This window comes from Ornithodoros turicata, chromosome 4 (genome assembly GCF_037126465.1).
Source record: "Ornithodoros turicata isolate Travis chromosome 4, ASM3712646v1, whole genome shotgun sequence".
NCBI classification, from domain to species: domain Eukaryota; kingdom Metazoa; phylum Arthropoda; class Arachnida; order Ixodida; family Argasidae; genus Ornithodoros; species Ornithodoros turicata.
The window spans coordinates 70,382,873-70,438,657 of NC_088204.1; the positions used below are offsets into that span (position 1 = coordinate 70,382,873).

At 45.9% G+C, this 55,785-nt stretch overlaps 1 protein-coding gene across 2 annotated transcripts; it reads right to left on the reverse strand.

The window, feature by feature from the left end:
* Positions 1-6,766: 6,766 nt before the first annotated feature.
* On the reverse strand, positions 6,767-34,501 carry LOC135393409 (uncharacterized). Of its 2 annotated transcripts, none has more exons than XM_064623853.1 (10): positions 34,474-34,501; positions 24,622-24,735; positions 22,792-22,857; positions 22,500-22,645; positions 22,340-22,383; positions 22,157-22,265; positions 16,472-16,558; positions 14,358-14,496; positions 11,478-11,597; positions 6,767-6,956 (listed from the first exon to the last, which is right to left on the reverse strand). In XM_064623853.1, exons 2-10 carry the CDS (start codon positions 24,694-24,696, stop codon positions 6,816-6,818), a joined length of 927 nt encoding a protein of 308 aa, XP_064479923.1. In that variant the 5' UTR covers positions 24,697-24,735; positions 34,474-34,501; the 3' UTR covers positions 6,767-6,815. The 2 variants fall into 2 exon arrangements, with proteins under 2 accessions (XP_064479923.1, XP_064479922.1); XM_064623852.1 differs by lacking the exon at positions 34,474-34,501 and adding an exon at positions 34,214-34,389.
* Positions 34,502-55,785: the final 21,284 nt, after the last annotated feature.

Genomic DNA, 55,785 nt, shown 5'->3' on the forward strand with positions numbered 1-55,785 from the left:
ACTGTAGGACATCTTTCTGGAGGTCATCACCTGTGGGTAACGTCTTTCTCCGATGGGCTTTCTAGGTGGCCCAAACAAATGGTAATCACTTGGAGCTAGATCCGGGATGTAACAGGGATGGGACAAAATCTTCCATCGCATTTCGGCCATGGTTGCTGCCGACAAATTCGCCGTGTGAGGCCGGCCATTGTCATGAAGAATAACGACCCTTCCAGTTACTCCGTCCTTTTCTTGCGAATTGGGTTACGGGAGCCTTTATCAAAGTGGAATATAGTACTGCGCTCGATGAAGTACTTGCTCCAAGAAGTTCACGTGGGTGACACCGCCTATGTCTTAGAAGACAGTTCCCATGGACTTTCCAGCAGACAACTATACATCTTGTTTTTCTTTGGCAGCGGGGAAGTTTTATGTCGCCATTGCAAGTGCTGCTTCTTTTTGTCTCTGTGTTGAAATGACGCATCCAGGGTTCGTCACTTGCGAAGATTGCGTGCAAAAATTCGACGCCATCGGATTGAAACCGGTTCAGCAGCTGCTCAGAGACTGACATGCGCGCTCCCTTCTGGTCATAAGTGTTCCCATCTTACACAGACTTTGCGGAATAGCAAGTCCTTGAGAACGATTGTATCCACATTGTCGTCACTAATATTACGCTCTGCTGCGATGGCCCGAAATGTTACTCGCCGGCTCTCGAGGATGACTTGCTTAACGCCTGCGGTGTTTTCTGGCGTGACTGGAGAGCGCAGTTGGACGACTGTAGCCTGCACGTGACTGCAGTTGGACGATAAGCCCGATCCCGTGTAGTGCAGTAACTTCTCCGTCGTTCATTTTGCTTAGTTTTTGTTACTGCTTGACGTCGTTTGCTCCCCATATCGTCTCTGAAATCTTTTCAACATATCAGGTTGTCTGATGCTGGGCTACCCTGCGCTGTTCTACACCTAGGCACACGACTTGCTGCCATGATAGCTACTGCTGCACGTGCACAGCTGCACGTATGTACGTGCCGCTGACTCGAGATGGATTGTACTTCGCTCGCCGAAAGCGTTATGCAATTCCATTGACTTCACTTACCTTTCTCGAGAGATATCTCCGTCAGCGTTGAACTACCATTCTGTATTAAATGACATTTTAAATTGCTATCGATCAAATGGAAACTCATTTCATTGTGACATTTCATGTGAATAGATATCGATTTGTAGTCACCTTAATGGGAACAGAACGCAATTTCCTTAATGTCGAATTACATTGTGAGTAGAGAGGTCGCCAGCGTAAGGTAGGATACCCATGTGGTTCCTGGGGCCCTGTTCTCGTCAAAGTAGTCGACCTCCATTACTTTGTGTCTCGCCTGCCATTGGTCGTTACGTGAAGAACACAAATGAATGTCACGCGCCCTCAACCAATGCTCGAGCTCTTGATCCTGCAGTCTTCGTGATAAACTAGTTAAAGCATGAAGGGTGCAGGACCAAGAGCTATACTATTGGTTGAGCGCGCATGGCATTCACCTTCTTCATGTAACCACCAATGACAGGCGAGACACAAAGTAATCGTGGTCGACTACTTTGACGAGAATAGGACCCCAGGAACCACCTGGTCATCCTTGCTTACGCTGGCAACCTTTTTACTCATGCATAACTCATTTGCTTGCCGGAGCACACTTAATGTGTGCTACAACACACGTGACTCTTGAACTTAAAATGAGTTTGCACACTCTGTGCTTTGGTGTTGGTGCTACTTAGTCGTCTGGTGTGCTAGTTTTATACTTATTTGATTGTGCTGCACATGTAGTCCTATGGTAAATCGACCTGCAATTTAAGCATACTTCACAAATCTGTATATTGCATATGCCCTTTACGTTTTAAACGAAAATCGGAAAAAGGTTTAACTAATCCATACCAAGGCAACCCATACCACACTCAACTCCACCTCTTTTGTGTTTGTGTGTGGGAAAGGGTGTTGATTATGGCAGTGCTTTTTTCTGTGTGCCACTCAAATTGGAGTCACTCCCGGGAATGCGATATCAGCAATAAGATGTCACAATATGTGAGTAATACTGAAGGGAATGTGCGAATCCCATATATGACATTTGCCGATGCATACTGAAGGACAGCTAAAGCGCACATGCCCCCGGGTTCCCCTGCGTAACTGTCCTTGTGTCATGGCCGTTTGAGTTGCACTGGTGTTACTGCTAACTCTGCTTTCCTATGTCACGCACATGATGCCGTTGCTTAGTGGCTAACATGCTCGCCCTCCACGCAGTTGAGGTGACCTCGGTTCGAAGTCTGTCACCGGCGGGACCACCAGGGTTTTTCCCGTACCCTTAAACGCAAATCATGTTGCGTAGTGGCCAGTGAAATCGGCCGAGGACGCGCCATCCCCCTTGAGGTGGTGGTGGGAGTAGTGGTGATGATGGAATTGCTTGCGTTAGTCGGCCACGATCAAGCAGGCAACGTCACGATTGTCGCCGAGGGACAGTGCGTCCTGGGTCGACTTCACAGGGAACGGTGCCCACACTTGTCTTAAAGCATCTAAAGAAATCCCAGGGAAGCACCCTGGCAGCACAGCCGGCGTACGGACTCGAGAGTTAAGAACCCTTGAACAAGGTGGCGATAATATGCTAACCTGCCAATAAACGAACCAAAGTCTTCTTTGCTTTCACCAAAAACAGGTGGCAATATAGGGGTAACACACGCCAGAGGAGAATTTGGTAATCCCATCATCCCAGTATTGTGAGCGCAGTTCCACAAAGAACCCCAGGGATGAAACTCAGAAATAAGTTTACGAAGTCACCATCTGCGTGTAGCAGCTAAATCAACGTTGTGACGCGTTGTGCCTGGTGCAACATTACTTCCTCATCCGTGTGAGTGCCTCACACAACCTCGTGCACCTTGAATCTCATGATACCACCAGAGATCTTGGGACGGCATTCGGCACTCTTTCACACCAGACTTCAACCTCTGAAGCAAAACTAAAATTGAATACTGGTACCTAACTGGATTGGGTACAATAGTGTTGAAAACGAAGAGAACACGATTTAACAATATTTTATTTTATATTTCTCGCATCAAGTAGGTCAATAGTTATTCATATGAGCTGGTTGGCGCAGGTTCTTGTGCAAAATTTGCAGGAAGGCTCGCGCTGTTTTGGAACCCATGTACCAATACTTGTTCGAATACGAAATGCTGAATATCAAGTCCAGTGTTACACACAAATTAAGCGGTGTGTAATTCCTTCTTTTTTTGCACTTCATTTTCATCTGCCCTCATCGGCAAGCAGTTACCACCACCATTACCACCCCAACCATTTTTCCACCCGCAAGTGGTGAAAGAAATGCAGAGTAGCCAAGTAAGCATAACAAGATATGATAAACTTGCACACCTAGAACCGTGTCAGGTTATCAAGTCTTTGTGAAAGGGACACCGTTCCAACGTTCCGCCTACACGGCGTTCTCTAAAACACATGTCATCTTCTTTCATCTTGCACACTTTCTTGTTTGAAATGATATCACTGATGTGCCGAAGCTTGTACTACGTAGGATTAGTAAATAAAGGTAAAAACCATATGTGGAATACCTAGTTTCTCTCCGGCTTACCCCCGGGGACCCCGGGGGCAAGTGCGCTTTAACTGTCCTTCATGATGCATCGGCAAATGTCATATATGGGATTCGCACATTTCCTTCAGTATTACTCACATTTTGTGACATCTTATTCCTGATATCGCATTCCCGGGAGTGACTCCAATTTCACCTCGTGACTAGTAACCGGCAGCCAGTGGCGTCACATTGGTACGCGTCATACGCTGCGTGAGGTTATTGTGTCACCCCCTCGCACACACGCAATAACGGATCCCTATCCGCACCAGGCGATACGCGACTAACAACAACATTATAGCGCTGTTGCGGCAAAGTTTGCACAGCGCCGTTTCGGGCCCAAGCGGTCACGGATCCAACAGAAGGTAGTTTCACTAGCGGGTTTTGCACGATGTTTCAAGCGGTATGGCGCCAAGAAAAGTTACTAAGACTCTAGGAAATCTACATAAAGCGCGCCGCATCTTGCCATGTGCGAACAACACGAGGCCACGTATTTGAAAGTGTTGGCGTGGTCCGCTATCTACCGCGCGTTGCAGATTTTGGAGCGCTGAAATTGCTGCTCACTTGCGCCACCTGCACCGCAGAAACAGGGATATAAGTGTTTTGGTATTTGATGCAGAACCGATACCTCGGGTGGATGCCATGTTAGCCCGAGTCGGCAGGAAACGGTACTTTTCCAAATTAGATTTAGCCAGAGGGTACTGGCAAATACCGATGTCGGAGTCGTCTATGCTCGTCTATGCGTCGTATGCTCCCCACACCAGGTGTAGGCCAGCTCACCGCGAGGTGAACGGGCTCATTCACCACAATAAGCTACGCAGAAAAAAAATCACATGCTCGCAAATGGCGATTCATGTTATTCTTGGTCATGTACGGAAGAAAGTATTGTCCTCTCATGTAAGTTGTATGGTTATATTCCCTTAACTACACCCGGTTTGCCTAACCGACCCGTTGACCTACCCAGTCGCATCCCAAAAACTGTATTACGGGATGATGGCTGCGGAGTTTCATCGCAAGGGGGCGACACTCTACCCCATTGCTGGTGGTGAAGCGGGGAATGAAATAATGAGCCCCTTCACAATAAGGATCTAAGTCCTGTGGTGCCCAGAAACGTGAAGGGAGCCTTGAGGGCACATCGTACAGCATCTCAAAGAGCACGAAGAGCACACCCAAACAGCACCAAACGAATATTTATTTCCTTACATCAGTCTCTTCTCGCTGCTGTGTCGCTCTGCCAGCGTCTCTTCTCGCTGTCTCGTCATTCCGGAGGCGTCCATTCTCGCTGCCTGCGACGAACTGTGTCGGCTTCCGATGTCGCTCGCTTTTATCTCCATCTTTTGCAATGGGACAGTGTATCTTCCCTCTACGCTATAACGGCGCCCTCACATGTGTGATAATGGCGTTCCCGCATCTTGCCCCCGTTCGAAGAAGAGCGACCTCAGGGAGGCCTGGTAAGTCCAACAGGTCATCGTCAGTAGCAAGAGCTTGGGGAGAGGATCTGCCCAGAGGAGAACGACTGTGGCTGGGAAAGAACTTATGGCTGGAGTCAGTGAATGAGTGCCACACTTGCTTCCAAATCAAGAGAGGCGTGTGAAGAAGACTTTGCTGGCTTAACCGGAGGGGAGCAGCCTTTGCTGGATTGGGATGCTGGATTGATGGATTGGGATGTATGGGCATGGGCTATCTCTGAAAATCCGGCCTACACTCAAAAAAAGTAAATAAAGAGAACAACGTCACGTTGGTTGCTTACGTGGGCGAAGGTAGTAGCGAGCAATCCCGGGAACCACGCCCTGGCCAGTAGTTCTTGAGGTCTAGTACGTGGACGGGGCCCGTTCCCTTGTTGTCCGAGCTAGCTGCGCGCTTACCCGATATGCACCGTCCCACCGATCAGCGAGAGAGGCAGCAAACCTCAACAACACGGAATATCCATCGGACGTACGATTAATGTACCTCACCTCCGTGGTCCGATTCGTACGTCTGATGCATATCCTTCTGACATCCAAGGCGGATGAAGATACAATATCCGCATAACGTCCCGCACCGATATCCCTGGGAATGTCAAATCTAGTTCGTGTGCCGCGCACGGGCAACGGCGTGGATTTGGGCAACGCATATCGGTTGGGGTGAAGAAGCCTTGCGGGGCGATGCCGTATGAGTGCAGGGTTGGGGGGGTGTCGTTTTTCCAACGAAATAAAAAAAATAAAGAGAGGGCGGTCTGTCTGCCGAGACGAGCAGCAAGTTGCCACAGAGAGAGAAAAATGGGGTGGTCAAGCTAAAAAAAGAAAGTTTTCGCTGCTAAAACAAAAAGTGCTTCGATGAAACCTACGGCAAAAACCAATGAAGTACCAAACTTAGGGCGGAATATATCAAATGCAATTTCTTACACAATTTTATCAGGACAACCTCAGTGTGGAATCGATGGCTGAATATATGTTAGAAAGGTATATTTCCGCCGAAATTCATGATTTTTTCCTGCGTAACCTTGCAAGTCTGTGCGTCTCAAAAATATTTTAGCGCGTTCTATACCTCCTACACAACTCTAAACGGTTGAAGTAACTAAGAAATAATTGCAGAATTCCGTAAAAAAATTCAAAGGTTCCCAAAATTTTAGGGGCATAACCTCTCAATACAAAGCGTCGATCAACCTTCAACGTGTCTCGGCACGAAAATATTATGCTTTGCTTCACGCACGGCTTGAAAAGAAATGGGCTGGAGTTACATACTGGGAATTAGAGTGATAGAGATTAAACATTAACACTAATCTAGATACCTTACGACGCGCTGCAAGCAAAGGAATTCCGTTTTTAAGTTTCAATTCTGTCATACTGGTTGTACGATCAAAAAGAAATTTGGCTCGAATTTGCTGAAAAAGCTACTTTGTCAGAATTTTTTCCGCCAGGTTGGTTGCATGCCAAATCGCAATCCTCAAGAGGAAATCACGACGAGCAAAAAAAGAAAAAATACTGCGTCAAAAATAACCCGAAGCAGCATTGATTGCATGGGAACAGTTAACCACAATTTATTTTAAAGATATCCGAGATCGTCGTGCGCAGTGTGTGGGACGTTTGGCATGGAATGACCCTCTACCAACAACCGTCACTAACGCCATACACAGCACAACGTAACAAATAAGTGATACTAGCTATGCTGTGATGTGTAGAACCAGGAGGCGAACACTATACGAGAATTCCACAACTTTATTGCGCATTATTCGTTGCTTCCGCCGTAATCATCATGCATCTTTGGCTCCTTGCGTTGTTGTTGCATCCACAGAAAAAACCTGCCTGACCCTCTCGTCGTCCGCGGGGTTCGCATATACCTTCATCTTCCAAAGACGTCCTGTGCAATTGTTGTCCAGGCAACCCATTTCTTCCTGCTCACGCAAGAACAGAACGTGTTTACTTATTTACTGAGCGTTACTAAGTGCACTGTGTCCCACCACATCCAAGTCTATGTTCACGCCCCAATGTCGCAACAATCCAAAGCAGGATGCGATTTTTATTTACTGGAGCTACCTGTTTGTAAGAGGATGTGCTACACGTCCAACCCAATGCTGAAGTAATGTTGCCAATCCTGCGCCTCACTCAGTAGACGCAATTGACAAATAAACAAGAGGAGTGCAGACAACTCACTCGACTTCAGGACAGCGCCAGTCGTGAAATCTCATTCTTCTTCTGTGCCCCACTCTCAACCTCAACGCATTAACCTCATGCTTTCTTTTTAAAGTCATCTTCTGTGATTCATCTCATCGTTCTTTCACCGTTTGTTAGTCATCTTTTTTGTCATCTTTGTCTTTAATCTACCTCATCCTTCTTTCAGCATCTGTTAGTTTTTCGTTTTTTCCTACTTCTTTTTCTTTTTCTTTATTTCTTATTTCTTAGTTTTCTTCATTTATTTCTTATTCCTTCCTATTTCTTTCTTTCTTTAAATCTGATCTTTTCTTTTTATTTATTTATTATTATTATTATTATTTCTGGAATAGCAAGCCGACGTCCCGTTTGGCTGACCTTTCCCCGTTTTTTCCCCCCTTTTCGTCTAATAAGCATATCCCCCCCACTCTTGAATGGTTTTCAAAGTATGAGCTTTTCAAAATACTTCCAATCTCGTGACACCACCTCATTGGTCATGACAGCCTATACATGTAATCGTATTGTGAACGTCTAAATCAACTGGTTTCGTTCCTTTTTTTATCCTCAGTTTGCAGTGTGCACAAGTATGTGTGTGTTGCCGACACAGGATCAGCGGGGGGGGGGCGAGTTTTCGTATCGAGCCCCCCCCTACCTTGGAGGTCTGGCTACGCCACTGACTACGAATGGCATACAAATGCCCCGTTAAAATGACGGCGCTAGGGTTCACTTAGTTCACAAAGCACCGCTCTCGCTGCCGCACTGTATAATTTATACCTTCTGTCCTCAAGTGTCGGTCCCTCTTGTCTACTTGTGTTTTGTGTTCATGTCCCTACTCTCTCCTCAAGCTCAAGGAAATAATATACCACCAACATCGTTACGGCAGCTTCCATGCGTTCTAATGCTTTGTTCACTATATTTACTTCGTACTATCCCCATACAGTGCACTACGCCAGAAATATTGTCCACACAAGAACAAGCTTCGTTATCACATTTTCAGTGTAATCTGCAAGACTACGACTAGCGCGCAGGGCACAGCTGAGAATCTTTCACGATCATACTTGTAAACTCTTTAAAAAAAAAAGTTCATCGCGAGCAAATACGTAGTGTACCAGTGATGTGAGGATACTCAAACTATTTTTGGTTTTGTAATTAATCAATTAAGTGAATTACATAACTAGCTTTTAAATATACGATTAGAGACTGAATGTCAATGAGAAAGTTATAGCACGCGATACAGCGACACGAAACCCGTCGACTGCGACACTGTACCTCTAACGCAGACGCGGGAAGAGTCAATGTCAATCTAAAATCACACACGTGTCAATCAAAAATGTCAGAATGTCAATGGGACCTGTAACTAGTTTTCATTCGATAACAGGACGCTCGAGATTGCTGTGATCCAGCGGTCCTCGCGCGTCAGTTTTTTGCAAACCGGAAAGTTACACCTTGGTGCCGGAAAAAAAAAGGGATCCGTTAGAGGTACAAAGTAGCAATCAACGGGTTTCACGTCGTTGTGTCGCCCAGTACAACTTCCTGACTGACATTTTGGCTTTAGTCCTTCTATTTAAAAACTGACTACTTAATTTCACTTAATTCGACTACAAAACAAAAATAGATTGAGTATCCTCACACCAGTTGTAACACTATGCAGTCCGTCCTTTGTTTTTTTTTCTACTTGAGCCCATTTTTCGTGAAGCACCCTGTGGATTTCCCCATAATTACCTATAGATGCCTGAATAATCCTGTATTATTGTTGTGCACTTCTGATATTCCTTAGGAACCATAATATCTTCAGTATATTTGCTTGTCACAGATAAGCTTCCAGCATAAAATTAATGAACTCAGTAAACCTTCCAGCATTCAAAAGTAGAGTGATTTTGTAATTTAGCAAAAGTCAAAGCAAGTGATCGATTTGCTTTTCAGCAGCGATAGGTCTTTCCCGCACCGTGCTCTGGTCTGAAAAAATTACATTTGAAGTATCAGTCCACTTGGGTTATTTACTTCCACAGTAACTTACACCGCCAGATTGTTAGCAATTTGCGTTCAGAATTTAGAATTTGTGTTAGAATTTTACAATTTGCGTTCAAGCTTTAGAAGTGCACTTCTATATCTTGAACGCAGATTATTTGGTTAACGGAAGCTGTTTCAGAGGTCTCACTGAATATCGATAATGCTCCAAGCTCTCCCATTTGAGCCACGGAAACAACGATTTGTCGCAATTTACTTATCCATTTGCATGATTAGCTATTCAGTTATTACACTGTTAAAACAGTAAGGGGGGGGGGGTGATGGCAGGATAGGCTCGCCGTTGTTGGCCACACAGAAGTGGGCGTCGTCACGACTATAGCCAAAAAAGAAAAGAAAAGGAAAACGCATAGCAAAACAAAACACAAAGGAAGGACGGACGGATGGAGGATAGAGGAGGTTGAAGGATGGGGATGCGGTGAGGTGCACGAGTTCATCGGGGAGAGTAGAGTACTAGATGGGTCGATCAGCAAGGCGTGTCTTCGGCAGGAAGAGAATGAGGTTTCTTGCTTTGGCGGAACGTTCGGTAGAAGAACCAGCGGGGTAGAGAATGTCTGCTAGCGAGCCCGAGGTGGAGCGAGGGAGATGTGTTTCGCGCGCAGAATTTTATGCTCGGCAGTCTCGCAGGATGTGTTCGATTGTTTCGGGTTGTTGACAGTGGCCACAGCAGGCGTCACCCCTAGAGCCTATCTTGAACAGCTGAGAATTTGTGAACGCACACCCAGTGCGGAGCCCATGGACCATGGTCTGGATGCTTCGAGGAAGATTTTTCATGGGAAGAGGAGGGCGATTATGATGCATGATGTCCCGTATTCCAGGGTGGCGCAGTTCAACAAGGAGCTGAACAGACATCTGCCTGTCGGCGTCGTCCGGAGTTGGCAAAACATTGCCCAGGTGTGCCGAGGACGCCAGCTGGTCCGCCCTTTCGTTGCCGCCGACACCGACGTGGGACGGTATCCATTGGAAGGCGATATCGCCTTCAGCTTATTTATGTTGGGCGCACGATCTTCTGATGCTTCGCGCTAAGATGTTGTCACACATGGGGTTCACCACGTCCCATAGAGCGCTTCTCAAGTCTGTGAGTAGGACTGCTCTGGCAAACCCTCGTACCTGGACCGCAGCAGCTGCATTCAGGAGAGCTAGGAGCTCAGCAGTCGTGGAGGATATCGCGTAACGCGTTGATCTCCCTTGCCAGGACACGTTCACTGACGGGATGTGGAAGGCACAAGTGGCACTTTTGGTACGATCGTCAATAAAGCCATCAGTGAATACCAGAGTATGTGAGTGGTAGACGTCAGTTATGAGGTTCTCAGCCGCCGTTCTAGCGACCAGGGGGCTACATTCCCTCTTTTTATGAATTTTTATTTTATGATGCCCGGAACGTCGAGCGTTACACCCGGTACAAACTCTCGCCATGGCACTGAAGGTAACCAGGCAGGATGTTGAGGCGATCGCTCACTGTGGGCCAGGGCGCTAGTAGCGTACAGAACTTCATCACATAGCACGCTCCTAGCCAACCATCATACCGAATGATGTCATTCTGTGTCATGAGTTGTTCAAAACAGGGGGGGGGGGGGGCTATCTGTGACAACATAATGTGTCCGAGGTAGGCGCCTCCTCCCATTTTCAACAAATCAATGCACAGAAAAATATCATTCGGAATGATGATTGGCTAAGAGGAAGAGCGTGCTATGTGGTGAAGTTACGTTTTAACAGTGTAGGATGTAATCACTTGGGAGTTACCCGTTATGTTCCCATTGGATTTTTTTTACAATTGGTGCCACTAGAACAGCTGACATGTTCGCATGCTCTTCTCTTCATCCCCAAGCAGCACAACTTACTAAAGGTTGAGTGCAGTAGGGGTGGACGGGTATGTGGAAGGCCTTGAACAGGCTCACTAAACTCAAGAACTGAACTAGAGAACGTTGATAAGACACATACTGTCCACGCCTATTGCACTCGAGTTTCAGTACAATGTGCTGCTTGGATCAGCTCGACCTATATGGGCATGGACGTATGGGCGATGCGGGCATACATATGAGTGTGTCGTTTTTTTTTCTCGCAAGCTTCCTGTGGAACTAGCGTCCATCGCTCGCGTTCCGGAAGTGAATGTCGTGATGGTAGCTCGTGAAGACAGTTAAGTTGACGCTTATATTAGGTATCAGACCTCGTATTCTGAATAAAAGGCACCCGCGCTTACTAATTATACAGGCATGTGATATGCAAATACATGTGCTTACCGATTCGTACTCACTCTCGTTGCATAAGGTTCCGTGCGGCGCGTCGTAGTAGTGAGCTTGTGAAGTTGAGGTTTTTTCAGCACAACACAGCTTGCACTCTTGAGTTTTCTTTTGGTCAACCTATAAATATACGAACTGAAATTACGAATATTTCCATCACAGCAACGTTTTGTTTCAGTTAGTATATCTACAAATATTCATGTTTTACCAAAATAGAAAAAAATAGCAGAAGTACAAAGCGCGCTTTTGGCATTCATTTCAGAAATCAGAGGCATACTTCGACTTGACTACGCAACAAAATGGTTATTCGCTTCCTCGCACCTTGAGGATAAAAATAACATCACTTTGAAACGCGAAGTACGAACTAAGCTAAGTAAGCTAGGGATATATGGCGCACCAGTTAAACAGGAACGATAAGTAGGCTTTTGCTCTCTGTGCCTGCGTTGATCTGCTGTACATTACCTCCCATGATTTGTTGGTTACAGGTGTATCGTATAGATGACACAAGGTCTGCGTTCGACACATTATGCAAATTGCAAAATTTCAACAACAACCAAAAAGCGGACCCATCACCAGATGGGTCCGCTTTTTGTCAGAAAATAATGACAGAGAAGGATGTCCCTCATGAAGTGTATTATACTGCGAAGTTCTCTTTTATCGTGACCCGGGTTCGAATCCGGGCGCGACTGTGCTCTCAGGGTGTTTTCCCTGGGTTTTCCTGAGACGCTTTAAGACAAATTTCGGCATGTTTCCTTTGAAGTTGGCTCAGGAAGCTTGGTCCCCCTGCCCGATATAGTCATTGCGTTGCCCGCCGAAGCGTGGCCAACGACAGCAAGCAGTTCTATCAGGGGCACGAAGCTGTATAGAAATCTATTGTAGCTGAAAACTCACGTGACCTCCGGAGCTGTACCAATGACTGAGGACTAGCCACCCTATTTTTTTTTTATCTTTGATTATGTCGCGAATGTCGTAAATGACGTGCCATCCGTTTGTCCCTCTACTTTTCTCCTCTCTGCTTTGCTTCCCATCTTCTTTTGTTCCTTTTTCTTGAATTCACTGGTTTTCTGGTCCGCGTATTGCCGGAATGCAGTGTGAGTTACAGAAATACGAAGAAGCCTTGGTAGTTTTTGTCACATGAAGTATTTTATTGTGCGACATACGGTTATGCAAGCAAGACGTACACAGGATGATATTAGTATTGCTCCAGAATTTGCTTGAAGAAGCGTGATAATGTCGGACTGCCTCTGGCAAGGACTGCTACTGGGGACTGGAGCTCATTGGCTGCAAGATGAAAATTAGTATCAGGTATACAGCTATGCATGTGAAAGTTGCAATGTAAATAGAAATAATAAAGGTGCTATTAAACACGAAAAATAAGAACGGTGGAAGGGTTATGAGAAGCTCGCAGCCATGGGCTATGATGAGCGACTACTATAAAAAACACCTTTTATTGCTCTACTTCACAATGATATATTCAGGCCGAATAGCCTGACAAACTGCGCATTGGCGCTACGTACAGAACAGTCAACATCGGGCGAAAAATCACCAAGTAGCGTCATACCTTTATACAGTACGACGTGAGCGGGTATTTAATCATAACATTTTGATGATATTTTTTCATGAAAAGAAATATAGTCTACCATCGTATCTTCAAGGCTACACTGTCTGTCTCGGTCACAGCGTATTCCGGTCCCGATTTACGGTAACTATTAAGCAACTTATTCACAGTACACGAAGTGAACGCGGTGTTGTAAGGCAACAAGCAATGACAAATAACTTACCTGTTTGCAGTCGTTGATCGGGAATCGGCTACGAGGCGTTCGGACGCTTGAATAGTTTCACACAAAGAAGCAGAGCAGAAATGGTGCGCAGGCATTTTCTCAAGCAGCTGTGACTGTTCAAGGACACTCACATGATACAGCTTGCGCTTTTAAACAAGAAAAATCAGAACTCGTAGTCCAACCCAACCGCTACACACAACGAGCCGTCTGAAACGGACGCCGGCGGCTCCGTGGACGACGGATCCAACCGGCACAGCCGCCGCGCTGTCGCCTGTTTGAGCGCTCGCGAACAAATTTGAAAACAGCCAATCATAGCTCAGAAAACGAATTCATCCTCATGGGAACCAATCAGTAATCACTAGCCACCGGATGTGTCCATGACGTTCAATTTATGACATTTTCTGACGTCCGATGACGTGAAACGCATGAAGCGCCTCACTTTATCCCGCAAACGAACTGGCGAGTTTCGGGCCCTTGGTTCTATCATTCCCATCGCCACCACCACCACCATCTGTTTTATCGTCCTGTCCCAATATCGACAACAAGAGCGAGCGACATTAGCCTCGCCATCCCCGTCAGAAACAACAGCAGAAGTCATTTGTGTCAATTGAGTGCATGGTGAGTGTGAAATCATTTGTAAAACGAGTCTAAGTGGCAATATGCAATGTGGGTATAATGTACAAGCTTATTATCAACGCAGGATTTACGAAGGTAACAGTATGACCCCATGCTCCAATAGTAAGCCGTCCTTCATGGCTGACATTTCTTGCCAAAATAAACAAACTCCCCCCTCCTCCTAGTAGTATAACCTGCTTGGCTATTCAACGACCTCCTACAAAGCGCAAGCGAAGGCTGCGTAACCTGGAGTTTGCGGAGTTACGAAGTCTTACGAGGAACGCGCCCCTTGACTGCTTCATCGTCATGCACGACTGCATCGATATTCATCGTGCACAATATTCATTAATTGCAAAACTGCTTCTCATTTTGGCTAATGTGCCGTGCTTTCCGGAGGCTCGTGCCTGTTATGCTTCGTGAATCCCTAGTTAGTAGCAATTATTTCACAGTTCAGGTTACATTGACAGTTACTTAGGGTTCTTACACCGCATTCTTTCAATGTGGTTCCGTTTGGGTTCGCTTGGCAGTACGCCGTATTGTTAAAATATTCACCAGGAAGTTGACCTCTTGACATCCAAACATGCATCATTCCTATGTATTGGTAACAATACGGCCAGGCCCTCCTGAAAAGATGCGTAGTAGCAGAAGACTGGTTACTGAAGCTTAAAGGGACTATGAAACGATTTTTTTCTTCGTTTCGTTCGAAAGAAGACATTTTTCTGAGTCTAGAACCGAAATTTTACTTTCGTCGCGCGAGCGGATTTCTCGGGAGCGAATTTAAACGGAGCGGCGAAGGGAGGACAGCTAGCGCCGCACCGTGGCGAGCTGCCGAGCGGAGACACAACGGGCAACTTGACGCGACCACGGCCGGCTCAGCAACACGTCATCGTGACGTGTTGCCGAGTCGAGGAATCCCGCCAGGAGCATGCGCCGTAGGATCCCGCGTATGCGTTCATCGGGAGTGGAAATCTCCATGACAGCAGCTTTCGCGTGATCGGCAGATTTCGGCAGTGGCGGCAGCCACAGCGCGAGCTCGCGGCATTACTTGCCATTGTGCAACACCGGTGACGTAAAGGGGAAACCGAAGTGCGGTCCGTACAGTTACACCATCGGCAGGGAAATATGCGCGGGAGAGGAGGAACGCGGAAGAGACATTTCCAGCGCGCGCTCCTCGCAGAGTGGAGCGATTTCGTCCGGAAAAATTTGTGGCATATTAGTTTCTCTGCGGGAAGAACAGTTTCCATAGAAAAAAAGTATGGGGGTTCGGGAAATTTCATAGTCCTTTTAATTCATAGTGTCTTATACCCTTGTCACACGGCAAATTGAATGTCCTTCCCAGCGAATGACATGCGCGCTGAGTGACATTCGTTTCGTGTAACACGATGAAATGAAATTGCAATACATGCGAATGATATTCGCCGAGCGAATCAGTTCTGCGAACACATTCGCTTTTCCCTCTCGCACCGACAGCGTCCCCTCACAGAAGAGACGTATAAAAAACAACGATAAACCGTTGGAAATTGTGAAAGACGAATGAAAAGTTGTGCACCAATATTTTATTACGCATTTGAAAACTTTTGACGCGAAGGAAGGAAGGCTAAACTCTGTTTTTTTTTTTTTTTTCTTTGGAGAACTACCCTGGTTCCCAGTCGAGGGCCACATTGCCAAGTGCGGTGCAGATAGGCTTCTCAGTTGTCTTTACTTCTGGTACTTATTTATCTGGTAATTAAGTGTCTTTGAAAAGTCAACGACTCTGTGAAATAATCTAATGTTTCGCTAATTTCGAGCAGAAGAAATAAAGGTATAGCTAATGTAACCGTATAACGCTTCAGATGTTTAGCCCTGGTGCCTTAATTATCGGCACTGGCATAATTTGCGAACGACATTCCGTTTCCGGTGTAGCTCGATGTAAGACAAACAAATGACATTCGATGAGAATGTCATTCACTGGGAATGCCATTCGATGCGCCGTGTTACAGGGGTATTAAATAAATAACACGATGCGTGCGTGCTCTTTATAATATTGGAGCTTGCCCCCTACGAGTACGTTCAATATTCTCTCAGCTCAACGATTGCACTCAAATGTCGGAGAGCGTGTCCTTTTGAAGTTAGTCCTGTGAGCGCATTTTCACCCTTTATTCGCCTGCGCAAGGTATGTCATGTCGCTCCCCCACAAAGATATGCGGGTGATTCCTGCATCGTTGCAATGCTCACTCCATAAGAGCATCCGCCTTATTTCGGAGCTGTCCGTCGATTACGCAAGGGCACATTCGCATATAGGCATATGCGCGATTTCCATGGCTGTGTTATTCATGTCGACCTCGAAATTTCGGCTCACAAAAAGAAAAAGAGAATGAAACGATGAATTTCATACACGCTCATTAAGCAAATTTATGTTCACTAATCTACCGAGTTTCTTATCTTCCAAGCCTCGTATATTATCGTTTGGAATTTATGCCAAAATTACAAGCGTCGGGTTTACAAAGCTAAAAATCTGCACAGGAATAGCGTGCATTTCCTTTACCTCATGCGACACCGAGAGCAGGTCAGATACCCACAACTCAACCTGCTATGCTAATGAAACACTTCCGTTCGTACCTGAGCGTGGATAATAGATGTCTCTTGTGGCACTCGTCAAGAACACTGGAAATATTCTTGTAACACTCATGAGACCAGAAACCTAACCTAACGAAGAAAGAAAATAGACAAGTGATAGATAACGAAACGGTGGAAGCAAGATCACAAGTCTAGGCTTCTAAAAATCCCAGTATTGGGTAAGGTAAGACTGTGCAATATGAGACGCAACACTGGCACTGAACGTCAAACAAGGTGAAACATTCTTTTCTCAACCTCTATTTACACATTTACATACATCTATTCATACATAAATACAGGTCGATCAAAGAAGGTTTCACCTTCATTGAGTTCAGTGCCTGTGTTGCGTTATTTATATAGCCCTCGTTTCAACTGTCTGTGCCATATACCGGCAATGGGAGGTTTTCTAACCGTCTACCAATCTACCAGCCAGCCCAAATTCTCACTCTCGCTTATTACATACACTGTGTTCCTATGTTTGTTACATACTGTGTTCTTTAAATACCACGTACAGGATGCACGTATGAACTTTGCTGTACGTACGTAACCAGCTGTATCGAACATAAGTTCCTCACGCTTTGCCTGTTCTTTACGACCCTTAAAGATATAGTGCCCTCTGTAGTCACTTTTCTTGCACCGGGTAGTGGCATTCTTCCTGATTGCCTGCTCGGCTGTTTAGCGAACTATGCGGCATAATGTATTGCCCACATCATAAATCATACTAATTCATCAGATATGGGCCTACGTCGCCATTTTCCTGTATTTCTTCCTGTTTGGCGAGTCAAACGCCGGGGCAGGCATATGCTTATCCATTGTTATCAGCATGAGAGATATCCCACCTGGATCTATGTTGTAGTACAAGTTGTTTGGATTGGATAGGTTAGGTTGTTGGATAGATTTAGTTAGTTTGGATAGGATTGTAGTGTGCTGCCAAACCAAAGCTTAATCCGAACCGCACCCGCTGTAGCCAGAACGCCCACCATCTGTTGAAGCTCTTTGAACGGCGAGACGTATCATCGGACACGGAAAAACACGCCGCACGACTCAGTGTAGTCTTAATTTGTGTTTTATTCATTCATTTAACATACATTTTTACTTGTTATAAGGACTTGGAAGCCCCCATAGAACATCTGCCAAACCTTGGTTACATTATGGCAACTTGCATGGGGACCACTGTCGCTCCTGCTGCCGAATTATTTGTCTCCCGCTTCAGAGCGTACCAGAGGAGGAGGAGGTGTGGGAGAGTACGTTGGCGCGTTACCATCCTGGCAAGAACGTCACGCAAATGTCACTCTAGCTCCCGCCTCCTGGTGGGTGTCAGTCAGCCGTCGTTCCCCACGACGGATGATGGGCACATCACTTCAACGTTGCTCTCAAAGGAAAGAAAAATTCCAAGTACAAAAAATGCAAAGATTCCGAAAGTAAGCACAAAGTTCTTCGGAAAGTGCCTTGAAGTACCCGTAAAGCACATTATAGTTTGTGTCGCTCCACATGTAACTGTTTGATGGCGACAAAACGCGACAAGAGGACGTTGATTGGAATTTTAGCAAGTATTTGCTAAAGTCATTTACCAGGCCATTTGTCAGTCATTTACCAATTGATTACCTACTCATGAATATGAAATGACACAAATGAAATAATTCGTTCTTAAACGGGCACAAGCAATGCATTTCACAAAATGTGAAACAATCAAACACCTGTGTGCCTTCTAGTCTCTCCCTTTTTATCCTTGAGCAAGGCGCAAAAGAAAGGGACACAGACAACGACGACGCAAGGAGCCTTGTCGCCTTGCTCAAGGATATGTACCAACCGGCCCCATACAATCTGTGTCTCCCTTTTTAATTCATCATACAACAAACTGGCAGAAAAAAAAAATCATTCACTGCAAAACAATATGATCATTGCACTGGAGACAGAAAGGAATAACCTGTGCCGTGGATATCGAACACTACAACCTCCGGTAAAATATTCGGTTCTTCACCACCACACTTCTTGCGTCGATCCAAAGTACCGGAGAACCAAGGACAACCTGTCAACGCACTGAAAGGTTTTAAACCGACATCCGGCATGTATGCAACGGCCATCAGCATCCTTCACGATCTTTTTGGTATCGTTATCGAATCAGGATAATCTCCTGTAATCTCCTGATTCGAGTGTATCTAAGACCCCTACCCGAGATCGAACCAGTAAGATCCAGCTGCCAAATATATCTATTGAGCAAATTGCACGAATCTGTACAGGTTCACATTCGAGGACTATAATGTCTCGGGACGATAATCGAGTCGCACCGCCCGGTGCTGTATCCAGTACCGTTACGAGCTCTGCCAAAAGACATGGTCCTACAGTTTAGCCGAATGCTCGGTGAAAAAATGCAACCGTAATCTGTGGAGGCTCCCACCATGACTGAAGCCCTCTTCCAAGAGCAGGCTTCACAGTCGCTGTTAAAGGTCAGCTCGGGGGGTACCTTGACTTTCTGAAACACTTTCGAGCTCCTTGAAGCACTGACATATTCGATTTCTTTCGACGTTATGACACACATGAATCACAGCAGCACCTAAAACAAAGAGAGCCTGATTAAATACGAGAATACAAAATTTTTACAGATGTGTGTCAATGCAAGCTAAAAAGTCATTTACTAGCCTATCGGAGCTCGGTGTTGACCTCATGTGTGCCCGACGTTTCTGGAAATTCCACCTGGGTTCGCAATTTTCCACTCGGTTCCAGGAATGTCGATGAAAAATTCCGGGCTCGGAAACTCCGCCATCATCGCCATCCCATTAACTTTGAACGCGGCTCACTATCAAACAAACAATGGAACTTCTCGTACGGAGTACCCTCCAATGAACATGTGCCTTATGTTTACCTCAAAGCAGTGGAAACAGGCTAGACTTCGGTACAGATTTTGCGAGTGGAGCGATGAAAAATAAGAGGATTTTCAGTCTAACAAATGCAAACGAAAAAATTGCCCAAAATCAGGTCACAGTTCCTCTAAGCACTGCTCCGCAACTGAGGGCGTGATGTGGAGTTCCAAGGACGACGACGACTCGCCACTACCAGCGTCTTGTCCTGTCCTGAAGTCACGGGTTAAGGAGCTCCCCAAGACGATCCGAAACATTCCGTCATCGCCGATCAAAATTTATCTATAGGAACGCACCATCTCCTCGACAATGTAACACGCAATAGACGAAATCCATACTAAGAAAACTTCAGCTATATTGGTATAAAAGATAAACGACACGGCGGTATTTGAAGTATCGCTTCTTGGCCACCTGTTCCTCGGTGCCTCCTTACATTGATTTTGAACGCGGCTCGCAGAAAGCATGATAGCCCAATCATGAGGGTATCATCAACACCAACTTATATCATAACACAAGGCCTCTTCATGCACACCGTGACGTCACGCTAGTTGCCCTCCTCTGCTTTCCTCTGATACTTGGACGGTCACCAGAGCGTGCCTAAGCAAGCGACGTCATGCTTTGTTGTTGAAGGCGATGTTTTAACGAACGTAATGGAATTTAGCATGAACTCACGAACCAGGCCAACTGGTGAATAAAATACTTTAAAGTAATTACTTTAAATAAACTATTAAAGTTAAAATAATACTTTACTTTATAAAATAAAGTTTATATATTTATCCGAACGTTGAAAATACTACTTTACTCCATTGGAACACTTAAATAGTTACATAAAGCCTTAAGTGCGATAATGGGTGGCCTTCAATGTAGAGAAACATCACACATTTGTCAGTTACACTCATTGTCCAAAATTTGGTGTTACAGATACTTCCTAACTTGTTTGTGAAGTCGTCATAGAAAAGACACAGAATTCTTCATCACTACGTCACTACTCGTTACTATCGAATTTTCTAGGGCTTTCTGAAGGGTCATGTTCTCCATCCTGTCACGCTTGGACTTCGATGATTCGCAACGTGCACGCGTAGATAACATGTAGCCCGGGAAGTTTGAAAAAAAAAAAAAAAAACTGAGGGCACGTCATGTCGCATTTTACCCGTCGCTAGTGTTTCGTCCCAGTAGACTGCGGTTAGGCCTAAGCGTCCCGATGCATAGCTCTGCGCTCGTCTTAAGCCTTTTCCCGGATTATTTTTCTGCGCTGTCGGATGTTTTGACCTGCTCAGCAGTGCATTTCTTGTGATCCTACGCATTTTGTGTACGCCATGTTTGCTTCGCACTGTGATCAGGTCTCAGCGCTTGGGTAAAGCCTTTTCCCACACGTGCAGTGTTTTGTATATTCTCTCACATGTTTAGACTTGTTTAGAAGTGTGCATTTGTGTAGCAGTAGCTTTCTTATTGCAATGTTTGCCCGCCGTTAGTATTTTGTTGTCGCTTTTTCTGTCTTCCATGGATACCGCCATGAGGACACGGTGGCGCCATCAGGTGCGATGCCTTGCAAATACTAGCCCCCTGTTGTTGATCTCTGCAGCCAGCCATTGCCGGCTAGGAGCAAGATGGCGGTCTGCCTGCTCGGTCCTTCCGGAGAGATTTCTTCGAGACGGCGTCGTTGATTTTCAAAGAAATTGTTTCTCTCCAGAAACAGGGTGGTTTGGACACCAGTTAGATGCTCCCTAATTAGTGTGGTGACTCACTGGATGCTCCCAATTACTGTGGGGGCCCTAATCAGAGTTGTGCCTAACTCGTTACAAGGAACTCGTTACTTGGTAACGGTTACTTTTTTTGGTAACGAAGTAACGATTCAGTTACTTTTAAAAAAATTGTAATAGTAACGGAATCAGTTACAAAAATTGGTAACTCGTTACTGACGTTACTCGTTCCTTTTCTTCAGCGCGGGGGAGCACATTTCGGCACTCCGTGCGGCGCAATGCGTGCAGATTTGACCTGCGTGACGTGTGACTCAATGTATTATTCCAGTTCCTCGCTGGATGTGTTGTTGTCATTTTTCTTGTTTCAGTAACCTCCGACCATCACTGCTTCCCAAGATGGCCACCAATTTTGCTATGGCTACAAAAAACGTGTTTCGACTTCTAGCCTTTTCTTGTCTTTGCTAAGCCTCTGAGCGCTCCTAATTAAACGCAGCCCCTCGTCTGTTTTTGGGAACCGTTTGTGATCGGTGGCACGAAAAACCGGTGTTTTTTCTTGTGTTTTCGTAATCTCCGATCACCCCCACTTCGGAAACAAGGGAGAAGGTCCAGGCAAACTGATATGTATGGTAACAGGCCCAGAGACACGGAACATGAAGGACGGACGACAAATTTCGAGTATCAGCTTCTTCTGAAGTGCAATTCCTCAAGGCAAGTGACGGCATGTTTGTTGGCTCCTTTAACTATGCTGCGGTAACGTAAAAGTAACTCGTTACCTGTGAGTAACGAGAACTCGTTACTTTTGTATGTTGGTAACGAGTAACGTATTTAGTTACTTTTTCCTGAAGTAACGAGTAACGGTATTTAGTTCCTTTTTTTCGGTAACGGGCACAAGTCTGGCCCTAATTAGCTCTAATGGCTAATTAATCACGTCTAGGAGCCTTGGTTTGTTGCCGGCAGCCTGCGGTCAGTACTTATTACTGTTGCCATGTTCAGTCTTTGCAGTTTACACTGTTGTCATACCATGTGTTACTTGTTTGTCTTTTTTTTTCTAAGAAACTGGCGTGCGTCACGATGAATCATTCAACATTTTCGCTATTAATTTATGTTCGCGCGGATCAGCCGTTACTTACATGCGTCCCATGTTCTTCGTGAACATGTCCATGCCTAAATAGGTTCCAAAAACGTCGTTGCCGATTGCAATGTTGTCGTCGGTGCACACTCCTTTTGTGGAAACCGCTCCTAGAACCGAGACAACACGTCATTGACATCTCTTGAGAATTTTGCAGACATTCACATTATATATTTTTTGTTACCCGATAGAACTTTCGACCACTGTGTGGTAGAGAATATTTTCCTTCTAGGAACAACAGAACAACGGGAGCAAATGAGTGATAGCCTAATTGTGTTCGATGCTGTCGCTATGTGTGATCAATTCACGTGACGCCATACTGAATGACAGCAAATGTTGCTTACCCTGTTAGAACGTAGAGTATATCGCTTTTATTTGTTTGCGTCTGATTAGCTCTAAAGCTTAATATGGCCTTCCATGCTAAGTGCAACTCTAACTGTGTTCCGTCGCTGTTGAGGGGCAGAGTTGTGTTGGCTTCTGTCTCATCCATCTGCACAGAGGCAAGAGCCCTCACCGAGAAAAACCAACAAAACAAACATAAGGCAGTATCATGCTTTACCACTTCCTAGAGCAATACAGCATAGATCACGCCCTGTCACATAGTCTCACGGATGTCTTAATGCCTAGTTTACTTACGACATGTAAGCCGATCAGTCCAAGCTTAATTGAGTGATTCTTGATACTCCTAAACTTGATATTTATCTACAATGAGAGTATTCACGATGATAAGTGATTGAATAATATCATGGAAGGGAGTTGCCTCAGCACAGAAGCCGCCGATATTTCGAACAGAGACTGTTCTTCTTCTGGGCCCAGAAGAAGAACAGTCTCTGTTCGAAATATCGGCGGCTTCTGTCCTGAGGCAACTCCCTTCCTACATTCTGCCGGTTCCCTGGATTTCTACCCATCTACTGAATAATATCATGTGAGTTATGAACCGCAACATATTAGTGCCGTCTTTCTTATACAGGGTAAAGGACAGTGGGTTGTAAATTCGCACAAGGAAACAATAACAAACTAAGCCTACAAAATGCACGCACTGCTCAACGATCTCTGGCATCTCGTTCATGACGTATTCCATCAAATTCCGATTTGTGTGTGATTGTGACCTTCGCGAATGGGTACTTTTCGCTTCTTTTGCAGATTGAGGAGGGTTTTATAGAATCATAAACGACGATTTCGATTGCGAGTTCTTATCGCTATCAGCCAACAGGCACTATTGCTACACTCATGGCTGATTGACTGATAGCAATACAAAAAGGGAATCAGAGGCGCTCACGGTTTTCTAAATCCCCTTTGACTCCCAAGGTTGGAAAGAGAGCCCCTTTCCGAATCCGTCTTGTGAAACCAATATGGAGACCTGACGAGGCTCGACTACTGTTTGTGGTACCTCACGAATTCTAGTATCCCACTATATCCGTATCCCACTCGCAAGACGTATGAAAGTCGGAGTCTGGACACGCTTGCGGTTCTGTGAGCTTCTCAAATGCGTCTTTCCCATGAAGCGTATCACTGAATACGTTGTTTTATGACATCTTATTCTTGTGAAGTTTCACTTGTAGATCTCGAGCCAGATTAACAAACAATATCGTAAGTGAGTAGATATGTCAGGCCTTGCAACGTACACCCGCTTCGTTGTAAACCCGACTCACGAACCGATCGTGGCAGAGACTACCATCTGCGATCTGCAGAAGGGAGTGTAGGACGCTGTATCCATTTCATTTTCCATGTTCATATCTGATACAGCTATGTCACATTCCTTCACAAGTAGAGCTACTGCGTAAGCTACTGTGCAAACCTGCGTAAGCGGTGGAGGGACGCAAAGGAGAGCTGGTCCTTGTGGAGTGGAGTGGAGTAGCGTAGAGGAAGACGGCGAGGTCTGCCTGTCAAAACCGACGGCAAGTTTCACCCGCTAGAGCTGGTCCTTTGTACATTGGAGAAGGGCCCCTTGATAACGCGGTCCGCCCCCGTGTGTGCCGTGTCTTGCACTGCACGGCCTATGAAACGGTCGTCGGGGCAGTACCCTTTCCGGTGCTGTTCCCGGGAAGATTTTTTCATAAAACCCTGCCTCCAAATCTGCGTACGTGGTGGAGGAAGGCAAACGAGAGCCTGTCCTTCATATACACATTACATTCTTGGGTAAACATAAACAAGCCCCCGCCAAACTCCTGGTGCCACGAAGACCTACGGTCTTTCCGCGTCTAAGTACGCTCGGAACCATCCGCCATGCAGAGCTGTACCTTTCGCTTTCCTCATTTGTTGAAAACGGGTGGCGTACGGGTGGCAGTGTCATCCGCGGTGCTGTTACTGAGAACATTTATTTTCCTAAAAACCAGCCACTGTCGACGTGCTACTGGATGGCTTACTTCTTTTGACGATACGAATTCTAACGGTCAAACGAACAACAAATGAAGACATCTATTGCTCAAGTGATGACGTCATGATATGTGATCAGAAATCACTTACCCCTCCGAGCAAAGACGATGTGTAATTAATGTATTCTTCTTTTGTTGCATTGCCGATACTCGGATCAATTATCATAAACACACCAAGTCTGACATTTTGAGGCAACTCGGGCTCCTGAAACAGAATGAAGGTTGTTAAGGACACGCAAGTGGTTTCCATAGCGCTTTAAAACCCTTTAGGAACATGTGTGTTACTCCAAGAGCGTGCGCATTATCTCTTAGTGTTGCAGGAGTTGTACAAGGTGCACCTGAACAACGTCTTCCATATCTGCCCATTTGCGAGAGTAAACAGTTATAAAATTCACGGTGCAAAAATGCAATAATACGAGTAATCAAATTATCGTTTGTCTGGGGTCCTCGCCAATACTTCCAGCACATAAAATTATTATCTTCGCACAGAACACAAGGTGTGTGGTCCTCGGTCGAGGGCGGGAAAGGAATAAGTCCGTGCCGCGAGTTGATCTGAACAAATGAATGATTTTATTTCGCGTGCCCCGCGCACTTATAAAGTATAGCCCGCACGGCTTGAAAGCGTCGTCGTCGGTAGCGCCACGGGAGCTCCCCCCTCGAAGACTGGAGGACACAGAGAATGCTCCGAGCGCGTGGACGAGGTGAGAGTGACGGCCGACGCCGCGGACTTGCTAGGAAGCTTATAGTTTCTGTCTGACGTCGATGAGCAGAGGGGCGCATGATACGTGAAGGTGGGTCGTCTTGGAAAGCTACTACGATGTGCCCCTGTTGCAACGCGCTACTGTGCTGGCTCGTCAGTTCTACCGGCACCTTCCCAGCGTGAGGCCACGCACATCTGCCCGCTTGGACTATCGCCTCTACAAAGGGTTTGCAAGAACAATACCCCGAGCATATTCGCATAGAACATGATGGCGACTTGGTTGTAGATGGCGCAAGAGTTACTAAGGATATAGAGCACTGAACATGAACAATTCTGGTATGACCATGTCTCTCTTCAGGGTCCTTGTGGTACCCGCTGTGCACAATAGGGCTATCAGGGTTGCGGGTTCAATACTCACAGAGCACACTCATTCACAATGCTTTATCATGACACGCGTATATGCAGCTACTCACACATATGTGAGTAGCTCAGTATGGAATCCACGCGATAATGCGTGTCATGATAAAGCATTGTGAGTAGACACTTCACAAACTTGTCCCCTTGCAACCGCCGACGTTTCGCTACCAAACCAATGCAGATGCAACTGGTCTCTTTCTTGAAGTAATAACTACACCATGGAAGTGAGTCTCACCCAGACCAATTATCACCCATTGATCGGATGCAGCAAGTGAGCAGTTCAGTGAGCAGTTCACACCATCGAAAGTGAATATTTGAAGTTTGCATTTTATAAAGGAAGCGGATTTTCGCAGAATTGAAGTTGAGGATTACTCGTTTCGTGTACATGAAATAAAGTACGAATAATAATTAAAGCACGAACTTGAAGAGAAGATGTCTACGGCAAAAAAATGCATTTGCCAGGGAAATTCTTCAACAATTCGTGATAAATTCGAAAAGCTATTTTTTCGATTATTCCCTACATATGTTAAGTGACCTCTGCAACTTTTTAGATTGCAAGCACATTCCCTGCAGATGTCTGTGGTCTGTTACCCATTGGACGGTTCACAGTTGGCTACGTCTACGGGGTCCACTGCATAAATGCCCTTCAATCTATTTGAGTTGTACCATTGTTGCTACTTGCTCCGCTTTCCTACGTGATGTGTGCGATGACGTTGCTTAGCTCGCATTCCACGCCGGTGAGGTGACCTCAGTTCGAATTCTGTCACCGGCGGTGCGATCTGTGTTTCCCATACCCTCAACGGAACATGGAAAGATTCGACAACAAATATATCGAGAGAACTAGAAATTAGGATTGCAAGGCCTGGGACACTCATTCGTACAAAAAGCGCTAGTGTAGCGCGTAATCCTCAACCTTAAAGGGGTTGTGAATCCAACCCCGACTATTACACGAAATCATGGTTAGAATGTAGATTTATGGGTGCCAACATGTCCGTTGAAACCCCTTCACGCCGCGCTCCCACGTCACGGCGTTATGGTACTTTTAATATGAGGAGACCCTTTCACTTTTGGCTGCCCTCCTCCTCGCCCGATCTCGGTATGACGTAGTGCCAAGCGCGCAACGGTTCCTCTTCCTCATGATCACGCCTGCAAACAGGGACGCGGCGAACGCGCTGGCACTTGGCGCGGCGAAGTGCTTAGTGTAAACATGGGTTACAGGCTGAAGAAGACGGGGTCCACAACTGATGTGTAGACGACGACAATAAAGGTTAAAGCGGTAACCGCATGCGACGATTTCTCGGCTGAAAAACGGAACTTTCCCACCGGCACGACAAGTCGACTGAAAAACGGCGGGACGTCCCGCATGCACAGATTTCCACTGCGGCGGACGGTGGCGTCCTAGCGGGCGTTTCGTTACTCCGTGTTAAATTTTGACTACAAATTAACTGATAATTATTATGCTGCACATAGAAAAATTATTGTGGCACACTGAACAAGCTCTTGCGGTCAAAGCATATTCGCGAAGCAAGCGCTACAAAGGCCCCCTCAGATAGCAGTGGGCGGGTGACAGCATGTTTCCCACTTCACAGGTTGGTCATACGGGCATCCGAAGTGCCCGTATGACGTCTCACGTCTCCTCGTCACGTGTCTGTCACGTCTCCTCGTGGAACGATAGCGCGTGGAGCGGACCTATTGGCTGCCGTCGTGCGGCCGCTTCCGCTCTTCGCTGGATTTTTCTGCCCATTGCTGTCGTTGAGACGCTGTCGGTTATGTCTGTCGGTGACTTTCCCGTTGCTCGCGTCGGCTCACCGGAGAAACGGTGACGGTGGCCGGTTTTATGTCGAGAATTCGTCGCATGCGGTTAGCGCTTCATTCTTTCATGCAGCACCCTACATTGTGTCAGAAGTGTCGCGAGCTAGAAATTAATTTTGAAATGGCTGATGGAAACGGCAACAGAACGATGGCGGATGGTTGGAACGGAAGCTTAGATGAGCAGAAGCGCTATGACGCAGAGCCATAGAGCAACTGGTCCAAGCTTACTTCCCGCCATTTCATGGAGGTGCTCGGCACCGCTTGGCGCCACGGTCGGCGGGGGCCTCGTAAATGGGAGATATTTAAAAATCGTTAGCATAAAAAAGAATAGGATGCGGCATGTGGGACTTTGTGCACGGAGTGCGTCAGTGAAGCTGGCAGACCTTGCCAAAAACAAAATTATATTTGTGTGGTATCTTAACTCATTCAATATCGCTGGTCAGTAAACCTGCTCCTCTCGGCTGCCAATCTAATGTAATCAATCGGAGGCGAGCTCCTTCTTTTACTTTCTTTCTATCTTTTCCAGCGCCGCCGGTTCCGCGTCTCTACTGGTGGTTGTGGGGGTGAAAGGCAGGGCTCGCCGTTGTTGGCGAGCCCTCCCTTTCACCACCACAACCACCCGTCGTACAAGTATAAGTTGAAGTATATAGCCGTTGCTGACTGAAAATGTCCTGCTATTACCCCATTCCTGAAACCATCTAATATTACAAAATGAAGTAGAGGTCTCTTGACAGCTATATTTACTCCAATCACACTAGGGAGCGATCTTGCCCTGTAACCCAAATATTACCATACTGCTTACTAGACACGAAGGGAGTTGCCTCAGGACAGGAGCCGCCGATATTTCGAACAGAGACTGTTCGAAACAGACAGAAAGATATCTTTCGGAATGCTTGCCAATTCCTGCCTGTTGTGCCGTTTCGTCCCCGTGTACGTAAACCTCCCATATCTGTAACCACTCTGGAGCCTAGATCACTTCGTTCACATAATCCCCTCCACACCCTCACAAAGCGGTCATTCACTCCGGCCGTAGAATCCCGTACGGACCCTTTCTTCCCTCCGGGCTGTTAACCCACAATTCGCATGAACCTTTAACACGTCATGCTTAACCCTTTAAATACCATGCCAATTATGAGGACGGTGCAAAGAATACGCAAACCGTATGCCGTCATGGAATGGAATAACACAGCGACATATGGCTAAGGTCATGTAATTTCTAGTTGGCCGTCAGAACAATCTAGGTGCTCTTTCCCTTTTTTTCTTTTTTTTTGTGTAATATAGCATCTGTAAATTTTTGCGTGGCGCCAGCTAGCGCGAATCGAAAAACAAAACAACTGGAGTAACAGGAAGTGAAACGTGAAACCGCAATAACAGCTTGCCGGCCAGCTGCCGTGGTTTGTGTAATGTCAGGATCAAGACGGAAAAATAATACACAGGCCAGCTTGTTGAAATGTGGTCAAGAAAAATAACGAAAGAATGAAGCACGAAGTCGGAGCAAGTAACCATGTAATACGTAACCTCTCGGGGACAGCCTGCCCTTCTTCAGACGAAAAAAGAAGTGAAAACATTGCTTACAGGGTGTGGGGCAAGGTGAGAGAGAACTTTGCAATTGAATGCATTTTTTTTTAAATTTTTTGTGTTAAAAAAAACTAGCCATAGGCACATTCTCAGGGGTCTAGAGCTTCCTATCTGTAAACGTAGAACAGACGTAGCCGGTGTAAAATAGACATAGAACAATAAATTCAAAAATGCCGATTGTCTCATCTTGCCCCAACCTTCGGGGCAAGACGAGACATCACGTGGGGCGAGATGAGACACGCCGTGGTAATGAACTCTACAAGTTAGTTTTTGAATCCAAGCAAACAAATTAAAGCCCGTGGCAACCTACACAACCCCCTTGAGAGCACTACCCACATGATGTGCAATAAAACCACACAGAACCCAGTCCTATTTTGCTCCGCTGTCCTTTGCGAACGGGACACCGCCAGTGTGATATGTCGCTGGTCGCTCGCTCCTGGGTGCGCTTGTGCCTTGGTGAAAGCAGGAAAATTTGCTGGAAAATCCTAGGCAATATGCAAAAAAGAAATCTCTGAGGGACAAGCATAAAGCCATCTAATAGTGGACGTATCCGTTTCTAAATTACATTTAAATCGCATATAACTTAAATCACATTAAATTGACAAGTTTTGCCCCGTCCACATCATCGGGTGCATTAATTTCTCTGTTCAACACCGGATAACCAAGTGTGCCCATATTTTGCATATATCTAAATGAATGAATAAAGAACATAATATGTGGACTTAGATTGACAGAATAAGCCTGCGAAACGCTGCTGCGCAGATGACAAGAAAAGGGACTACAGAAAATTGAGCCTTTTGGGCTGGTCTTTACATTCTAGGGACAAGCAACCGATTTTTTTTTCCTCAACGCATATACACATCCGGGCAATTCTCAAGTGCAATAAAGCGGACATGCAAAGCCACCTATGAGTAAAGTTTCAAGCGTATAGAGCAACACGTCTCTGAGACAGGCGGCGTCGAGTAAAAAACCCGTGTCTTGCCCCTTGCCTCATCTTGCCCCACTTTACCCTACAGGGTGCGTCACGTAAGGCTGGCCACAATTGGAAACAAACAGTCCGCTTTGTCCCCAGGACTAAGTTTGAGAGGGAATAGTGATGCCGTTTCCCAGCCTACGTTATCACAAAAATGCCGCCTTTGATTTAGTTCCCGCCATTATCTGGTTTGATCTGCTCAACTATACCCCCAAGACACAGTTCGCGATCTCATCTAATAAATGTAACCTAATAAAACTTCCCATTTGTTACTTTCAAAAACCACGCATATAACAAGAATAAAATTACTGATTCCGCTCCTGTGTGTACGTTCTGCCTACGTTCTGCCTGTGTACGTTCTGCCAGGATTTAACAAAACAAAAATTACGGTATTGACCAGGCCACTAAGTAGCTTGGGTGCCCCATGCTTTGAGGAACAGCCTGATGTCAGTTTAGAAAGTCGGTCTAATGTTTTCCCTAGGTTTTCCGAAGACTTTCCAGAGGAATGTTGGCACACTTCCCTCTGAAGTCGGCCCAGGACGCATACTAACACTACCGTCCCTCACTGCATCCTGTTGTCCTCTCACCATCTGTACTCCGCACATAGCCACAGTTGCTTCGTGGCGCTAACACGAAAAAGGTTAGCAGGAAATACCGAACACAAGTCACAGCTTTATTCTTACGGATAGGCTTTTATGGCGTCTAGGAACTTCCTTCGTGGGCGTTACATGTTATATAACAGGGCCCAGAAACTTCAGATTAGCAGCAAAATATCTGTGTTCCCCATGGCATATATGTCGGTTTAGCACTGATTCGATGGTCACAAAGGGAACTGTCTGGTAAAGTTTTAGTTCGTGACAATAGACGAACCCAAATAACGATCACGCGGCAGCGCAATTAAACAAACAAGGGTATGTAGCACTAAAACGACGATGACATACGGCTTCTGCAGCCGCATGCCCTTACTTAGCTGGGGTCAACAATGTGACAACTCGGAAAGAAGAAAGCAACAACCCGGAAAGCTAAACATTGGTCAGGTTATGAGCAATGTGTCCCCGTCGAGAGTTTGAAATGTAATAGTACTGTGATGTTACACGTAACGTTTGTCTGCGCAGTGTGGCGACATTTTGCACGTGCCGCAGGCTTGACTGCGGACTCTGTTGACGTACGCTGGAAACCTCCGACACACAGTGCTGGAAGCAATGTTTACTTCCCCCACATTGCCACGCCCTCGGCCGGGATCGAACCCGCGATCTTGAGCTCAGCAAGCCAGCACGTTACCGACTGAGCTACCGAGAGTTTTTTTTTTTTTTTCACGCAGCTTTTTATTGAGCTACCGAGTGTTTTAGCACAATCATTTATCTTTGATTTCGTATTACCTCAATTCAATTATGCATTGATCTGTGCCTATATGGCAGTTTTATGCCCTTACAGGCAGTTTGTGCCCATTATCATAATTCCAGTGCGGTATCGATTGAGAATCTACTTTTATAATTTCGTAATTTATTTATTTAATATGTGTTTTAACCTACATAACTGGCTGGAACCAGCAACAAAAAACCACTGCACGTGGCTTGACGAGGTCACTGGTCCCATACAGCAGCTGCAGCGTCAGATGCGCTTCTAACAATAATAAGAACAATAATAATAATAATAATAACGATATGACTAAACAAATCAGAAACAATAATGAACTATATCCGGATTGAAAAAATCACCAGAATGATTCTGGTGCTTTCTAGAATGCTTGGTGTGCGCACTAGACAGACGTAGTGTTTTAATGTGACCGTTAAAGCGGTCTGGTGTGGTTCACAGACACCAGACCTACAGGCACCAGGGTACGAGCACTGCACGTTGTTACCATGAAAACCGCTATTTACAATGATCATGAGTTCCTTAGCGCAACTTCTTTTCCAAACGAATGATAATTCGCATCGCAAATAATTCCCCCGAGTGTCGAAATTGACACGCTTTGCGGCTTTCACTCGAGTTTGAAAACGAAACTTTACGGTCTCATTGTCACATAAGACAGCGATAGCGCCATCGGCATTAGCGTCTGTTTGAACTCAACGAGCTGGCCGAGGTTTAAGGTTCCGTCCTGGTTTTCAACATAGAAACTGCACACGAATGTGAACAACTTTGAATATGTGTTTCTGAAGTGCTCCATTATATGTCGTAGTTTGCTTTCCAACCTGTGCACAAGTGGAAGTATGAGAAAATACAAGACATGCATTCGGGGCAGATGTGACGACTGCTCGTTGGTGTGACGTCCTTGAATTTGCATTTCGTCCGGCATCATGTGAACTGATTATTCATGGGATATGGACTACAAGAAGAGAGGACAGTAAATGACTGAAGAGTTGATCGAGTATGCTTTTCTAAATTATAACTGTGCCGCATGTGATGTATTCACACTCGCAGAAAAAATAAGGATGTAGTTTCGTATCGGGACCACTGGCTTAAAAAAAAACGTAATAAAAACAAAAATCAAACGCTTTTACGTGAAAGAGGAAGTAATTAGTAACGAAATTAAACAGGAATGACCCTCGTATGTTGCGTAAACCGTATAAAAGTTGAATTTTATCGCCGGTTTCTTGATAGCGATCCGCCATCTTGGCTGAGGACCTTACTGACCTAACCCGAGGCACAGTCTCGACGCCCGCACCGCCTAGTGCGTGCCTGGGGGGCGGCGCCCCCCCCCCAGACCTTCCCCCCAATCTGTAGAACCTAACTTAACCTAACCTCACTAAAGTGAGGTGATTTAGCCCATTTCAACGGCCCTACCTTTCGCAAGACGGCAAGTTTCGAATTCGTTATGCTTAGCATTCCCGCGTTTCTCCTGCGCTAAAAGTGAATCAGGTGGGGTTGTTCAAATGCATATCAAAAAAACTTCTAGTCCACAGAATTTTATAATTCTTACATTTTTAGATTCAGTATATGATCTTCTTCCACTTCTATGCAATATTTACTTTCCTAACCGTTTCACTAATCTTTAAAAACGAGTGGTCCCCATACGGAAATACACCCAAAAATAACATTGCTCTTTTTTGTACTTTTATATTGTGGAGTGCATACTTCTCCTAAATGTGTATCATCAATGGTAGCAGTAATAGTGACAGTTTTGTTACACGTGCTTGTCTGTTCCTATTTCTGATTCTCGGTATACTATATATGCAAACAATTAGTAGCCTGCTAACACCTGGGACACCTTTGCAGTAGAACGAAACCTTTGATATCTTGTTTTATTGTTGACTGGTTTGATGAGTCGCTAACATTAATGAGTACATCCCAAGCAGCTTTAGTACCGGAATAACGAGAAGACCGTGTCGGTTGAATGTTGCACATTCATGTATGCATGGCAGTATCCCTTCGTGATGTTTTATGGTGCTCGACTATTGAACATTGTTATGTTTCACGCATACGATCCCGTGAGGCACTTGCTCCTCAGGGCCCTCACGAGGCTCTGAAAGCTGTGCATAGTTTTGAACGCTTAGAGAAAAACAAACAGGACAGTACTAACACCGTGTTCGTGCTGTGGAGCCGCGCTCGCAGTGTCCCGCTTTATCTCTCACACACACACACGTCTACAGCTATGCACAGCTTTTAGTGCATTGTGAGGTTCCTGACGGACCAAGTACATCACGGGATTGAACGCATGAGACATCATAATGTTCAACAGTGGAGCGTCACAGAACACCAGGGATCCTGGTGTGCAACACCAGACCACACACATCAGAGGTCCTGGTGTGGAATATCAGAGAACAGACACTAGGAACACCAGGGAATTATGATGCTAGCATCAGAGAAGAAAGCACCAGGAATGTCCCAAATCACAGCTACCAAAAACACCAGAATGATTCTAGTGCTTTTTTCAATAGGGATGATACACTAAAAACATCTCACCAAAATAAAACCGAAGAAAGAACACCATAAAAGAAACAGAAGATACAAAAAAATACAACTTGGGAACTCATAATCAATAATAAAACTATAATACACTATAAAACAGCTCACAGGCTATACAATCAGTATGTGGAGAGTGCTTATACTTGCAGGTCAGCCCTCTTACACCTATCCAACTGTAGCTCACACCCTGGAGTATACCGCTTCCAAAAGGAGAATTTATTTGTTGTTTTGCATAATCAGACTTAATAAAAAAAAGTTCACTTCTTAATTCAGATAAAAATCTCGTATCCGACTTACTGGGTCAGGTGTGTGTAGAGATCCCGGTGCCTTCTGTTTAACCTCGCAAACAACGTGACACGAAAACAGGAAGAGAAACAGAACCATCCCTTCCGAACCGATTGCACTCATTTTCATGTGTTGCTGCACGATCGGCGTACGAAAACTCAGTCGAGTGAGCAACTTTGTATGTTGGATATGTACTGGAATCTTATGGAAACAGTCTACAAGGAAAAGAAAAGGTCGACTGCCAGAAGAATGGGAAATAAACTATACAATACCTATCCCGTAATGAGGTGGAGTAACGACTCTTTCATCACCATCAGCAACGGCATATGACTCCTTTTGAGGGTACCTGTCAGAAGAATTCAGCTATATTTTTGATCATGCTGCGGCGGACATTTCTTGACCCCCCCCCCCCCCAATTACATCAGCCATCTAATGACTTACTCGTAATGAGATAATTAAAAAAAAGCTGTGTATCCTCATCTACATGTAATTAATGTTGTTGGTGTTGCTTCTGGGTTCCGAGAAACTCAGCTGACTACTGAAACACCTGCCTTTCTGGTATTCAGGTTAAGAGGTGAAATGAGATGGATTGCAGGCGCCCTTACGGCAGCCACCCTGCTCCAAGTCTTTCCCCCCTTTTTTTTCTTTTTTTAGCAGTTAATTACTACTACTTCCGGTGGTCAGGGAAAACTTGAGAGTGTATGGGTTTAACACAAAGATGATGAATGAACGAACGGAGAGCGTTCACTGTCACCAGCAGGGGCGCATTTCTGGCATAGCGTGAAGATCGCAGCACCGTAAAGACACTCCTTGCACGAGCAAGGACGGCGTTACGATGCTGCGATGTTCGGCGGTGCCAGTAGCGCGCTCCAGGCAGGGAACATGACTCATAGCTTTATTCTCAAAAGCATTCGCACGCACTGGAACGCAATGGTGTGAACCAGCATTTATGGATCGACTTTGACGGTGTCCCGGATCACCTTTCCGAGGCGCGACTAATAAGTAATACAGTCCGTAAAGTACGCATTACCAGCAAAATACCAGTGTTACACAGGGCATGGGTAGCATGCGATCTAGCAGCGATCTCTTCCACGGTCACAAAGGGCACCGCCTGGTAAATTTTATTTGGTAACAATAAAGGAACCGAAACACATACCAAATGGCAGGGCAATTACACAAACGAGCGCATATATGGCACAGAAACATGCCGATTACAACTTCATATATGGCTTGTATAGCCGCAGGCACTTAGCTAAGGTCAACAACGTGAGAACACGAGTGCAATAAGGTGAGCTGAACATTTGTCATTTTCCGTGCAATACACCACCGTTGAGAATGCGACAGCACACTTCATTCGATGAAACATGTCATACGACGGTGTCGCCCGTGTCGTCCTCTTCTCAAACATCTGCGGTCATAGGTCGCCGTCAACAGGCGTGTTCTACCTCGTATTATTTCATTTTGTGGGGGCAGCAGATTTGTTATTTTATCTTCGCTGTTTGTATCTATATTGCAATCTTGTCCTTGGGCACTAATCTGAGATAACACAAAAAAGTGAATGTTGGCTGGTTGGAAGGCTGGAGCTATTTAGCGTCCTCCCTCTATTTCCATGATTCTGAAGAAATTTACACTAGGCTCGTTTACATGAAGGCGACATAAGTCGACTGGGCGAGATAGGTCGATCTCCCCTCTCCATGTAAACCCGCATACATCGACCTAAAGGGGACGTCGACGCAACAAAAATAAGTCGCTACGTTGGGGTAGATCAGACGACTGGAGTCGTCTCGCCTTTGCCATGTAAACCGGGCAAGTCGACTGTGCTGACGGTTTCCGCTACGTCACAACCGCATCTGCCGCCGTGCTCCGCCCGCAACACAGAAAATGGACATGGCGACGGACATTGTTGACGTTCACGCAGGTGCAAAGCGTTTCAAGCCAGCAGCATTGGGTATCGACTGGCCGTTGGTAGAAGGCTTTAATGTTTATGGTCGCAGTAAAGGAAGTCACACACTGATAAAACAGTATGCAATTGCAAAGTAACCACTTTAGTGCCTTAGCGGCGTTGCCATCGACAGAGTCGACTGAATTGCCCGGCGGACTAAGGCGCATCGCTTCCTGCCATGTAAACCGTCCCAAGTCGATCCTTGCGATCAGTCGACTGTTGCTTTCAGTCGACGTATGCGCCCATGTAAATTCGATATTTGCAACGTCAACAGACACGCCAGCTGCAGCTGAACAGAGTTTCATTCTAGAGGTGGAAAACGTTCTCATAGAATTGATGAGAGATAATTCCTAATGATGAAAGATGGAAGTCACTGAAATGGTTAGCCACCTGTAGGGCTCGGACCCACATCTTCTGGATTACCGGTCCAGGGCTCTACCAACTGAGCTAAGCCAAGGGCGCGTCATCCATCAGAATTCCTACATTTTAATTCAGAAGTGTCCTGAGTACTACCGAACAGACACCAGCAAAAATGATTTTGGCTAGTGAGAGATTCACCGGTAAGTAACAGCAGCTGCAATTGCCCAGCTGGAATTTCGTGTCGTTCGTGATGAAGGAACGCACACGATAGAGAAGCTCCTCGGACAATGCAGTGTCCATTCGTATACATTGCAAACACCCATTGTGCATCAGGTCATTGTAGCAACCGAGACGTTTGTGGCACAGCAGCCAAGATCGCGACAAAATTCGGTGCTCCACCTCGTCCTCACTGCCTTCCAGAGTAGCATGAACAGTAACCGCGGCTGAAGCATCATATTCCTCAGCCATTTGCATTCACGACACGAACAACTACCGAGTCCAGTGTGACGCACACACGACCTGTCAGGAGTAGGAGACATTTCAAGTCAGTAGATATAGATTTGGAGTCACCTTGGGATGTTACGAGGGGAACAGAGCGCAATGTCCTTAATGTCGAATTGCATTGTGAGTAAAAAGGTCACCACCGTAATCTAGGAGGCTCGGGTGGATCCTGATATGTAATGCACAACTAATTTTTCATAAGCGCTACCACACACATGATACTGGTACTTAAAATAGTTTGCACACTCTTTGCTTCGGAGTTGGTGCTACTTGGTCGTCTGGCTTGCAGGTTTTAAATTTATTTGGTTATGGCCAGCCGTGAAGACTGTTTCTACCAGTTCATTTTGCCGCTGTGGATACAGACAGAGTTTATTTTCGCAAAGTTTAAAAGTTTTTTTTTTAAAAGTGAATTATTTCGCCGACAACCTCTTGGAGCGCCTTATTTTGGCTTTCGCGGCTTTCTCATATTTCGGCCTTCTGATATTAGGCCTTATGAATGGCAGCCAGTAAAATACTAGCATGAAGGTTTATTTGGGAACTGCATCTGATGACCCTCACGTACAGCATGCGTGAGGTCGGAGCCTCTGGCTCACAACGTTCTCCCCCTTGATTTGATAAAAATGGGGCGTACGTCATCTTTGTGGCAATTATGAACGGCATAATACCACAAAAATGGCGTGCGCATCCTGTTGTCAGAAAATCAGGGAAAAAGGAACGATGTCACTCGGTATAATGGTTGACTACGTGCTTGTGGTACGGACCACTTTCCCATTCCCCGCCACGTCGCAGTAGGTGCAACAAGAACGAAAACTGTCCCAAACTCAGCGAGGTCCAACAGGGCAGTGCTCTATCGCCCACACTATTCAATCTGGTCGTGGCCGGAGTCCATCGAAGTATTCGCCCACCGGCATATACCCTTCAACTTACCATCTACGCGGGCGATATCTGCCTCCACGTTATCGGAGACAACGAGGAGAAGCTTCATGACACCGCCGAATTTGCCTTGAAGGCCTCAGTGCGCCAGTTCTTAAAAGAGGGCTGGTAGTATCGCCTGAAAAGTCTCAATACACGGTTTGCACTCCCAGCGGAAAGTATGTGGGCAAGGGTTTTCCTAATCTCTCCGTCCACGACACCCCCATCCCAAGATGTGAGGCACGTCGTTACCTTGATATAACCATTGGCAGTGGTTCGGCCTTTGGTCTCGGCTAGTGAACAAACCTGTTTGTAAAGGCAAGAAAACGCTTAATTTATTCCGAAGGATCAGGGGTCTGCAGTTCACGTTCGCTGCTCACGCTACATAGAACCCTCGCTCTCTCGCGTATCCTGTATCCTATATGTGTCACCGTACGTAGATTTGGGACCTACATAATGACACGCCCTTGAGCGACTTCCTCCGGCAGGTAGTGAATGGCGCTTGGAGTACGTAGTTTCTCCAGAATTACCCAGACTTATCTGGAAGCCGAGGAAACGCCCTTTAGTATCCATTCCGAGCTCAGGGGCTCAGGCAGGCTCCAAAAGCTCCCCATAGAACCCATAGTTTGAGATAATTCACACAACACTGGGCACACGACCAATGAGAGTTGTAGAAATTATGAAATGCCAGTGGGCCAATCAGGAGCCTTAACTTTGTCTGACCATTCGGCCGGCTCTGGCTACCATCGACTTCTACCGGATTTGAGGATTTTAAGGTATATGCGTATAGAGGCACATTTGAGGGGCTATTCATTGGAAGACCAGCTGTATAATATCTGCAATTTCTGGGTGTGCTCCAAAAAACCATGTAGGGTGTACGCCATTCCGGGGGGTAGAGAGATTCGTGTTATCGGCAGCTAAACAAAGTGGTATTTGAATCTAAACTTATGATTAAATATAGCAGCTTGAATGCCGCTCTGTCGCCTTTTTGCTAGATATTTAAACTCTAAATGCATTTGGCTTTCAGAAGGCGGTTCCTCGTATTATTTATACTTCACCTCAGTATACAATATATTTCCAACTTATACGGCCACATGAGGATCATGCGCATGCGACAAGTTTGCTCGACATTTTGATTCTGCGCCTTCGAGCCTCGCCCTCGCCTCGTCGCGAAAGAGTCATCGCCATGAGCATAATCGGAATGCCGTTGGAACCAGGGGGCTCAGACTCGCTAAAAAAATCGGGACCACGTGGGAGCTGCCATCCGTTGGTCATGGACGGCGTTGCATTCCGTTGGCTGCTTCATTACGCTAAACTTGACATGCTCGTTTTCCTAAATTCATCACTTGCTATCTAGATTCGGCGAACTATGAGCGTATCTTATATGTATTCGTTAAACAAATCAGCAGTGAATATTTTCCCACTAGATCACTTGCTTGTGTGCTACCGTTCGTTCGTCACTTTATTATAACGAAACTCGACAGACCAGAGCATGGAATAGCGGGTGCACAGTAAATCATTTTACACCTTTATTTGCTCAAACATGGTGTATTCTTATAAAAACACCCTTTTCTATTCCACAAAGAGGGAAAAAAGTGCATTACTAAAGGTGTAATATCGACATACACCACGTCTTATCCATTGTGGATCATTAAGGGTGTAAAGTGGGGTGTTGAAACAGGCGCTTTCCGTCCAAGGCACCTTTTTTACACCCATTTGAATTGGGTGTATGGTGTTAAAAATTGTGTTTTATTTCGTGAGAGAAAAATTATGCTGGTTTCACAGCTCCGCTCAGCAAGTAATCACATTATAAACGATAACCTGAGTTAAAAACACACTATTTGACAGGGAGGGATGTTAGAAATTTAGCTTATACCTTTGACTCGTTGCAAGCGTGGGTGCTAATTGCAAAAACACATTCCCGCCACAGTTACAAACGTTTCCCGCCCCACCACATGTAACGAACGTGCGCCAACAAATTTTATTTCAGTATATGATCCATCCGACACGCCAATATAGGCTACTGAGGGTGCCCAGGTCTCTTTATGCCTCTGCACTCACGTTGGTCCCACAGTGTTAACAAGCTAACGAGGCGTGCCTGTGACGCATTGCACTCCGGTGTAGGTTCCACGATGGAACCACGGATGGAAGTCTATCGCGTTCGCGGTGCTGCTTGCCATAGAAGCAAGAACGTCGAACTGTATGTCTCGGCCAGTGGTGTCGGTATGCTGCCGCGGAAGCTCCTATTATACTATTTGCGAGGGAATATTTGCTAGCAAATAACTCAATCGTAAAAGGTGTTTTCAATAGAATACTCCCATTTTAAGGGTGTTTCTGTTTTTAAACACTCATTATAACAGTGTTTTATTAGGAATACACTTAACTAAAGGGTGCATTCGAAAACACCCATGATTTGAGTGTAAAGGCAACACCAAAAAGGTGTGCGCCATGGGACAAGCCATTTACACCAAAAAAGTGTAAACAAGTTTACTGTGTGGCTTCGTTTTTGCCATTTCCGGTTCCCGTTGGTTCGCAGACCAGCATGAAAATCGCGATTTACTGTGTGTATTCATCTTTTGAATTCTGTTGCCTTCGGAAATACATGCCCACATTTGTTACGATGAGTAACGATTTATTGATTTCGCTCGCAAAGCATATACAGACGGCACTGCAACACGTCATGCGCGGTGAACATCTTCATCAATGTCGATGGAAAGCAAAGGGTTGGCGGTGTCGCAGGTAATCGCGTAGATAATATATGATTCATGTTTGATATGGCTACGTTCACCTTGTGATTCCGACAGCACTACTCAATTCTGCATGTATCCCGAAGATTCGTGCGTTCTCAACGCAATTGCATGGCTGGCCTCACTTCCTACAGTGGACGCCGTTGCCTGTTCGTTGCTTCCGTCGGCTCGTTCCCCCTTTGTCATCTCACGTGACTGCGGGGTTGGCAACCAACGGAGCAGCCTCGCTGTTGTTAAGGGGCTGAAATTCGTCCACTAACACTGTCCATGACCAACGGATGGCTGCATCCGGGCAGTCACGCTTGGGGATAGGAGAATTCCATTGACGGCGCGCCAAGTACGTTCTCTAGTCTTCCTATATTAATTTGGATTGAACGGTTGCACCATGTTTCAACTGCCTCAGCATTCGCTCGTCCATTACAGAACGAAGGGGTATATGATTTTGAGCCGTAAGAGGTAAGCTGTGTGATAGAGTGTGATCAAGCTTCACTTATATTCATACCATGACTGTTGTGCTGTAGGTTTTGGTTTGTTTCGAGCGGCGGCTGCAGTCCTGCGTCCCGTCAGGTAAGTGTACAAGTATCAGTTCGTGGCCGGTGTTGATTCTGCTAATTGCATTCTCGTTTTTGCAGGCCTTACTTTGTTAAACAGTAAGCTGGGTGAACGAACTTCGTTGTTGCTATGATCATTTTACTCAGTTTTACTCATTTGTGTTTGAACATTACTAATTTGCGATTGAACGCCCTATTTCAGACACATTTCCCTCGGGCTCTTCAGAGACGTCGCCGTTTCATCGTGGGTCACCAGAAGAACTCAGACTGCAGCCGGTCATTGACTGTCAATTGTGCGACGCGGCATTGTGTCGCATGAAGCATATGTGTACGTGTGAAATACTTCACTACTGTGTGCGCGGGATGTTTTGTACGATTGTCTCGACACTGGATACCACATTCAAGGTATGCATTTTCGGAATAAAATAGATACATATATAGTTTTCCAGTACTTCATTTCGTGTATTTTATGCCTGCTGTGAGCGAGTGAACATACTGAACGGAGAAATTCGACATCGCTCAAGTCACAGAAAGTCCACAAAAATTATGCACATCATACGCGGGAAGGTGTTAATTGAGCTTCAGTAAATCATGTTGCATGTGCCATTCTGCTCAGGGCCACCATGCGGGTTGGTGTATTCCAGTTAAACCACTGGTACCGATGGGTGCTAAAAAAGGCGTTTTTAGCATTATACACCATTTGAAATTGTGTTTATTTCAGAATACACCATTTAGAAAAGGCGTTTCTTGTAGAAAACACCATTGCAAAAAGGTGTACTCGAACACTCTCATTTGAGAGACGTCGGAAAAGGAGTGCGCCCTGGAACATATCACTATCAGGGTGTTTTCGAATTTACTGTGTAGGAATAGCACAACACGCGTAGAATCACAAATTGTTCTGCCGACTGACATCACCGAAACACGGAACACAAGACGACGGACGCCGTGCCGGCCGATGTGTGCTATTTCGAAACTATGTTGAAACTGCTAAAACGGCCGTCGGGACGCTGCACGCACATGCGCACGTACAAAATGCGATATCAAGACATTGTCGACCAATCGGAGCGCGCACACAGTCTGGGCCAATGAGCTTGCAACGTTGTAGATTGGCGCAGTGGTACATACTCTACAGCCGCATCCTCGGGTACGTGAGGATTACTGGCTCAGGTACTTAGACAACGTGGCCATGTCCGGAATAAAACACTCCCTTTTCTCTGCCCTCGTAAGGTGACGCACGTCCCGTGGCCGCTTGGCCAGGGTATACGCTACTAGGTTCCTGGCCCACAGTGAGAGTTCGCCTCCACATCCTGCTGGTTCACCTCTGGAGTCATGGGAGAGTCTGTACCTGCTAGAACGCTCTATATTTCAGGCATTCATAAAAAGGGGAAGTGTACCCCTTCGTCGCTAGAGTGGCGGCTGAGAACCTGATAAGCGATGTCTACCACTCACATACTCCAGTAATCACAGATGGCTTAACTGACGACCGTACCAAAAGTCCTACGTGCGCGTTCTACCTCCCATCAATGAACGTGGCCTGTCAAGGGAGAACATCGCGTTACCCGATGTCCTCTACGACTGCTGAACTCCTGGCTCTTCTGGGCGCAGCTGCTGCGGTCCAGGTGCGAGGGTTCGCCAGGGCAGTCCTACTCACAGAATCGAGAAGCTCTGGCACGTTAGAGGACATCCTCTACCACTGTAGTTCTTATGCGAACGTTCGGCGAAAGCAAGAAAATTTGTTCTCCATCTGCAGGAGGCGGGTCTTGCTCAACGACCCTCTAAGACTCTGCACTTCCCGACGAACGCACGCACCCGCTACGCATCTCCACCCTTCATCCTCCATCCGTCTTTACTTCTCATTTTTCGCTATGTTGATGACGATGCCCACTTCTTTGTGGCCAACAACGGCGAGCCCATCGTGCCATTACCCTCTCCCATCCCACATTTTTAAGAGTGTAAAAAAGAATGCTGCATGATAACGTTGAGAGCGGCTGTTGCCCGAATGAAGATGACATGAAAATGACATGAGTGACACATACACAGAGGACGATGATGGAGTGGGCGATTCACCGCTGCTGAGGGGCGTTACCATACCTGCCAACTCTCCCGATTCATCCGGGAGACTCCCGGATTCAGACCGGTTTGTACGATTATACGATCGAGAAGCAAATCTCCCGGAAAATGCAGTTTCCCCCTCTATATCTCGAATGCCTGCTTTTTCTCTGGCCACACAGACGTAAACGTCAATCCAATACCAGCCCGATTGCCATCGGCATCGCTGCCTCTTTCCGGAGCCTCTATGTTACGGAGTTCAAGGTTTCTGGTCATGGTTCTAGTTCTAGCACTTCTGGTTTCCACGCATTTCCTCCACGTTTTTGGACGACAAAATTGCCTTTGCACTGTGTCTGCCTTGCATATTGCACATCACGGCTCAGTGTAAGCAAAACAAGTATCTACACGTATCTACACATGTTTCCGAAGCAATACGCAGTACACAGATGAATTGGGACGCGTGATCGCGTCCAGGAAGGGCACCATGTGTTCTGCACAGTTTACGGCTGCGACATCAGTATTCTGCGTTGGACCGACGGGTGGACTGCGGGGTGGACCGACATTGTTACCCATGTTACGTCGAGGACGCACAAGAACCACACTAAATACCAAGACAAACAATGCAAGCTAGGTCAGTCTTTAAGAAAGCAAGACAAGGACTACGATGTTATCCGCGCGGGCCCTCGTCCTCTGTGTTCCCAACGCCCGACAATGCAAAACTCCTTGCATCGTCGGAGGTTGGAAACACACAGGAGAATTGTGCTTTGAACTAAGTCGAATGCAATTGTTGGTGAAATGGGAAACCACGCACAAGAGCTCATGATACGCGCGCTGAACATGCTGAAGTGACCACAGCAATCTACGACTGTGACTGATGGTTCTGATGTATTATGCAAACTAATTTTTAATCACTCGTTAACTAACTTGTTCAACAACTATTATGTTTAAGCTCTCCTGGGAAGTCCAGATAGGTTTTGAATTGCAGACACATTACTTAGGTTGTGCTGAACGAGTAGTGTTGAATGTGAGTGCAGTTCAGCATCGCGAAGAGAACAGAGTCATAGTTTTGTGTCTTCGCGTTCTTTTGAGAAAGTGTCACAGCCTTGTCACAGCTTGACACCTAGAAAGTTTCTTCGAGAGGGCAAAGTCTGTGCCTGATGTGCCTACTGGGGTCAAGCACGCTCCTGCTTCATGTGCGAATAAAAGCCTCCCATCATCGGCTTTTTCCTACCCCCCTACCCCGCTTTGAAATCTCCCTAATTTGGTTGTTCCCAAGTTGGCAGATAAGCGTTACACTGTCCTATTGTGCATTGGGAACCCATGAGGGGATCATAATGGGGGCTTTCGGAGAGCCCTCACCAGACCGGCGGAGCACAAGCACTCACAAAGGAGACAAAGGCCTTGCATCTGGTGGGCAGCGTTCAGCGTTCGACCACGGTCCGAGGAACTTCGCGTGGTTGAACGGCCGCTTGTCCATATGTTGCATATAAACTTCCATTAGTGCACGCTCGTGGTGATATTGCCCACAAGCCAGGATGACGTGACAGAGATCGCCGTGCACTCCACAAGTGGGGCAGAGGGAAGACGAGGTGGAGCCGAGACACGGTGTTGAAAGGTAGGAGCAAAGGCAACGTTAAGCCTCATGCGGTGGAAGAGTGCGGAAAACGGGCGCGGTAGTCGCGGAGGAAGTACGAGAGAAACCGTGGTGTCTACGTCCGAGAGAAGGGAGTGAGCTATGCCGTGCTGCCACTGAGCCTGCATCTTGGCACCGGTGAGTGTAGAAACGAGGAGTCTTCGGTCACCCAAAGACATCATTACCAGGGAAAAGGCTGCGTACTGATGGGCGCTCAAGGCGGCTCTGCCTGCTCCTTCATTGCCGAAACGAAGAACGTCCAGCGGGGTCTCCTTCGCTTCAGCAATAACTGATTGGGTCTCTGCTACTCGGGGGACGCCATGGCACACACGAAGGCTTCGCGCCAGGACTCCCAGGAGGCACTGCAACCTATGGTCTTAAGATGTTGGGAGGCCATTAAGCACCGGCAAACTATGCGCGAGGGACCATCGAACCAAAGCCCTGTAGACGGCCAACAGAGAGTTAGTGTCACTGCCCCATCTCATGCCTGTCAAGCGACATGAATTAATTGAACATTTGTGAAGGGAAAAGCTAAAAACAACTAGCCCGCACGAACCTCCTTACATTTGTTTTCTTGTTCTGTAATTTCTTTGTTGAGATGTGGTGGTGGTGGTACTGGTGAAAGGGCTCGCCGTTATCAGCCTGACAGAGGTGGGGAACGTCACGACTGACGCCCGGTGGAATGTGCGTCCTGGGCCGACTTCTAGGAGGAATGTGCCGACATAGGTCTGTCGTCGAGATGAAAATGGGCGCAACACCTTTTACCGACCAATTGTGATGGTATAAATTTTGTGTGCGTGTACCCTCTTCTCCAGAATTTAGAGAAAGTATACTTGAAGTCTATTGAGAATCACCCGAGGCAGTACATTCTGAATAGTATCATGTCTGTTGGGATGGAAGGGAACGCAGGTTATTTGGAACGGAAGGAAAGAGGGACTCATGACATAAGATATTTGCAGCAAATTCCATGAAAAATACTGCCCTTGTGTCCACGCAAATAGTCTTGATTGCATAGTTGGGTAATGCTTGCTGTCTATGTGATCTTCAATGCGTTAGCGTTGGTTGTGTCAAAATGGAAAAAAGCTGTACGTATGTGTGTGTGTGTGTGTCTGTATGAAATGGTGAAGCCTCACAGAGGCCGAAGTACAAGTAGACATGGAAAGGTAATATAAGAGGGTAAATGTAAATGGAGGCAAATAATTTGAAATTGAAGTCGTCGAAGGTAATTAAGAGTAAGAAGTGTAGAAGGCAACATGCTTGCACAAAGGCCAAGGTAGAAAATATATTTATTGTTCTAGAACATCCTCCCACACATATAGGTACAAAGCGTCAGCGTCCTCACAACAACAACGAAAGTCGGCACGTGTTGATAACACGGTAGCTATCAGAGACTGATAACGGTAACGCCGCTACAGGGGTGAGAGTAATTCAAGGTAATTAAAGGCAATTAAAGCAACAAAGTTGAGTTTAAAGGTATTGAATGCTATATATGTGTAATTAAGAGACAGATTAAATGCAATTAAAGATTATCGAAGGCAACTACAGGCTACCTGAAGTAACTAAATGTAATTCACGGCAATTAAAGGAGAACCGAGGGTAATTAAAGAGAGTAAAAGTAATCGAAGGGAATTAAATGGTAATAGCAATTGAAGGGTAATACAGGGTAAATGAAAGTAATTGAGGCTAATTAATGGACATATATATTGTAATTGAAAGTGTCGAGCCGGAAGTCAAGCACAGACCTGGGGTGGACACCCGGAAGCCAGGTTTGACTGAAAGTGGAGAACCGGAACTCAAGTTGGACAGGAAGTGGATACGAGAAGTCAAGTATAGGCGGGAAGCGGACAAGGGAAAGTCGTGTTTAGACCGGAAGTCGCGTTTCGACTGGATGTCGATACCCGGAAGGCAAGTGTGGACTAGAAAAGGCGCATAATGCTAACGGATTTCTCTCGCACTTACTGCTACATCGCCGCTGAATTTTTGAGGCCTCGCACTTGTCCCTTTACGTAGTGGGTTTTGTCTTTAGCAGGTCAACTTAAAGTAGCTGAGGCAGAGCTGGCAACATTTGCGAGTCCTACAACGTATCACCGTCCTGGTAGCTCAGTCGGTAACGTGCTGGCTTGCTGAGCTCAAGATTGCGGGTTCGATCCCGGCCGAGGGCGGTATAGCAATGTAGGGGAGGTAAACATTGCTTCCAGCACCGTGTGTCGGAGATTTCTAGCGGACGTCAAAAGAACCCCATGTGGTCAAAATTATCCACTGTCCCACCCTGCGGCACGTCGCCACGCTGGGCAGACAAACCTTGCGTGTAACATCACGGTACCACCCTTACAAAAACAGGTTCGTCCCTTCTGTAGACATTCTGTGCACTTCCTATACACCCTGTATATTTAATAGGATGAAGGAACACTGGCCTGCATAACAAATTGTAAACAGAATGCGTGAACGTTTCGACACCTATTCGGGCGCCATCATCAGCACAGGAAAATGAAACGGGGTATAAAACGGGAATCTGTTTAAGCCCTTGTAGCAGACTGGTAAGGGCTCCTTGTGACTGTTACAAGCATCTATCTCGCCATGAATGTGCGAAGGTTCAAGGAATTTTCTCTCCCCCCCCCCCCCCCCCATCTGTGTTCAAAAGCCAACGTTGTCGCTTTTGGCTTTTGAACAGAGAAAATTCCTTGAATTCCAGACACTATGTGCATTATGTATAGACTTTCTGTGTACTACACACGAGATATTTATCACGTCAATTCCATAGGAATATCATTTGACAAGGGTTGCGAGATTCAGAACATTTAATTCTAATGTTAGCAAATATAGCGTTATAACACTAGTGATTACATAAGTTCAACGCTGTTCTCTCCGCTGCCGGAGTAGCCAGCAGGGGTCGACACGGCACAAGTCCGCAGTGTGGTTACGCACTTAATGTATTATTAACAAACGCATAAAAGAAGTCGGATCGAGCTCTATAAAAACAAGGCAGGCTTGTTCTGCGCCTATATACTCAAACTAAAAATATCAAATAAATTTTGGAAAAGTTATGCCTTTAATTCCTAAAAAAAGGTAAGTCTCGGTAGCGCAGTCCGTAACGTGTTGGCTTGCTGAGCTCAAGACCGTAGGTTCAAGCCCTGTCGACTAGAGTACCACTGGCAAAAGTGGTTCCAGCACCGTGTGTCGGAGATTTCCGGAACGTCAAAAGAACGCAAAATAGTCGAAATTATCTAGAGTCCTATCCTGTGACACGTGCAGACACACCTCGCGTGTAACATAACAGCACGCGGCCTACTCGCCGCTAGGAAGCCCTGGCATCTGAACGTAGCTGCAGCCCTATGGGTGGATGGATTCGCGCTTGAATGGACAGGTGAACGCGACAGTTGAACTGTTTTGAGTACAACTGTTTTAGTAGTAGCAGTAGAAACATTTCTACCCTTGCAAGGTCAGGGAGCTTCCTCAAATGATAACACCCTAGAAAAAGCCTCAGCAAGCGTACAATGTTACGGCACACAGCACAAGCTATTGATCGTCAGCAGATGAGTGCGATACACGGTGAATCAGGGGCAGGACAGTGGGCGGAGCAATATAAAAATGTATATTGTATGCATTGTACTTTTTTCGTATTACCTATTGATAGGCATTTACTGGACGAATATTCTTCTTTGTGTGTTTTATAGTACTGATCTATAATGAATTAGGTGAATGGCATTGTACAGCTTGCAACAAACTTGTCTGGAATCGACAGCTTCTGCTTTGCCCGATCTAAAATCCACAGACGTTGCAAGATTGTTAGGTTTCGACGAATAAACTCGTACTGGGTAGCATACCGTACGCGTCTATTAGTCGGTAGACACATGCTTGCATCTCCTGATATACCGCAAGTCGTCGATTCTAGACAAGCATGTCGCAACTTCTACAACTAGTCAATGCCTTGTTCTGTGTAGTTTCATGTCCCGACGATGACAGCGTGCCACCATACAGAGCTTCAATAAAAGATTATGGTAATCATAGTACCACGCCCTGTTTGAGAATCACAAATTTCCTCTCAATACTTTCCAAGTAGTCGGATTGGGATTGTGAAATGCAGTTCCACACGACAGAAGAAAACTTAGTGCGAACAGGACTGTAAAACAACCAGATCGCTGAATCAGTTTTTGAAAAGCTCCGAAAAATACGTCTTATAAACCTGATGGAGGATCCATAAATGTGTGAAACGTGATGATCAAACTTGATCAAACTCGTTCAATCTGCATATTCTCTAATGAGTCGTACAAAACGTACAAAAACATTGAATGTTTCCTGGTAAAGGGCAGAATCTTCGTTTTAGCAATATTGAAACACAAGAGCGTTTAGTTTACACCATTCGTTAATCGCATCGATATCTACTTGAACAGAGTCACAATCGGTATTAGAAGACTCTGACTCGGTTTAAGTGGGTAGCGATGCGATTAACGAATGGTGTAAGCTATAAGCCCTGTGCGGTGAACGCTATGAACGGCCTACAGACTTGGACAGGTGGAGAGAGTACAGCGGGAAGGTGTGAGGAACAGGAGGGATGATGTGTGTGCATCCTGGGCCGACTTCATGGGAACTGTGCAGACATTCGTCTGAAAACTACGCCGGAAAACGAAGGGAAAATCTTAGATAGCACAGACGTCGATAGCACAGATGTAGATAGCACTGACGTAGGATCCGAACCCACCACATCCTAATCTTCTGCACGGCCAGATGTGGGCAGTAGACGTGGGGACAGGCGTACAGGAAAAGCGCCGACGTGCATGAAGAGCGGGAGCTTCGGGTGCCACAACGTAATGCCACCATCTGGTGACATCTCGGTTGAAGCCTCGTTTTTTCTTTTTTTTTTGAATGGCGTTTTGCAGGTGCCTCTAGATCGTAGATCGCAATAGTAAATCGCGTTATTGGCGCAAATTTATGTGTTAATTTTGGCGATAAGTTAGTGGAAAACGAAGCGAAAGTTTTTCCCGCATAAAATTGGCAACAAATGCCCAATCAGAAAAAGCGGCTAGTTCAAAAACACGTAACAGGAGGTGAGAAACCGAAAGGGACAACTAGCGAGGACGACACCGCCACAGTACGGACCATGGAACTAAAACCGGACGTCCAATGTGAGGAGTGTAGTCGGTGGGGTGTTCGTAGACGAGACCCCTTTCGATAATTTGGGTACAGCAGGCAAGTCGCCTTTCAAATGCAAAATCTGCGAGAAGATGGGCACGATAAAAAGATCGCTAGAAGAGAAGTTAGACGCGGAAAAGAAAGTGCTCAAAGAGATGGCAGAAGAAAAAAAAAAACAAGCCCGACGTAAGGCAGAAGCTCAGCTTGCACAATTACAGGACGGCCACGATAAACTGAAGATAGAAGTTACGCAGGCAGTCGAACGGATGCGTGCGGAAATGAAAACACTCGCAGCAACATGGGAACCCCCGAGGCCCGATAATGCAGAGACTGCGCCAGTGCACACAGAAGCAGGTTTAACACACGCGAACCTAGAAGAGACCACAACAGCAGGAAAACAAGGATGGCACAAGGGGAGTCTTACCCCTCATAACAAAACAAACGGGGACTACCAATCAACAGAGACAGCCTGTAACACACAAGGGCACACCAGCAGGCAGTATACAGGAACTGACTTCGAAGACGAAGATGATCCAGCAACAATTGTTGCACACGAAGAGGGCTGGACAGTCGTAACTAACTCCAGAAAAAAATCTCGGATAAACAACGCGAAAAAAGTTCTGGTCATCGGCGACTCCAACACCCGCCGGATCAAGGCACCAATTCTGGAGGCCCTTAAATGGGATCTGAATAAACTGTGAGGGCACTTCCCGGGGCTAAAGCAACGGCTGTACTCGACAGCATGGCTGACAATGAGCATACAGAAGAGTCATTTGGCATTGTTCACACTGGCCTGAACGACCTGCTCAATGGAGCCACCCCACAAGAGACAGCAGAGACCATCACAGTTTGAATCTCAAAAATGGTGGAGAAAAATCTACTCGCACAGTATGGGGTATGTTCAGTGCCGATGGTACAAGCCGAGGAGCCCAGCACAAGGGGCAATATTAAAGAACTCAACTTCCTACTGAAAGAGGCATGCGAGAAAATGGGCTCTAGGACACAATTCCTTAACACCTTCTGAACTTAACAGTAATAACAGACAGACAATGCTGAAAAAAATATTTGACCAGGAGAGGGGAACCCGCAGATCACAGAAATCGGAAAACAAAGAAAGACGACGATTTAGGAAGCGGAGAAGGAAGAAAGAAGATAAGCTCGTAATTCCCACATTAAACATGCAGAGGTCGAGTAGAGGAAAATGGGAAGAAATTCAACACAGTGCCGACAAAGAAGGAATCCATATTTATGCCCTGACAGAAACCCATCCATGAAACAGTGAAACACCACTCCTCAACCAGAACCGGATATGGGAAGGAAAGAACAGAGAGGGAAGAAAAAAGAAAGGAAGGGGTATCTGTTTCCTTGTTAATACAACAGAAAGTAAAATATGAGGTAGACGACAGCTGCAGCGACACAGAACATCTGTGGATAAAAGTGATCCTAGAAGGATTAAAGATAATAAATTTGTGTGTAGTGCACATGACAACAGGCAACGAAGAGCCAACATGGAATCAAAGCATCTACAGCTGCCTACAGGAAGACATAAACAAACAATCTAAAAACGACACAACAGTCATTCTTGGGGATTTCAACTTCCACCTCGCGGAAATCTGTGGACGTGACGAACGTGACGAAGGTCTTCGGAATTTGGCAGACGAGAACAACTTCCGGATACTTAACCTTGACCCACTATGCCAGGGCAGGGCAACATGGAGCCGGAACTGCCAGGAATCGGCAATCGGTTTGATCCTGGTGAACCAGGATACCAGGAGGACCATGGCCTTCATATTAACTCTATAGAAATAGACGAACAGAAAGTGTTTCGTTGTGGTAGCGATCACAACCGCATCAAACTAAGCATGCAGACAAAATTACAATAAGAAAAAAGAAATAGCAAGCCGAAAACAGCAAAAGTGGAAGACAGATGATGAGGACCAGATGAAGAAATTTGCAGATGAACTAGAAGCACAGTGCCTAAACTTCCAAACTCCTGTAGAATATGAAGAATTTGCAACTCTACTAATAAAAACTGCTTCGGCAAACATCAAACTGTACAAAAACTCAAAAAGACAAATGAAAACACCGTGGTTCGACAGTGAAATAAAGCAAGAGATAGAAAAGAGAGAAGCGCTCAGCAGGGAAAGTTCTCAACATAGAAAGGCACTTCGGAACCATCCACCATCAGCACCAGCTTCTTGGGAAAGCTATGTAGAGCAAAAAGAGAAGACTACAAGACTAGTAGCACTTAAAATCGACAAATATTACCAGCAACTGGAACAGGAGACAAAAGAGGCAGATCGAGGCACAGGGCAGCAAGAAGCTATTGCAGTACTGCAAAAACATGATGGGAAAATCAAGCGAATGGACGCCAGAACTAAGGGATGGTAACAAGATGCTCTCTATAAAACAAGAAATAGAGGAATACCTGACAAGACATTTCAACCAACAACAAAGCAAACTGACTCCTGTGGTCCATATACGTGGGAACCAAAAACACACAAAGGTCTCAAACCTAGATATAACAGAACCCATAACCACCACGGAAATGATGAGGACAGTCAAACGCCTAAAAAACGGAAAAGCACTAGAAAACGACAGGATCCCAAATGAATTTCTCAAGCCACTGAAGCCAACATCGGTGGAAACCCTCAGGGAAGGCTTCAATACAATATTACGCACCAAGACCATACCGCAGACATGGAAGGAAGCGATGAATAACTACTCCATAAAGGAAAAGAGAACGAACCACAAGTATTGGACTCCTACCGCCCAATAGCTATACTGAGCAACATATATACACTCTTTGCCCAAATTTTAAACAGTAGAATACAGGCAAGTCTGGAGGAAGAGAATACACTACACTAATCACAAAATGGCTTTAGACCACACAAAAGGACAGGCGACAACATCTTCATTCTTACTCAAGCAATAGAATACAAACAACAGGAAAACTCTGAGCTATACATCACGTGCTTGGACCTGGAAAAGGCATATGACTCTATTCCACAAGAAAATCTCTGGTGAAAGCTCCAGGTCTACTTCAATGATGGCACTCTAACATTGCTAAAAAATCTGTAATCAGACGATCAGGCAGTCTTTGAGTTGGCTGGTCTGACATCAAAGCCAGTGAAAATGACACCTGGAGTAAAACAGGGCTGTCCACTCTCACCAACCCTATTTAATATATATGTGAACTACCTACTAAAAAGCTTACATGAAGATGTACCAGGACTTCGCTTCACAACCATCACAACAAAAGGAGAGAGAGAGAATACACAAAAATATCAAGCCTGGCTTTTGTGGATGACATAGTCCTCTTCGCAGAATCAGAAACAGACTTGCAAGATCTCTTCTCGATATGCACTAAGATTGCTGAGGAAGACCGCCTGACCTTCAGTGCAAGCAAGACAAACTAGATGGGGTTTAACCTGAGTTGAGACCATCACCCCGAGCTCTACGTGCAAGGCAAAGAAATGTCGAGAACAAGTGCATACAAACATCTAGGTATCCACATCACAGATGATAAAAATATAGTATTCACCCATGAACAGTACCTCCTGCGCAAATCAAGCAAATTAAAATGATTTATTTGGAATGCAGCACTGCAGAATTATAACAGATATACAATTGATCGACTGCTCTGGAAGACAATAACGGTACCTGGTGCCACATAGGTATGCAAATGACGTGTTGCCCCTGACCCAAATTTTTCTGGAAATCTGCCGAGAGACACCAACTGGAGCTGGGACGATGGTGCCTCGGAGGGAATGGGCTAACAGCAAACTTTGCAGTAACCGGAGAAAGGTCGACATATGCCCACAGAGAGGCCAGGTCCAAGCTCCAGCACCTTGGAAGGCTGGCTTTCCGGCCGAAACAAAACTATGCCTCAAGACTGTACATATATATATCCAATACAAGAAAGTGAAAACAAATTTTGGATAAAGAAAAATCACGGCCCTCGACTCAAAATTCAGCAAAGATACAGCACGTCCCCTAGCCAAGACGGTAAGGGACTGGGACAAAACAATCAAGTTGGAAGTTGCCAAGACAGACCTAGATATATGGAGGCAAAACATGGGGCAACGTCCAAGCCTTCGCATGTACATGTCACTTAAAGGAAAACCGTGCACCGTCCAACATTATAAAGGGCATGAAGGCAGCGCCCTGCTGTTCCAAGCACGAACAGGATCCCTCTTGTATTGACCCAGTAGAGGAGGCAACACGTTTTCGACGAACCGGACACCAAATGCACAGTTTGTGGCGCCCATTTGGAAGATGTTGAGCACGTCGCCGTATCGTGCCCTGGATTACCCCAGTGGCGCAAGAAGTTGCGACCTATCCCAGGCTCTCGGTGTTACCGCGCAAAGAAAGACAGTCAGGAGGAATAAAGACAAGTCAGAAAGAGAAACAGGCCCACAAACTGTGACTACTGACGTGAGCTACAGCGCAGAGCATGATGATTTTGAAAGAGCGGAAGTGGAATCCACCAAGCGTCGCCTGGTGACATGGAGGAGGAGATGCAAACCGCGAAGAAGCAACGAACATTTTGAACTAGACTTTTCTTACTGTTATCTCGTGTGTATGTTTTAGTGTATTTTATTTAGTCTCAGAGGCTATGGCGAACCTTCTACGAGAAGTCGAGCATAGCCCATCCTGACTCAAACGGGATAAGACATGTCTACTACTACTACTGCTACTACTATTAAGCCTCAACCACTAGGGAAGCTACCGAAGGAGTGACCGCTACACTTGCCGACATCGAACGAGGACATCGGTTCGTAGAGGTCCACCGTCCGTGGTCTGCCGCAATGCTATCGCATTTCGCACGAATTTGGCAGTTCGCCAAACAGTATAGTGCATTTTCAGTTGCGTGTGTTATACACCTCTGTCAGACATACACGTTTACGGCCGTAAGCTTTACGGACGTAAGGCAACTCCGTACCTGAAATACGGCCGTAAATCCTGCAAGAGTGCCAGTTAACAGGAAACGGACAATGTTGACGGGCATTCTGATGGCGATGATGATAGCGATCGGGGAGGGAATATGTGTTATGCAGAACGCTAAATGATCGTTCTAATTTAACGGTAATGACATCAAAGTCGCGAAACCTTGCTTATTACATTTATTTTGAACGCCAAAATGTTCTTACCTGTACTTCCGTGTCAAGTTTTTGATCATTCTGTGGACTTTGCTCTAATGCATCGAGTTGGTTAACCACTTCCTCATATATGGGGCCGTTGCGCTTTTGGCGACGGAGGTCCCCCATGCACGAATCCCAGATAGAGATTAGCGCCTGGGTTTCGTCATACAGGGTGTCCCAGCTAACTGTGAACATATTTTTTTAAAAATATAAATAACACTTTTTCCAAGATGAAATCAATTCCAATATTGCATATGCTGAAGGGCACTCCCTAGGAGGGCGTTAGCAAGGTCCAAAGGCAATGTCTTAATTAACTTTCATTAATTGACTTTTTAATTATAAAAGCTACAAAGTTGTCCCAATGAGAACATCTGTTCCTTTCGGTCACCTGATAGCCGTAACCACGTAGCCGTTTTCAGAACAAAAATCCGTTCGATAGATCGCCCGCAAAGAATTCGTGAAGGAACGCCATTTTTTCTTTATTTTGTTCATTGCGCTGCGCTTCTTAGAAGACGCGTCTTTCCTTCACCCAATGTGAGAGGGAGAAAGAGCACACTATCGGCTCTCGCGTCATGGAAAGAGATTAAAAGGAAACAGAAAATGCAACCCGCGATA

Coding starts and splice junctions, on each gene's coding strand:
- LOC135393409 (XM_064623852.1), bottom strand. CDS start 34,330: ATGAAAATGAGTGCAATCGGTTCGGAAGGGATGGTTCTGTTTCTCTTC. Junction 22,646..22,791: donor GACTGATCGGCTTACATGTC/GTAAGTAAACTA, acceptor GCCTCTGTGCAG/ATGGATGAGACAGAAGCCAA. Junction 14,497..16,471: donor CATCTATTATCCACGCTCAG/GTACGAACGGAA, acceptor GCATCTTTTCAG/GAGGGCCTGGCCGTATTGTT.